The 72,089-nt window shown below is 35.3% G+C and overlaps 2 protein-coding genes across 3 annotated transcripts in view; one reads left to right on the top strand and one right to left on the bottom strand.

Annotated features, from left to right (window-relative positions):
* Window positions 1–320: 320 nt before the first annotated feature.
* LOC145692963 (uncharacterized) lies at window positions 321–25,525 on the bottom strand. Of its 2 annotated transcripts, none has more exons than XM_081768559.1 (3): window positions 19,684–19,816; window positions 10,715–10,923; window positions 321–1,773 (listed from the first exon to the last, which is right to left on the bottom strand). In XM_081768559.1, the coding sequence occupies exons 1-3, from the start codon at window positions 19,809–19,811 to the stop codon at window positions 362–364; spliced, it is 1,749 nt and encodes a 582-aa protein (XP_081624685.1). In that variant the 5' UTR covers window positions 19,812–19,816; the 3' UTR covers window positions 321–361. The 2 variants fall into 2 exon arrangements, with proteins under 2 accessions (XP_081624685.1, XP_081624684.1); XM_081768558.1 differs by lacking the exon at window positions 19,684–19,816 and adding an exon at window positions 24,826–25,525 and having other exon boundaries at window positions 333–1,773.
* A 45,611-nt stretch (window positions 25,526–71,136) lies between these two features.
* LOC145692965 (homeobox protein aristaless-like) overlaps window positions 71,137–72,089 on the top strand; it is a 529,461-nt gene continuing 528,508 nt past the window's right edge. The window contains exon 1 of the mRNA XM_081768560.1: window positions 71,137–71,594. Within this exon, the coding sequence (XP_081624686.1) occupies window positions 71,462–71,594 (133 nt within the window). The 5' untranslated portion in view covers window positions 71,137–71,461. The remainder of the gene's footprint in view (window positions 71,595–72,089) is intronic.

Raw genomic sequence — 72,089 nt, forward strand, 5'->3', positions numbered from 1 at the left:
CGAATATATATTTAGCCAATTGAGAATTCCTTCATGCCCCTACATACGGCTGCAGAAATTGCCTTTAAAAAAGAGGTGGCAATCTTATTGTTATTTTGAACAAAACTGTTTACGGTATTGAAATTTCGTATATGGAAAACTATACTTTATTAGAAATAGGAAGAAACAGAAGCATACTGATCTTTCCATACATATAATTGTGATTACTTAAAGTGACAAAATAGTTTCCTTAACGCATATTTTCGGTACCCATATTTCTTGTATAGTCGTTATATGTTCAATTTTGATTCCTGGTCCTTGCTTTTCGAGCAACGTTTAAGGGCTTTTTCAAAAAAGAAAGAAAATATAATACAAATATATTTTAATTAAGATAATATATTTTTGCTTTGGGTTTAAAAATCATAAAATATGTTATCAGTGAACATACACTTAGTCCAGACGACAAAAATATACCAGAAAAAACCAATTTATAATGCCATATATGTGTAGGAGGAAGTGATGTATAATACCACCATAGAGTTATTGTTGTGTTTTCCAATAAAACAACAAGAAAAAATATAGAGAAGAGCAATCGTGGGCTCCTGTGTCTTATTTTATACTCTATAAAACAGAAAATAAATATAAATGCAACACATATCTGAGATACAAATGTAGAGAAATTTTTCCATCGATTTATAGAAAAAATATAGATCATCTTTAGTAAAGCATGACCTAAAGTAATACCCAGTGCACCGTATGGGAAGAAACTGAAAAATGCACCTAAAGCAAAAACTCGAGATGACAGGAAGAAAAACCACCACATAAAGGCTACGGACTTTCCAAGAGGATTGTCCTCTTCTAATCCTTTTATGAAGTCTCTTTTCCGGGGTAGTTTCAAATAGTACGGTTCAGATGCTCCATCTGTTTTATCCACAGATTCATTTGCTTCGATCTCATGACTGTCCTTTCTTTTCGTTGGGGGTGAAGGAGCTGCATATTCCGGAGGTGCAATAGACTTCACTGAACTGTTTACAGAAACTTTTGACGTGGAATGACTGGATGAGTTAGTGTAAGTCGTCATATTTAAACTCTTCTTCCGTCTCAAAGAGTTCACTTCGTAGTTGTCACTGTACCTTTGTAATGTTTTTCTAATTTTCTCAGACATTGGTGGTCGAGGAGGGGGGACGGAGGTTAAACTTTTAGGTCGAAGAGGAGGTATTTCAGGCAAGGGCGTCACCACGTCCGGTTTTAATATCTCATATTTCTCATTTTCATCTGCATCTTCCTCTAAACTGTCATACGGTTCAGTTTCTTTATTATCATGACTGCTCGAGATTGGATATGATACATTGTATTTGTCTTGAGTTTCTTCTGAGTGGTTGTTGTCTTCTTCAGATTTCGCAGTATCGTTTGCTGGTTCCAGACAGAAAGACACATTGCTGTTTTGTCTATGGGCACTGCGCTCAGGAGAAGATCTTTTAACATCTTTCTCATCATTAGAATTTTGCTTCAAAGTTAAGTTTTCTCTGTTTGTTGTCAAGTTGTCTGAATTCACTTCGACTACTACTTCTTCTTCACCTTTACCACTCTGTTTATTGTCGTGGTTATTAGTTTCGTGCATAGAATTTGGTTTTTCCTGTGAAGACCACATGAATGTATCACGAACGTTATCTGTATCCTCTTTCCAAGGTGGTTTTCTTCCAACCACTTTTTGACTTTCATACCACTGGAAAGATATTGCTGTCAGAGAAATGAAGAGTAAGGATGCTGTAATGCTCGCACTCTGAGTTGAAACTGAAACAAAAAAGAACGAAAGTGGATTAATGTATGTGTTTGTTTGTTTGTTTGTTTGTTTGTTGAACTGTAGAGGAAACTATATGAGACTTGGATCTACAGTAATATTTTTCATTGTACAAGCTTTGCTTTTAGTGTACTTAAATACGATCTAAACTACTCGCTGAGCAAAACAATACGTTTATTGCAAAAATTATTAACGTGTAACAGTTTTAGATGATAGTGTCTGATGAAACCAAGTGAATAGTTGACGAAACTGTTACACGTTAATAATTTTTAAAATAAACGTATTGTTTTGCTCAGCGAATAGTTCAAATCGGATTTAAATGGATTACAATTGGAGGTATAATCTGAACCATCGTAATACGTTCAATACTCTCCAACCGGGAATCGAACCCGAGACCTCGTGCACCAAAAGACTAGGGCGCTAATCATTATATCAGCAGGGATGGCTTAAAAGTTAATATATATAGAAAACATATTCACATATCCATATGTCCAAATGATTTATGTGCGTGTCTTCAATATGTGTGGTCCCGCCGTTTAATTCCCTATGAGGACATAAATACCCGTATAATTCTTTCTCATGAGGACCAAATAACTAAAATTCTATACTTTAGAGGTAACAGCTTACTATTTTACATGTATCATATAGTTATGGGACATTTTAAGAGATGTAAAAGTACATAAATGAGCAAAGTGAGAAAAAAATGATAGATTAATAAAATGTAAGAGAAAAAAATCTTAAATAATACATAATGAAATTACATTTTCAACTTATTTTATGTCAAAAGAAATAGTAAATCAAAATTTCAAAATAAAATCTAGTTTTAAGTCCTACGGTGATGTACCTTAGGCTGAAGAAGATAGATGATCAATGAAGTGAATGATTATGAACGAGGATGTGGGAGGAAACTGGGGAATCTCGAGTAAACCCTCAGACACGATACGATGTTGTCTACCTCAAACTTACTTGGCCTGAGATGAAACCAGAGACGAGTGGTGGACCCACTCGTACCAACGTTATCGACAAAAGACCCGCTTTACCCGATTTTGCTGATTGAGTGTACACTGACTTATTCATTCACTCCATCTCTGGTCCTGATTTTCATACCTACCTTCAATACTGCCTTAATTCAAGCGTATATTCTCAAGTCATTTAGAAGAAGTGGAAGAATTTTTGAAGAAATTAAGAAGATTTTAGTAAATTAATTTCTAAAGATTATCATGAGAGACTTCAACATTAATTGGATAAGGGCCAAACGAAAAATCAACAAGAAATTTTGAGTATGACAAATAAGCCGAACATGGAAATCTTTCGATGGAAGTTGCCGAAATTGAGTACATATCAGTGGCGGCTGGTACTATATGTTGCATGGTTGTGCAACCGGATATTTTTTTAATACTAAAAATATTTTTAAGTGTTAAAGTAGTGTATCAGTAAAAAATAAACCTTTGGTCTTGAACGCAAAACAGTATTGATGCATTTCTGAAAAAAGTCAATTAAAAAACGGAAAGAAAGAGAGAGATTTATCTTCCAGTGGCAGCGAACGTTGCCACTGGAAGCAGTAACATTGAGCATATGGCAGCGAGCTCCTATCTCTTAACATGGGGAAGTGGATTTATTCTTGCAACGCTCCTATCTTCCTGTATTGGACCCTTACGGTTGCATTTTCTTCCGCAACTGGTCAGCTTCTGTAATAGTTACGAATTCCTCCGCTTAGCAGCGCTTTGCTCAATTGATAGGGTGAGCAAGATACAGGCGCGTGGAAGAAAGAAGTTATTCACAAAACATAAGCTCGCAAAGAACAAAGGTAAGTCTAGTGGTAGCAGGGACGGATCCAGGCTGAAAGTTTGGGGGGCGGTCGTTCGAAGTCAATAGATTTTATTTAACATTTATAATACAAAGGTGAAAATCCTTGGGATAAGATTTATTTTTAAAAAAATCCTATTCTGGGGGGGGGGGGCGAGGGTAAATCGAGTCTCCAAGAAGAAAATGTCTTACTACTGGTCTAATTCCTAGCTCTGTGTCTTTCATGCACATGATTCCGTGTTCGATTTCCGGCGGAGAGCATAAATTAATATCAAATCATTCACTTCCAATACTCATCTGTCTTCTTTAGCCTAATTTGCTGGAATGTTAAACTTTTTTTTTTCATTTTCAAAGAAAAACATCTTAGATTTCCTGCTTCTTTACAAACAAAAAATACGTGGTTCCTGAAAATGGACTTTTTGTTCCGTATATTTATACAAAGCAATGCTAACAAAATGCATATTGTCGGAGGAGAGTGGTGTTTCTGGATCCTAAAGAAAATAAAGCGGAAAATATTTGCGGTAGCGATGCTTTCTATTCAGAGAAACTTGGCGAGCAGCATTTCAGATTTCAATAAAGTCATAGAAAAATTTGAAGCCCGAAAGATCGAAGAAAGACCTTCCATTCTAAAATAATGCATAGTTTATATAATTAAATAATTTTGTTTAACTGCGTGCATGCAATTTTCTTTTTTTTTTCTTCTTTTCGGATTAACACCATCATTCATGGCTTACAGCACATACTATATATTCGATTTATCTCGTGTTTAATAACATGAGTGTAGAGGTTTTGTATATAAATAGTGTATAAACGTATTGATAGTGGTTGTTTGAAAAAAAAAGGGAAATAGCTTATATATTAAATTAATATTAGAGAAATAATTTAATCAATAATATACAAATATAACTTAAAAGACTTTCCTCTTCATATTTCCTGAATATTTCTTGGATAAGACTCAAGAATGCTGGGGGAGGGGAAAACTTGTGCGTACCTACATACCTTTGATATTGCAACATTGCAACCGGTGCTTGTACAGGCTACGAGCCGCTACTGGTACATATACGTTATGAAATCATTCTTCAAGAGAAACCATAATGTGAGATCAGAATACCGGCACCCAGTAACCAAACATTGACTTTATCGAGTTAAACAAGAAACGTGATTGAAGTCTGTTGGTATTATACGAATAATTTACACTAAAAGTGAACAGAAAGAGGTATGGTAAATGCCTCTGAAGATCAACTGGAAAAACCAGTTTCAATTGTTACAACCACTGAAAGCTCGTCATAATTACAAATACAATATCAAGTGTAAATAAACTTCTTTCTCCCCCGCCCCACACATCAAACTATTATTATAAATCTTTCGCTGCATTTACCATACATGCATGGAATAATCCTCCACCCAACACATGACAATCATATTTAATACAGCTCTTTAAAGAGTCGGTTGAGCAAGTTCTTCATACTTCAATGTAGGCTCCTGAAATCTGATAACAAAAATGCAATTTTCTTTTTTCTATTTTCTCCTTTCTTCTAATTTGTTTTTATACTCTTTCAATTTTATCTATGTATTATATGCATATTACTGCTAATGTATAAACGTTTGTAGCATGTTGCGTGCGTGTGTGTGTGCTTGTGAGGTAATAGACTACATGTTTTTTTTTTTTTCGCATTATTACTGTAATTTTCTGAGTCCTCAGTAATGTTGCATGTGCAGCTGTAGATATTATTTCAATTATTATTTTTAATATCTGCAACTGCAACTGTAGAATTTATTGTATACTGTCCATTAGCATGGTTAAGTAGGAGGCAAGCAGTGGCGTATTTAGGGGGGCTTCCGGGCTTAAGCCCCCCCCCGAAATCTTACTATAGTAAAGTATATGAAATATCTTGCAGAATTTTCACATTTTCAGGCGAAGCCCCCCTACCGAAAGTTAGCAAAGCCCTCCCCGAAACAAAATCGTAAATACGCCACTGGAGGCAAGGTATAGTTAGTTGTAAAATAGGACAAATAAATAAATAAAAGAAGAAAACTTGTAGTGACAGAAACATGTATATTCTTCACGAGCAGCATAAAGTATTTTTGCGTACTTGAGAAGGACGTGGACAATTCAGAAGCTAGTAAGGCAATCACAAAGAAATTCACGGATGAAGCTGTAACGATGCGAAGTACTACGACTAAAGAAAGAAAAAAAAACAGAGCATTTCAAAAGAAAAATCGTACCGTTTGACTAAGAATAGAAGGGAATTGAAGACGTTCCTATACTTACCAGGCCTAAGAAATGGATAGAACTAAATCATAGCGAAGAAATAAGAGGATAATTCTCTGTAATAGGAACTCACAATAACTTCAATCTTGAACAGATACCGAAAATTGGAAAAAAAGGGGGGGACGGTCTTAAACTTTTATACATAATCAATACGTTTTGATGCAACTTTATTCATCTAACTTCTTATAAGGAAAATGTTATCGATGACATTAGAGATGCATTTATCTTTTATTATTAAATATTAAATAGAAATATAAAGAATAATATAGAAAGATGAATTTTGTTATCAGCTTTTGGCATAGTATTTAGGAAGGTAATTAGTACTTTAAACTGGAAAAATATTCACTCATTTTCAAATTGAAAATATTAAAAAAAAAAAAAAAAAAGTCTTCTAATAGTTGGCAGATTGCATATCAGTGAAAATAACTATGGTATTATAAGAAGAAATCGAAGAAGAGAAGAATATAAGCAACCTATATTTCCTTAAAGAAGAATGATGCAACTCAGGGGAAAAGAACAAAAAGAGACAGAAGACAATTTACATTAGCCTAGTAACATTATGTATATAAACTTTGAAAACATGATAAGATTAAATAGACTGGAACTGGAAAAGACAAAATTATTAATCTTTGCCCTCAGATATAGTTAGAAATCATATAGAATAAGAAAATACTCCCGTAATACAAAAAGTAAATAAAATAGAATTGACATCCTACAACTTACTAACAGATTTCCAACAATTATTAGAACCAGTTAACCAAGTTTACGATATGAGAAGAGTAAAACTATCCCTTGAGTATGTGTGTGAACAAGTTGCAAAAAATCCATAGGCGCGTGGTATTTGACCATAAGGCTGAGTGGCCACACTGTTATGTTCAAGTATGTTATCCTTAAGAACAAAGAGTCTATTTTTTTCCTACAAATAAATGCCGCGAGTTCCATGGCAATTACAGATGAAACAAAATGATCCCCTGAGTAGAAACATATCGGTACATTTAGGATACAGGAGCCGTAATGTAGAACAGGAAAAAGTACTGAATATGTCTGACTTAACTGAAGGAAGTGACCCAATAGTTGCTACAATAATCTTTAATAAGGAAATAAAACATATAAAACTACAATACTTCTCAAATAAACAGACAATAGGGGTGTAAACTAAGACAGAAATTCAAAGATTTATCTTAATAAATAGTTATTTTTCAATACAGTATGGACATACAATCCTGTTTAGAACAGATCAAAAGTATATGTAATTTATATGAAAACAAAAAGAATACAATATGTGCAGACTCGAATACGAACCTGGCATTGTACAACTACAGATAATAAAGCAATAGAGTCTACTAGAAGTTCTTATACAGAAAACCAATCTTATCATAATAAACAAGGCAGGCAACCCACCTACTTTCCGAAATACTCAAGAGAAAGAGAGTAATATCAACGTAATATTATATATATGTATCTTTCTATCTGTCTGTCTGTCTCTCTCTCTCTCTATTTTTTCGAGGCGGAGGTACGGCGTCCCCCCGCGTTCCCCCTAACTTTCACCTCTCTCTCTCTCTCTCTCTCTCTCTCTCTCTCTCTCTCTCTATATATATATATATATATATATATATATATATATATATATATATATATATATATATATATATATATATATATATATATATATATATAATTTTTTTATAGTTTACCAACAAATTTATTACAATTCAAAATTATTCGACATTCAACTAAAATAACAACAGGCATAAATGAAAAATGGAACAATAATTGCTAACAGAATAACAGAAAAATATAATAATTTGAATAAAATTGTAACAATTGCATTAAATACATTCACGAAACACTTAAGAAAAAATAATTAAGTCAACAGGAAATATATTTCGATAGTCGAACCACATATATATTAGAAACAGAAAATAACATCTTAAAACATAACCCTGAGGAAATTAAATGGAAAATCTTCTAGGGAGAATTAGAATAGCCAAACATGGATCCTCCCGGGTTCGATCCCAGCCCCCGCCAAGTGAACTTTGCGATGGACAAACACCGTGTGCGTGGGTTTTCTCGGGGTTCTCCCGTTTCCTCCCACTTTCTTCATTCCACCATTTCATTCATTACTCATCATCACCGTCTCCTTTAGCCTAACCGGCATAACCGTGGGACGTAAAACTCAAAGATTTCATTTCATTTTTTCAAACATGGATCCTATGGAAAATTCAGGCAAAATAAATGAGAATTTCCGAAACAAAACACAAGAAACTATTAGACAAGCTACTCACAAGTAGATAGAAAACATAAGAACTTTAATATAAAATATTGGACTAGAAAACTGAATAAACTAAAGCGAATTTATCGAGCAAAAAGAAAGAGTTACCAACAAATAAGAGATCCACTACTAAACCAATATAGGCTAGAAGTGTAAAGAGAGGCAAATATACTTAAAGAAACAAAAATCACAACCTGGAGAGAATTCGTGGGAGAAAATTTAAAAGTTGATCCGTGGAGTTTACCATATATGTAAATTGGTTAGTCGGAAGATAAGAGGCCCAGCGATATTATCAACAATATAGAGAGATTATAATAACTATACAAAGCACTACGAGAAAACAATAATGAATATGTCAGATGACACTTCAGAAGCAGATTTAAAGAACACAAAAATTTAAAGTTGGGACGGAAAATTTGATTTGCAAATGAGCAAGAAATAATACCGGTTACAAATATAGGATCAGAAAACTACATAAAATAGTTAAAAAAATTAAACGCATCGGATCAGGTGGGATATATACTACGAGAAAATTTAAAACAGGATAAAGATATTTGTACCCCGTACTTAACTAGATTGGTTAATCAATGTCTACAAAAAAAAGGAAGTATCAAAGATTTGGAAGGAAGTAAATCTGTGATTCTTCTTAAATCATAGTATATAAATATATAAGATGCAAAATATTGGTGTCCAATTTGATTACTAAATATTATCGACAAATTTTTCGAAAAAGTAATAGTTATAAGGCTAAATTTGATTAGAGGCAACCTAAACAACTGTAATTTACAGGTTATCTTCAGATGTAAAAGCACAGGGGGTGTGATTTAAAGGCCAGAATAAATTATAAAACAAAAGGAAATGGACAAAAATACCGAACAATAATTTTCGCAGATATAGTTGGAGCTTTCGACAACTTGTGGCTGCCATCAATATTTAAAGCATAAATGATATGGAAATACCAAAATATTTATACAAATTATATTCTTAATAATGATTGTAGAAATGGTATAGTAAACTACGAAAACTCAATCATAGAAATAAGTAAAATAACGAGTAAGGGCTGTTCTCAGAGGTCTGTAAGTGGATCTGTATTGTGGAATATTACAATACAACCTTGTATTTAAATATAAGACAACATGAAAGAAGCAACTAGAGTGGTAGAACGGGATGATGACATCGTGATTAAAATCAGTGGTCACTTTGAGACAAAATCGAAGGGAAAGACAACAGTTATGAAAGAACAGATTTAATGGCGTCGGTTGAAATAAATTATCATTGTTGCCAAATAAAATTAAAATGATGATATTAGATACAAAACTGCATATAAACTCAGTTACAAAGAGTAAGATAATTTAAATATTTATGTGTCTGATTGGACGACAGATAGAATTTTAAAACGGATATAAATAAAGCCAGCGACAAAGCACAAAAAAATATGAACAAAATAATGAAGATCGCGAGTTGAAAGGATTGCCTGCCAGAAAAGCAAATAGAGGATTAAAAAAAAATACTAATATCAACTATAGGATATGGAGCCAGTATCTGGGGTAATAGAATACTGGAAAATGTCAAGCTAAACAAAAAAAAAAAAAAAAAAAATTGACAGAACTTAAAGACAAGTGCTTATAAGAACAATGGGAGCAATGCCATTTAGATTCTTTTTTTTTTTTTTTTTTTTTTGAAAAAGTATATGTGTTTTGGTATAAGCACATATCTGGGTTATCAGAAATTCTCAAAACAAAGACCAGAAGAGGAAGAAAATACAAATAACATTTATAAAAATTTAAAAAATGCTGATTAGAAAAAGGCAACAATAGGCCGAAAAATATATGAAGTTTTTCCAGATATTAGAGAAAGACTGAAAAATGGGAGATCTATATGTTGGTCAATTCGTTAACACATTAACGGATAACGGTGATTATCTATAGCCTATATCCCATACATAAGAACGAATTCTTGAATTCTGTTTTTTTTTTTTTTTTTTTTTTTTTTGCAACAGATATCTAGCGCGATTATCTCGGGCGATTTCGTTAACATACTTAATCTGTTAAAATCTTAACGGGTTACGGTAACTAACGGTGACTATCCATAGCCCTCACATGGAAATATTTCGCGTGATCCTCTCTACTGTCTTCACCCAAGTTTATTATTTTCTGCTTTTTAAAGCTATTCTTGAAGTCAGTTAATATTTTTTTAAACGTTCTTATTGCAGTGTAATTTTCACCGCCTATCAGATATAATAATCTGGTAATGTATGATCATTTAGTAACAGTATCAGGGATAAAAGTGAGGGGAACGACGGGAGACGCCATTCCCTCACTTCCGAAAATATCTATGGCATCCCTCCACTTCCTAAAAAAAAAATACAATGGGTAAAAATAGGCACGGTGGCGGGGTGACATCGTGCGTCCTCCTACCTTATCAAATCCATTTTTCCCCTGGATAGTATCAATTAATGATCATTGGAAAAGTGTGATCAGTGTAATTACTACCATCTAGTATATTTCAAAAATAGAACAAGCTGATCCAGAAGAGAAACTCAAAGCAATGAAACTATAAATACTTTTAATAAAAGTCCTCTTACCTGTTGAAGTTCGAGGAGACTGTTCCGGTTTATATTCATTCATCATGAGGTAGACTTGAAACACCGATTGTGGCGCCAACTGCACAAAAGCTTTTAAGAACAGATAAAATTCAATATAACTTCCGGCATTTGCTTTCTGTAACGCATCTTCTCTCTTGAATCCACTGTTTGTTAATGCATCAATGCTCCAGAACAGCAGCATAGAATACCTATTCAATAAAATAGAATATAGCTTATGTGAATGTATATAAATGCTCTTTGTTTACAACTTTTAAATAAACTCAATCTATAAGCTTAAAAGGTCTTTTCTACTCTACTCTACTCATCAGTTTTGTGCCTAACTCCAAGGGCCATAAATCGGATCAGCAATTTGGGGGGAGGAAGCGACAATTTTTCTCGGGCCAGTTGTTTCATAGCCCAGTTCTGGAAATTATAGAAATTTGGTGGAAAACATTGATGTTGAGGGCAAGGATGTACGCAGGAATTTATTTCGGGAGGGGTCCAAAGCTTTTCGGGGAGGTCCAAATACAATTTCAGGCTAAATTATATTAAAAATTGTAAAATTGCCCCTAAAATTAAACTAAATTTACAAAAAAGTCCGGATTTCGGGGGGGGGGGTCCGGACCCTCAGGACCCACCCCCTGCGTACGTCTCTGGTTGAGGGGGAAGCAAAAATGTTAAATACGGCGCAGGTCCAGCTTAACTTAGTAATATTTATAACTACCAATAAAGTAATTTTGGAAATTGAATCATTTAATTCTTGCTCAATGCTGTTAAGTAAGCCAATAGTCGCTCTCAGTCAGTATCTGCATATAATAAAGAAATTTACATACCGCCAATTATGACATTGTAAACTGCTTACATAACACTTGTACCATATATGTAAAACTTGAGGCTTAAAGGCTCATGATATTTGATTCATAATTAATTCCTTTTGATCAACTCGTATGCACCAGTTTCATCATAAACAGTTTATCGTAACTTTAGAATAAATCTCTTATTTATATGCAAATTCGGTATTTCTGATTCTTCACGCGTAACATCTGTTGGTAATCTGTTGTCTCTTTATTGAGAATGATAAGATAAGGAAAACATTATGTGTTTATCATTCTGTGTCTCTTAAATATTACCAGTTGTAAGAAATATTAAAATATTGGCAGGCAAGTTGTACTCGTTAACAGTTTATCTGAGACAGCATTTGTTAGAACTAATATGCAACATACAGATGAATAAGTCCGTAGCTACAGAAACGAACGATCGCCAATAGATCTCAATTTACAAACCATTTCAATCAGGGTAGATTATGTTTCCTATTCCCTAAAGCCTTCTTTCAATTATTCTCATTGTTACTTGGTATATCCACCCACATGTAACTTTTTCAAGAACTTCCCTGTTAAAATTTTATGATTCCCCGCCCTCCGCAGGGATGCTCATTTTCTCATGATTCATTACGCAAACCCTTAACTTAGTAGTAGTAATATCACTATTAGTACAAAAAATGAAATATCTGGAGACAGGAGCTCTTTATTTTCTTCTGAGGTCCCACACTTCCTATGGGAGGCACTGATCTTGTATCCATATGTAATGGATGGCTCAAAAGTAGGTATACATCTCTGCATCGATCAAGTATAACATTCTAGTTTATGGATTTATTTGCTTCGGCTCTTCCGAGCTTAAAATGTAAGTAAAAGCAGATTAAGAACAAATAATAAAGAAACTTAGTCTACCTGATATAAAATGATAAGAAATGATATAAAATGCAATGAGCTGATCAATATGTTACTGTATACCTACTTTTGGGCCACCCTGTATAAAAGCAGTACCTTAGTCTGTCCGTCACGCTCCTAATAGTTCATAGTCAGACTAATAGTTGTCGCTAGTGTGCAGAGAATTTGCAGGCGGCCAGTGATGACAACCTGTGGGAAAAATCCCATATTGTGGGATTGTTTTGATAGGATAAAGATAATTTTCTTAAAAATTGGCAGGATTTATGAGAATTTTCATATGTCTATTCCATTGACGCCAACAAAATTGTCTATGGACAAATAGACAAATGGGTCTTCAATAAACATGGAAATAGTGCTAATTGTCAAATTTTGTTGATATAAAATGCATATTAATGTAACGTTAATTGTACTTATAATTAAAGGAAAGAAAAGTGTAAGAAAGAACAGAATTAATGGAAGAAGGTAAAACGAGTAACGTCCAAGTGTTCCAAAGCGTTGCATATGAAATGACTGAAGAATGAAGTTTATTTAGGCTTATTAGGTTCAGTGGAAGATTATGGCACAAAAGCGTAATGAAAACATTAAACTCTTAGCAAAATGTACTTATTTTCACCACCATTATCAATTATCTTTTTCAATTAAGGAAAATATGTCTTCATAAACTGTTTGATAAACGTACACAATCGAAATTATTGGATAATTCGTTCATATATTGAAGAAAATTACTGATATACACTGATTTCATTGTTCATGTATTCAAAGTTTTTGAAATGGTATAGTGTGAGAAATTCAAGAGCAAAATATGGGGGCCGCGGTGGTTCAGTGGTAGAGCGTTCACCTCTGGTGTTAGGGGTCTCGGGTTCAAACCCTGCTCCCGCTAAGTGAACTTTGTGGTGGACAAACACCGTGTGCGTGGGTTTTCTCGGGGTTCTCCCGTTTCCTCCCACTTTCTTCATTCCACCATTTCATTCATTACTCATTATCACCGTCTCCTTTAGCCTAACCGGCATAATCGTGGGACGTAAAACTCAAAATTTCATTTCATTTCATTTCATTTCAAGAGCAAAATGTGAATTTCTGCCTCTCAAGATGGGATTTTATTACGTTTCAGGTTGGTATCACTGTAGACTACCCAAAGGCTTTGGGGAACAAATAGTGTATTTGAAGCAGGGACAGACAAAGAGACCAGAAATAATCAACCACCAAGACAAAAACATTAAAATGAAAATAGAAATGGATGAAGAACGAGAGTGTGAAGAAGCTACCGTGTAAACTGAATAACAGGAAATATCGGACTTTTATGAAGAAGACAAAACAAATTACAAAATAATAAGGCAATAGTAGAGAAAATCAGGAACTTACAATAGACTACGGAGGAAAGGAAAAGAAATATAGATAAACGATGAAAAAAAATTGAGGAAAATATGAACAAATGAAATCAGTGAAGGTTTATGTGGCGGTAAGAATTATGTTTAACATATTCAATTAAAAAGTCAACAGGTGGACATTATTGGCGACAAAGATGGGAATACTGGTATTGTGGGGTTAAATTAGACAGTATATATAGAGAGAAAGTTCACGAAGGAAATGATTTACAGATAAAGAATTGATTGATAGTAAAATTAGGCAGACGAGACGATTTAGCTTATCCAATTTTAATGGGGAATTTGAGAAGCATTACAAGGAGAATGGGAAAACAGAAAATTATCTTTCGGGATGTTTTAGATGCAACGTTCTCTAGTTTTACGAAGATAAATACCCCGCAAGCCTATCTAACTATCTTTAAAATAATAACCGTAAAGCAAACTTTTAACAAGTGAAATGCGCATAGTCGTAAGAAAAATGTCCTTTATTTGATCATTTTTTGTGTGTCCAAGACTGATCCTTAATTTCAATTTTACTATTTATAACATTTTTATTATTCACAATTAATTTAGAGATTTATGAATAACTTAGAAATCTGAAGCCTACACTACATAATATTTCACACGGATATATAGCTAGTCATGAGAAATTTGATCCCAATCGGATGAATTCAGTGTATGGAATTTTCTTTTCAAAAATGTCACTCAAAATGTGACCGCCCATAACTTGAAAACGGGAACCCTCCACATAATATAATATTTTACACTCTTTTATAGAAGGTCAAGATCTGATACCATGCCAAGTTTTATCCCTGTCAAATAAATTCTGTTGCACTCGTACGAAATATAGTGTCTAATTTTTCAGGGAAGAATCAAGTTAAGAACAAAAACTTTTTTAGTTTATAATATTCCGCACATGATTCTGTTTACGAACAACCAACACGTGCGTCCTAGTACAAACTATTCACCACTACTAGTCATATAATAACAGGAACGCCAACGCCACTGCTATAATAAGAAAGCTATAAAACCAGGAAGATCACAGCAATTGGTATCAGTCTCTGGCTGGTCAAATCCCCTTCATTAGCTTACAGTGAAGCTCTGGAAAAACTTTAGCTAAAGACTTTTAGCTTGCAGTGGAGCCCTAAGGCCTCGTTTCCTCTCTCTCTTTCTCTTTCTCTGCTTACTGTGGAGTATTGAGAAACTACTTGTCTCAGCAGTACCGGACTGGCCACGTTGGCTACTTGGCGATCGCCAAGGGTCCGAGGGCCCCGCAGGAATTACGAGGCGAAAGACCTATAGACCTTGGTTGAATTTTCGCGATCGTAAATGCTTTCTTGAGTCTTTCTACCAAAAAGTTTCTGGAAGTCTATCCTCATCCTTCCGAAAGAAGTTTTCTCGGGCCCCCCTTGCTCATATCAGTACGGCTCCGTGAGCCAGTAAAACTTAAATGTCCCCTCTAGTCTGTAACGTTAAGTTTATATACTGTATATGGGTGGGCGGCCTTTAAGGACTCGCGCCAAGGGCCCTCAACTTGGGCAGTCCGACACTGTGTCACAGAACCACCCAGCTTGCAATGGAGCTTCGTGGTTACCTTATTCTCTTAGCTTGCAGTGGACCTTCCTGGTTTATCTTATTTGCTTAGCCTGTAGTAGATCTCTGTCGGGTCCTACCCCTCCTCACTTAGCTTGAGTTGTGAGGAATCCTTTCCGAGACCATCAAGTCCTTGGAACTCCTATTATAAATCTAAACACTGAAAAATTTGTATTTATTTTGTATCATACTGTTTAAAACAACATTTTGTAATAAACTTGGTAGTGGGAGAAAACGATTTCCCAAGTATAATTGCTCTACATTATACCTGCATAAGCAGAACTTTGCAATATATAGTATATTACATACTGTAAATGCATTAAAAATTGATGTCGTTTGGGAGTACCATTTAATATTATTCAATTGAGCTATTTTTTCTTATAGATACTTTGATATGATACGGAACCACTTTAAGGAACGAAACTTTAAAAAAAAAAAAAAAAAAAAAAAAAAAAAAACCTCAGAAGTTGAAAAATAAGGAACACAGTAAAATGCCCGTCCTTCGTACAGAAAGAATAGGTTTATATAAAATATTTGAGCAAATTCTTTTCCCTTCGAAAACGTACGGGGCATAAATTTGTACTTAAGTGGAATCGGTAGTGTCACAATTCTTCTCATGGATTGGACATTATTAACAATATCCTACGTTTTATATAATTTTTACGTGTCACCCTCTTGCCAACTCAGCCCGTACCGATGGGGCTGAAATTTGTCTTTAAGCTGGAGTGTTACTAATAATGTAAAAATCTCTAAATACTATGGATTGGACACTAATATCGGTGGGTTTTTATTATTTTTCATGTCAACTATTCACGCCTTCTTCTCTTGGTGAAAATATACTAAAATCTAAGTTAGGTCAGAGTCACGTATGTAACAGAAATTAACAAAATCGATATAGCGATTTAGGAGTCAACCGTCAAACATAGTTTTACGTGTGACAGTTAAAATTCTTCAGACGCTCTCCCACCGGGGATCGAACCGGGACCACGTGCACCTTACACCAAAGATGCTCGTGCTAGCCACTAGACTAGCGGGATTGGCAACCAATAGACCAGCAGAGAGGGCTAGCACTTTGTATTGAAGACAGATAATGGATTTCAGCTTCCCGAAATAGTACAGTCAGCGACAAAAGTTCTTTCTGTTTGATGAAATTAGTTTCGTAAATAACTTCAGGCTGGAAGGATAATTTGAGTACAGTTTTCAGTAATTTAAAAAGAATGTGATTTTCTGTACGTTCCAGCCTTGAAACTCTGTGAAACGGTGTACGTTCCACTGTTATTCCCAAAATAAATATTACCAAGAGGAAAGAACTTTTGTTGCTGTCTGTACAACATTCCGATCTTTTCTTTACAACTGTCTCATACCCTGGATACTGGATATACTGTATTTGTTGCTGTCTGTACAACATATACTGTATATAATTTCCGATCTTTTCTTTACAACTGGATACTAATCATAGATACTAATCATAGCAAAAGTTTTCTCCTGTCAACTTTAAGTAGGTAAAAATTATTTTTAATAAAATCCAATTATCTATATATATAAAAGAGAACGCACAAAATCCTTTGTCCGCTCATCACGCTAATACGGCTGAACCGATTTCTTTCATTTTTGGGGGGTTGTTAGGATTTGGACCCTAGATGGTTTTTATCATATCACTTTAATTTTCAATTACCAGTGTCTTGAGATAATTGACCAATCAGGTGTCAATACGTACAAAAAATCCTTTGTCCGCTCATCACGCTAATACGGCTGAACCGATTTCTTTCATTTTTGGGGGGTTGTTAGGATGTGGACCCTAGATGTTTTTTATCATATCACTTTAATTTTCAATTACCAGTGTCTTGAGATAATTGACCATTCAGGTGTCCATACGTACAAATCCTTTGTTATTAGTTCATCATAGGTATAAAAATAAACGTATTTATATGCAACCCGCATGACCCTGTGACTCGGCGGGTTAACATAACTGACAGGCGCTATAAATCACTTGAAAGCGAAAAAGTAAAAATTATCTAAGTAACAAAGTTTATTGCGTTCCGGGATGACCGCAGCGAAGCGGGGCGGGTTGGGGTGACCGCAGCGAAGCGGGGCGGGTTAACATAAATGACAGGCGATATAATGTTAACATTAGTGCAATCTTCTATGGTTTTTATCATATCACTTGAAAGCGAAAAAGTAAAAATTATCTAAGTAACAAAGTTTATTGCGTTCCGGGGTGACCGCAGCGAAGCGGGGTGAACGCTGCTAGTTTGCAATAATAATAATTCATACTTCCTGAGATCCGAGAATTTTGGGATGGGTCCTAATCCTTCTAGATACGAGCATGTAACTAATCAAACAATACCTTAATTGAGGATATCTACCCGCTGCAGAAATGTGGATGGACTCTTTCTCTGAGGTGAAAAACTTGTATAAAATGAAAATAGGATAATCTACACCCTCCATTCCAAAAGAAACCGAACGTTTTAAAAAAACAAAAAAAGCAATGTACATTTTGGAACAAATCATTTTTATTAATCAATGTATTCCCCTTCTGCATCGATACATATATTTGCACGCTCCAACAAGTTGTCAAACGACTTCTCCATGTCCTTTATTGGAATGGTCTTTAGGACGGCGGTCGTCGCCTTCTCAATGGCATCAATCGATGCGTGCCGCTTTCCTTTCATCGCCAAATGCAGTTTCGGGAACAGATAGAAATCGCACGGAGCGAGATCAGGTGAATAGGGCGGATGATGCAACCGAATAATGTGATTTTTTAGCAAAAATTCAGTTACAAATCGCGAACGATGTGATGGTGCATTATCGTCCAAAAGAGTACAACTGCCGATTTCGCGATATTCGGGCCGAATACGACGAATTCTTGCCAGCAAACGCTTCATGACACCCAAGTAAAACTCTCCAGTGACTGTCTGGCCAGGCTGAACAAATTCTTTGTGGATAATTCCTTTTGAATCGTAAAAACAAATCAACATCACCTTAACTTTTGACTTCACCAAGCGACTTTTTTTTTGGGTGTTCCTTCATCCGGCGCTCTTCATTCAGCACTTTGCCGCTTTGTTTCCGGCTCATATTCAAAACACCACGTCTCGTCACCAGTTACAAATCGATTTCAAGAAGTTTCGATCCTGCCGAGCACTTTTAACGATGTCTTTGCAATGCGCAATTCGATCAACTTTTTGGTCTTCGGTGAGTTTGTGTGGTACAAACCGCGATTTAACCTTCTTAAGGCCCAAAGCTTCGGTCAAAATGCGGTATGCGGTTGTTTGAGGAATGCCTAATTCCATTTCAATAACTTTCACCGACGATTTTGTGTTATGTTTGATGAATTCACGCACTTTTTCGATGTTTTCTTCCGATAATCCGGTTCTGGGACGGCCTGATCTTTCGTCATCATCCAGCGTCTCTCTACCCGATTTGAATCGCCTGAACCACTCGTAAACTTGCGTACGGGATAGACACTCATCACCATATGCATTTTGTAGCATTTGGTGCGTTTCACTAAAAGTTTTACCCAGTTTAACACAAAACTCAATTGCAGCTCGTTGTTTGAAACTCATTTTCCGACCGATGTACACAACACACTGACAGTTGAAACGCAATAACTTTGTTGCCGTGCATCCAAATGTCATGACATTTATACCAGTTGTCAATGAGGGACTACGCCATCTACCGGTAAAATATTACAACAGATGGCACTAGTGGTACTATTTGTTTTCAAAAGTTCGGTTTCTTTTGGAATGGAGGGTGTATATTTAAAAATAGTTATTTTTGATATTGAGGCAATTCAGTCAACACTCCCACGTACACAAATTGAAATATTAAGAATAATAGTAGTCTAACATAATTGTATTAATTGGAATAATAGGACCTATCACATAATCAATCACAGACAAACATTCTTTTACTGTATGGGTTATTTACCGATCTCTGTCCGCCGCCATAACAATAATTATTAGTATAAACACAGTAGGGCAAAGACGGATCTAGGCCGGGTCGGGGAGGGGGCTTAGGACCCTCAGTTTTTTAAATGATAAGTATAATTGAATCTGTTATTTGTATTTTTTGAAACTTTATGGTAAGCGTTATCTTCTATTCTTTATTGGAAAATTTTTGAAACATTAGGTATAGTTTCAGTTAAGTTTTTCAGTTATGCAATGTGTAAAATACTTCAGGCTCACAATGCCAACGTCCAACCTAGCCATAATAATCATCGTGAGAGAGTTAAGTTGGACAACTTCTAAAGGACCCAGAAAAAATTGTAAACTCATGATATACCTACCATAGTCTGAGTCTGACTGCCCCTCCCCCTTCAGTTTCACCCTCGAGATCCTGCAGAAGATGCTGTACATAAAAGCTCAGCGCAGTTGTATGGAGTTCAAGCGTTATAATATGTAGCCTCTTTACCATCGACAAAAACACGCTCTCCAATAGTATACAAAAAAAAAAAAAAAAAAAAAAAAAGCCAAAATTAGTTCAGTAGTTTCGGACATTACCTCGAATAAACATTGTGTGTATTCCATAAAGAGTAAGTAGGTCTAACTTCTAAAACAATACAAATTGTTTTTTTTTTGTTTACTTTTTAAATTTATTTATTCGGAAGGTAAAAATCTAACCAATCAGAGTTTCTGAGCAATGGACAAAGTGAAATTTCTATGACTCCCAATTTAAAATGCAATTAAACTTGTGATATAATGTACGAAAATCATGAGGGTTTGAAAGCAACTGCAAATTCTCGGGAAAATGACTATTGTTCAATTTAAACGAAATATAAATATGCCTTTTCTATGAAAATTTGGCAGAACAAGACTTCAATGTTGTGTTAAAGATACGTAAGATATGATCAAAAATGTGCTACAAAAAGTGCTGGAGGATCATTAGTCATAAAAGGAAAGAATCGATTTGAATGAATGCACTATTTCCGGATGAGAGAAAACGATTTAACTAGGGCTCGATGTCGTCAAAGGTTATTTAGAAGTAATTTAATGAGCACTTATGAGTATAATTTTAAGCGAAATTAAACTATCATTGACAAGTATTTGAAACCAGAAAAATATATCTATATAGCTTTCAAATATTTTCCATAAACTTTATTCTTCCCGTGTGAAGAACGAGCACTCTGCTAATTCTTTTTATAAAAATAAGCAGATTCTTTATTATTATTATTATTATTATTATTATTATTATTATTATTATTATTATTATTATTATTATTATTATTATTATTATTATTATTATTATTATTTTGAAATGACATTTTGAAAATAATTTTCTCTCTTCGGGTTCACCCCCTCCCCACTTATAAAGGAAACACGATATGAATACTATCGAAATATATTCCTGCTTCGTAGTTAATCATGTGTGTGATTAGAAAGTTTCGAAAGAGCAGGTCAAAAGGTAGTGATTTCTATTTTGCTATGAAATTAGATTGTCATAAGTTCCAAAATTCCAAAAGTCATGGTATTTTTATTATTTACATAAAGGACGTACATTAGCTGTTAGCCTTCTTGTCTCGCGAAAGCGAGGTTTCGGATATCAATCAGTAGCCTTTTCGTTAACTTCACTTTAGAACAAATACGCTCCTAAATTTCAAGTTTTTCTTTTAGCAACGTGTCCCTCTTTTCTGTACCTTTTAAACAAAATATTCCTTTTCATGCAACATATGCACTTCTAACAAACAGACATGTTTAATTATGGAAAATTGTATTATTATTATTATTATTATTATTATTATTATTATTATTATTATTATTATTATTATTATTATTTAAAACAATGTAAAATAACAACAAATTTTGAATTAAAAAGGGTAAATATGTACGAAAATGAGTTCTTTTGTTAAGTATAATACTGTTTTTTTTTTTTTTTTTAGTATAAATATAGGATAATTTAATCTAAAATTCCAATGAGATTACAAGTACCTGCAACTTTTTTCAACTTCTCTATGTATTTTGGTTTTGAAACTGAAAGTTGTTAGGTTTCCGGGAGTTCCCGAATTGACATGTTTAACATCCGTAGCCAGTGCTCATATAAAATTTTGCTGTGAATATTTATCGGAAGATCTTGCTATGAACTGTGGAAATATCTCACATAATAGTTTCTAAATTAAATGAACTAATGTCTAAACTTCAGAACTTTTCAGGACCTTAAAGGGAGCATCATATCTTAAGAGTACATCGCTCCTACTTGTGAATAAAGTGTCAGATCAACATCTGCTGTACCTTACGTATATAGGGATAGGAAAGGATGTAATGCAGGTTCGTTTGTTTGTTAATATTTAGTATTCCTTTTTTTTAGCACCGAGGCTATATAAGGCGTGACCTACAGTTTAGGGTGGAGTCCAAAGTATGCACTTAATGTTCTCTCGCCGGGAATCGATCTGGAGCTTGTATACCAAAGGCATACATGCTGTCAACCAGACCAGCAGCAAGACTGAAGCTGATGCGAAGGCAGACTATTAATTGGGTGATGCCGATACAACTTCATGGATTTATCCAATTTCTAACAGTGGGTAGTGTTGTCATTAACGCTCTTCCCTTCAGTGCGAGCGGTCCCTGGTGGGGACACTCGGTCAAAAAGGTTTTAAAGCTTTGTCAGACCAGCCATGAGATTTTCTTAGATTTTCCTCATTTCCACTAGACAAATGCCGGGATGGTACCTAGCATAGTGGTCTTCGCTTCCTTCCTTCCTTCTCCATTCTTTTCTCTCCCAGTTCCAATTCTCAGGATAGTGTGATTGCCGAGAGACGTCATGGCTCATACTTGACGGGGTAACACAACCATAGATGCCGAAAGCGCAGAAATGTAATTCCCAGTCTGTTTTCAACAGTTATAAAAAAAATTAAATCTTTAAGTTTTGCGTTCCATGGTTATGCTGTGTGGGCTAAAGAAGAGGATGATGATGAGAATGAAGGAAGTGATTGAATGAAGAACGTCGGAGGAAATGGAAAAACCAGAGAAAACTCACGCACACGGTGTTTGTCCACCACAAAACTCACTTGGCGCGAGCTGGGATCGAACCAAAGACCCCATGCATCAGAGGTGAATCCTCTACCACTGAGACTCCGCGGCCCTTCAACAGTTATATCACAGATATTACTCATACGTATTTTTAACTTACCCGCTCCGATGTTTAGTCAACGTAATACAACTTCATGTTACGAAACCTACGAGATGTGGCAATTCAGTCTCGAAACTTCAATATAGTGTCTCATGTGTGTTAATTCCGTTGTAATCACTTGACTAATCGACTTTGTATATTTGATAACTAACACCTGCGTAAACTTGAAGATGAAAATGCCATGTGTTGCTTGTTTATTTTGATATCAATGTTATTCTGCATGTAATCTTATGAGTAGAAATGAATCATAGAAAAAAAATAATTGAATTCTTTCAATTTACGTCTCACAATTATACTCCTTTAGCTAAAGGAAAAAGCGTAATTAATGAAAGTAAATGACTATTAAAAAATTGGTGAAATAGGAATGTAGGAGAAAACGACGAAACCCAATGTTCTCCATCTCAAACTTCCATAGCCTGGGATCGAACCATGGATCTCTCGTACCGTAGGTGAGCGCTCGACTACTGAGCCCCCGTCTCTCTTGAGTCATAGAGAGTCAGTGATGATTTCAGGAGTCACCCGCGGGCCTTATCTCTGATTTGCTAAATGTAGATCACCAGCGTTTTCGCAGTACTCTTTTTTCACTCCACCGAGGGCAAATCTGAAATTACCACTCATTCATAATAGTACATTCATTATGAGAGTTTCTGACCAATATAAGTTTCATATATATATATATATATATATATATATATATATATATATATATATATATATATATATATATATATATATATATATATATATATATATATATATATATATATATATATTACTGAATTACAGTGTATTATTCTACTTATTAATATCACTTGGATTCTTGTGATTTCTGGCTGGTGACAGTTATTTTCTAATATGTGTTACAGACAACCTCCACAATTTTATAAAGGAACTCGAGATTATACAAATTACTAATACTTTCTGATCAGTGCTTGATACACTTATTTATTAAAATTAGGTGTTACTGTTTCAACAACTTAACGTCGTCTTCATCAGCCACTCAATTTGATATGCGTCTGATGAAGATAGCGTTAGTGTTGTTGAAACTCCAACACTTTTAGTTTTATAAATAAGTACATATATTAAGCTCTGGTCAGAAAGTGTTAAGTAACATATGAAATAAATTCCAGAATCGTAATGGACAGAGTTAAATTCGAGATTATTAAAAAATGAAAATTAAAAAAATAATAGACCTCTTCCCAAATTTGTAGGGATGGGCACGAGCGAGTTCGAGCGAGTTTTCATTGAAACTCGACTCGACTCTAAACAGACATCTTTGAGCTCGACTCGAGAACTGGGCTCGAAAAATTTCATTCAACTCGACTCGAATTTGATTCGAGTTTCGAGTCGAGTCGAGCCAAAACGAGCCAAATCAAGCCAAATGCTGTGTGTAGTTTAAGTACTTTCTTCAAGTATCCTATATAGACAATATAATTATTATCAATGATACTACTACTACTATAACTTGAAAACAGACTCAGACTCTATTATTATTATTATTATTATTATTATTATTATTATTATTATTATTATTATTATTATTATTATTATTATTATTATTATTAACAACAACAACAACAACACCGTGTATAAACATAAAAGATAGGTGGTTTGTATCTGAATACTTAAAACTGGTTGACTGCTGACCTCGGTAGTCGTGAAGTCTAGGAGGCAAGGACATCGTTCCCGAAATTCTGGATTCACTTTCCGGAGGAGTAAGTATCCGGGCTCGAACCAAAAATCGTTAAAAGTTAGGCGGCGCCGGCCACACATGTTCAAACTGCTTGGTCCGGGTTTAGAGTTCTCAACTGCTCGGAAGTCAAAACCTAAAAGCACCTCAAAACAGTGACTCGGCTCGGAGAAAATTACCTTTGTCTCGACTCGAAACTCGACTCGAATTCGCTTCGAGCTTCGAGTCGAGTCGAGATTTAACTCGACTCGTGCCCATCCCTACAAATTTGAAATGCTACAGGCCCGAAACCAGCCACAGAGGTTTGAGGAGGCCATGAATATGTTAGATGGGGCCAAGTCATTAAAAATTCTCTTACAAATATCTAAATTGTGTTTTTTTGTATTAATTATAGCATTTCGTATTGAGGTCCGGGGGTCCACAAAAAGTTTAGGTGGGCCAGGAACCCCTAGCCCCTCTCTGGTTGCGGGCCTGTAGATGCACGACAAGAGTACGGTACTTAAAATATTACGAATGGTAGCTGCTAATGAAGAGACCCAATTGTATATTTATTTTACAAGTTCACTCTGATAAACTAGATTGTCCTTTTCGTAATATTTCATTTTACGTACGTACCTGTACATTGCCCAAATTGGGTAGGTAAGAAAATGGAAAACGTGAATCAAACTCCAGTAGAATTTAAGACATCCTCCACTTCGTACTTGCCAAAATTTCGGTTTTGTCACAACCCATAACAAAAACACAAGTGACGGTAAATACATGAATCCTAATGTCACTGCACCTGAAAGCACGTTTCCTGCACGAAAGTACTCGAACACCAGAGCAACATCTGTGGCAAGAGAGGTAGCGTACAATGAACAGCTTACAATAACAGGTAACAGGAAATAAAGATAGATCTTTTGCACATCTGACAGTCGATAAGAGAAAACATACGTTGGTTTGGTATCCAATACAGATTGGGTATCATCACAATCATTATTAACAGTATACGTTGTAGTTTTTGCAAGTAACTTAGATGACATTATATAGACTTTTTTTCCACATCACCACAAGAAAAAGTTGTTCACAACGCTTTCACATCAAGTACTACGTCACTTAAATGCTGTTGCGAGAAACTTAAAAAGATTATCAAAGTACAGTGAAAAGTACTTTCCACACACAGACCATTTTCATTTACAATTTTACAGTGTTTCTTTAAAATAATCACTGTCAAATAATTCTTTATCGGATTTCCGGTGCAACGTCTTCGGCAAAGCTTTTAACATGTTAGATAGCTTTTAAAGATGATTCAGTAGCCTTCAACATGTAGCGTTGCTCATGTCCAACAGAAAAAAAATATTGCAGGATTCATTTTTTTTTTTTAACAAAATATATTGTTTATTGTTTCGCACAAGGTTAATGTAACTAAAAATGTTTTAGCGTTGTTTCTCGATATTCCTTTTGATATTATTCTTGAAATCGAATTTTAAGTGTTAACACATTTTTATTGGTCTCTTTCTTAAAAGAATATACTATAGCATTATACATAAAATTATGGTATTAACTGGCAACTCTGAAAAAGCTATCTGTTTCTACACTCTTTTTTTATCTTTGGTTCAGTTTGTGCAATTTTCTGATAAGATAGGTTAGTTAGTGTAAGTGATAAATTCTGACGTTGTTTGAAAGTAAATAGATAAATATAAAGAATTGGCTCTGATAACAAGATAAAGGAAGAAAGAGATTAACTATTAATTAATTGTTAATATTATTCCAATTTAAAGTACAGATAAATAAAATCAATTAGGAAGCGTCTATACAGGTTACTGCCTCCTACTGTAAACAATTAATGCCACAAGTTTTTTTTTTTTTCGTAAGCTTAACTTTCCATGCTTAAGCACCGAGACTAAGGAAAACGTTGATGATAAGATAGATGGTAACAATGAAATTAAATATGTGGTAGAAAATGGGAGAATTCCAAGAAAACACATACACGTTTAGCAATGCGCACGAGTCGAGACATGTCTCGAATCTCGATTTGACTCGAATTCGAGTCGAGACACACTTTGTAGAATGCGAGACGAGTCGAGACAAACGTATTTTTCTACTCGAATGTTTCGAAAATGTTTATATAATTTTTAATATTATTTTAAAGAAAGTATTCACCCAGGAACAGCCTTGAAACCAATTCCAGCATTTATTACTTTAGAAAGGTACGGAACACAAACTTAATAGTTAATCTTTCGAGATCAAGATTTCAGTTTCAGTTCAATTCAGTTAATTAAACAATGTTGTGATATTTGATTGTACTGCAAATATAATAATAATAATAATAATAATAATAATAATAATAATAATAATAATAATAATAATAATAATAATAATAATAATAATAATAATAATAATAATAATAATAATAATTGATTATCTAGTTTGTATAAAACTATTGGGATAAAGTGAACTTCATAAATTCTCTGAATAAGCAATTGACAGTCTATAGTAATTTAGCATATTTATAATTATTGTGTTTTCGTTCCCATGAACGCAACAGGGCTACATAATTTCTGGATTATTCGCTTCCCCGACTATTTTGAGGCTATAATGTGTTGCAGCATATCACAAGTTACGGATGATATATAATGGAACATTTGTTGTACATCACATATTATGATACGAGACTATTTTACATAGTATATTATAATAAATGGACTGCTTGGATGCCAAAAACCAGTACAGATAGACAACGAGAAGACATGAGATAAATTTTCTGATAAAGATAATACTAGAAACCGGAAATGGAATTCTCTTAATGTGTTCATACTTTTAAAAAGAGAATAGCGGTAGTCACTAGGATTTAGGATTTAGATTTCTGGGCTTTCGGCATCTAAGGTCATTTAACCCTTCACGTTTAGATTGATGATGTCCCTCGACGAGCACACAATCCGGGGAAAGGGAAGGAAGAAAGGATGGAGGAAGGAAGAAAGTGGCCTGGGACTTATTAGTTAGGTACCATCCCGGCATTTGCCTAGTGTGAATGAGGAAAATCCAGGAAAACCTCATTCAGGGTGTCTGGCCTGAAAAAGCGTTTTACACTTTTCGACCGAGTGAGCGGTAGTCATGTGACTGTGCTGAAGCCTAAACATTATAATGACTTTTATTAGTGATCGATATCAGAGTTACATGAAAAAATATATGTAGTAGACCTAAACTAGAAAACAGATTAAACACGCATTTATAAGTTAATTATTCGCTTTTATAGGCAATGTAGGCTTCTTTAAGTCATTGGAAAACCGAACAGCGTTAAAACAATATTTGGAACCTGAGGGCCGCGGTGGCTAAGTAGTAGAGCTTTCATCTCTTGTGCCTGGGGTCCTTGGTTCGATCCCAACTCACTCTAAGTTATCTTTGTGGTGGACAAACACCGTGTGCATGGGTTTTCTCGTGGTTCTCCCACTTTCTTCATTCCATCATTTCATTCATTTCTCATCATCACCGTCTTATTTAGCCTAGGCGGCATAACCGTGGGACATAAAGCTTAAAGATTTCATTTTTTCGTTTTTGGAACCATATCACAAGAGTTACCAATATGCTTCTTTAAATACGAATCTTTCTTCTAGGAAGTATTGCGGTAATTTGTAATTTGTTTGAGCAGTTTCAAGAGAGAGAAATTAATTTTTCTCCTGTATAACAGGCCATTTCAAACTTTGAAAGGTATATTAATTTGATGAGATATTACATTGATGATGACAGGACCAAAAAAGTAGAGTCTACCATGAATCAAAAAAAAAAAAAAAAAAAAAGAAAGAAAAGAAAAGAAAAGAAAGAAAGAAAACTGTCAGCACAGAATGTAATAGACAACATGATGTTATAATTTGCGAAGCAAAAGCCCAGTTCATGTTCACTTCATGGCCAGTGATGGAATGGATCACGAACTTTATAACCGATTACTCGGAAGACCTAGAGGCAATCAGACCTATGACCCATCAGATCCGATGACCTGGACAGACCTATGATTCGGAGTGACTAGGTCTGACCCGGACAGATACATGACCTGGAGTGACACGGTCAGATCCGGAGACGAAACGTCGTCATACTTACGGGGAAAAGGAACTCTTTCACTTTTACTTCCCACGGTTATGCCGGTTAGCCGGCTAGGCTAAAGCAAACGATCATGATGAGAAATTAATGAAATAGTGGAATAAAGAAAGTGGGAGGAAACGGGAGAACCCCGATAAAACCCACGCACACGGTGTTTGTTCACCACAAAGTTCACTTGGCTTGAACAGGGATCGAACCATGGATGTTATACACAGGGAGAAAGTTTGTGAGGTTATTAATGCACTTGTAACAAATATGATTCTTCTCTCATTGACTTTTCACTAATTTTGAAGAAATTTGAATTTTCTATCTCGCTTGTTGTTTGCGTCTCTGTGTGTATCAAGCATTTCACTGAAAGATAACTACAAGATTTGAGTACTAATGCATCAAAATCACAGAAAAGATAAGCCCTCTTATGAGGAATTGTCAATGTTTAATCGACCTGTAAAACTTGTCATTCAAAATATAAAAGATACCTTTGAGTCCCAAAATTCTTTTGTTAATTCCAACCTTGAAGTAGTACAATAAATACCGAATACGATTTTTGGTCTTTATAAAAATTATCCTGTATATCCTATCTCTCAAAAATGATAGTCTCCAACAATGAAACTAGCAATAATATGTGAAATCGACATGTACCATGCCCTAGATGTTCCAATCACAAATAGGCGTGCAAAGTTTGGTTAGTTTCTGGTAGGAAGTATGGGAGATAAAATTGTTTATTTAACAATGGTGGCCCTAACGATTGTTTGGTGACCCCAACAATGAAACTAACAGCAATATATGAAGTCGACAGGTACCGTTCCCTAGATACTTCAGTCGTAATCCGATAGGTGTGCCAAGTTTGGTCAGTTTCTAATAGAATGTATAGCAGATAAAGATATTTATTTAACAATGGTAATCTCCAACAAGGAAACTAACAGCGATATGTGAAATCGACATGTACCATAGAATAGATATTTCAATCGTAAATGGGTGTGCCAAGTTTGGTCAGTTTGTGGTAGAAAGTTTGGCAGATAAAGTTGATTGTCTATTTAAAAATGGTGGCATCCAACAACGAAACTAACACCGATATGTAAATAGCGTTTGTCATCAGGACGCAGAGCTTGTAACAGCTGTAACTTGTACGGCTTCATAACCAACCGAGTCTCAAAACACGCCAAATTGTTGTTGTCGGCATTTGTAACTCCCGACTGGCACGACGAGTTAATTTTGAAGGACTATGTTGGAAAGCAGTTTGAATTCGTGCAACATTTTCTTCGGAACACGAGGACGGCCAGGACTCTTTCCTTTACATACACATCCTGTATCTACAAACTGTCGATACCATCGGCGAATGTTCCACCCTTTCGGAGGATCAACCTGGATTTGGTACCTCAACCTGAATCGTCTTTGCACTGTAATCACGGAATTGCACTTCGCAAACTCGAGAACACCAAATGATTTCTGCTGCGGAGTAGCCATTTTAAACATGTGACGGTTACCAAGCAAAACAGAAGACAACTGACATCTAGCGGCTATTAATATAAACTAGACTATGTATTCGTTTCTCCAATAGCCGAGCCGAGGCGCAGCGATCGATAGTTTGGACAAAATAAATCTTCGTAATACGTAATATTCTTTTTGAAAGAGGGTGTATAGAAATGAAATGAAATCTTTGAGTTTTACGTCCCACAATTATGCCGGTTAGGCTAAAGGAGGCGGTGATGATGAGTAATGAATGAAATGGTGGAATGAAGAAAGTGGGAGGAAACGGGAGAACCCCGAGAAAACCCACGCACACGGTGTTTGTCCACCACAAAGTTCACTTGGCGGGGGCTGGGATCGAACCCAAGCCCCAGAGGTGAACGCTCTACCACTCAGTCACCGCGGCCCAAGGGTGTATAGACTAGCTGAACCTGCGCTCTCTACACAGCACGTCATTCACATATGAACATGAATCGCTTTGTTATTTCTCACATCTCTACTTGTCGTTTCACAGACACAAGTGAAAGATGTCTTAATAAAAATCGATTAGAGATACCGGAAAGGGAACATTTTTTCGATTTCTTTCTCAATATCTCGCACCGTTTGCAAGATTTGAGCCTACTTCCGGTTGGAGTTTTTAATTCATGTATGATGAGTGTTTTCTTTCTTCTTGCATGCAGTATGTAATAAGCAAACATATTACACACACAATTAATTATAATGTCAGTGATATATAGTGTTCATTAGGCAAAACACTCCAAACAATAAAGATTTAACTTTAACTGGATAGCCATGAAACAAACGTCTGAGAAATATGCAATCCCCGTATACAATTATGTGGTGTTGAAATGTATAATGCGAAGGATATGATGTTTTTTTTTATTTCAACACTTCAAATGTATCAGTAAAAATGTAATAAAGAAATAATGGCCATGTTTTTTAATAGTCAATTAGAACTGGACTATTTAGGTATAATTTGCAATCGATCAGTAAAATCGTCATCTTTCTAGAGCCTGTAGTTTCCGAGATCTGATTGTCGAAAGGATTGGCCACAAACATATAAACGTCCACAAACATATAGTTAAAAAGAACTCCAAAGATGGCAGTACAATTCATTTGCATTGATTTTGGAGAAGACTTATTAAAATACAAAGGCTTTGAACAATAATTTTAAAAAATAAACTTTATGAAAAAGATCTATTTTCATAATTTTTAAAGTACAGATACTTTAAAATATTTGTCTTTGTTAAACGTGAAATCACAAATAACCGTAAATCAAAGGTTTGAATTCAAAGCTTAGAGGTTGGAGCTCAGGTATTTTTATCTCCCTAAGAGATGGCGTAACCCTCTAACAGGGTTCTAGCAGGAACCTGTCGCACCGTTCGCTAGTCACTTACAAAAAAAAAAAAGCATTTGACTAAGAAGACCTATCATTACATTGCATATTACATAATGAATCACGTACAAATATTGGTTTATTGTATGGTTAATATGCTGATCTCTGCCAGCCGCCTAAACAATTATTATTATTATAAACACAGTAAGATGCTGTATGTAACTCAGTTCAGTAACTCAGTTGTTTGCAGTTCAAGCTTTATACGAGGGTCATTCGGAAAGTAAAGAACGTTTTTGTATAAATACTTTAATAACTGATATACAAAGGCGAAATTTGTGTTACATAATATGTGATACTTAAGTTACTTTTCCACATAGTCGCCGTGTAAATTTAAACACTTGTCATACCGTGGTACAAGTTTTTCTATGCCTTCGGCATACACTTGCCGCCACTGTTGAACCAAGTTCACAACTGACAATTTCGTACAACAAAGTTCTTGACATTTCAGAAAAGAATTCGTGCAGCCCATCAATAGTGAATCGCCTATCCTCTTGAATTTTCCGCTCAATTCTTCCTTTGAGTTCGTCATTCACAACAGAAGGCCGGCCCGAGCGTTCCTCATCGTGCACATTCGTCCGTCCGTCATTAAACATAATGCACCACTTACGAACTGATGCTTCATTCATTACATTTCCATACACCTCAGTGATTTGTCTATAAATTTCTATCGGACGCACTTTTCGTGCATTCAAAAATCTTATCACACTACGAACCTCACACTTGGCGGGATCAGTAATTGTATCGCACATTTTACAGTCGCACAGCGAAGCAATAACGGACCGTAGGGATCGCAGCTGGTGCCAGACTGAGGCTAAAGCATGCCCAGGTTAATAACCCAGCGGCAGCGGGGGTGGGGGAACACGCGCACGCGCTAGCGCAAAACGTTCTTTACTTTCCGAATGACCCTCGTAATATGAAGTCTTTTAGCATCGGGGGAAAAAATATACTATCCAATGGTAAAAGAACAGTCAATATTGGTTAAGTAGTTTCAGACATTATTTCACATAAACGTTGTGTTTATTGCATAAGAGCAAGTAGATTTAACTTCTAAAACAACATGAAAACAAATTAATAAGCTCTTTTCTTTTTTTTATCAACTACTCGAATATCGAATTTTGTTCAGTAATTTGAGGTTCAATAATGATATACATCAATATAGTCGTATATCTTTCGAACGTACTCCAAATCAAATACGCCGATTGGAGAAGAGGCCATTCTGCGAGCCAATCACAAATCACAATTTATTTGCTTTTTCCGGAAAGTAAATATCTAACCAACCAAAGTTTCTGACCAATGGAAAAAGTAAAATCTTATCACTTCCAGTTTAAAATGTAATTAAAATTGCATGATATAAGAAATTATATGCAAAAATCAAGGGAAGTTGAAAGCAACTGCATTGTCGGGAAAATAACTTTACTATTATATTTCCTTAACACCAAAATATCTCTTTCTGCGAAGATTAGGCAGGAGAAGAATTATATTCTGTCTGAAGATAAGATGAAAAATGTACTATAATTTGTTGGAGGGTCATTAGCAAGAATAGGAATGAGCCACACATACATATAATTTTAAAATAGATAAAACATTAAAGTAAAACGTATACCTAATTCTCAAATAATAATAATAATAATAATAATAATAATAATAATAATAATAATAATAATAATAATAATAATAATAATAATAATAATAATAATAATAATAATAATAATTAATAATAATAATAATAGTAATAATAATAATAATAATAATAAACCTGATTTATCGTTGATTGATAAATGATTACACAAGAAATTCTTAATAGACGACTGTTTTTGCTGCAAAGTAGCGTTTTTATCAAAGCGTTACAGGTCGAGTAGATTGTTGAAGATAGTCCCCATTTTATTACAAACTTTTTTCTTGTTTCTTTTGCTTTGAACTAGACCGGATAGTCGAAAGTCAACAGTATTTGTATAAAAAGAATATTACTTGTTAATATTATTTTTGATGATACGTTTAATTTCCAAGAAAATACAAATAGCAAAGAAAATAAATATTTCCGTTACCAAAATTCTTATAGTATAGTTATTTAAATGATATTTTGTTGCTATGGCATTGAGAGATTTCTCGAGTACTGTTTTTTATGGAATTTGAAATTGTCCTGTTTCTCGAAGTCTGTCATATGGTAACCAGGCCGGTAGCCAGCCCAAAAATGTAGAGGGGGGGGCGGCTGAAGTTAGGGGAGACCCAATCCAACCATATTATAGTTCATCACTATATTATAGTTCATTTTCAAGCCTATCGTGAAAATTTTAGGGGGGCAGCAAAAATTTAGGGGGGGGCGTCCATCCCTAGATTCCCCTGGATACGGGCCTGATGGTAACCCTAATTTAGTTTATATTTCATAAAACAATAATTAATTTACAATTCTTGAACATGATATGTCATTTTTCTTTTTTTTTCTTTTTTTTTCTTTTTTTTTTTTTTTTTTAGAAGTCTAGAAGTAAGTCTAAATCTAGAAGTCTTAGAAGTAAGTCCTTTTCAGACAGTTTTCTGGAAATCAACTAAAACGATTTTGTTCGTCAAAGTTAGTAGCTAAACTGCGAAGAAACCCGGGTTCGTTTCCCGGCCAAGGGCGCCGATTTCTCTGTAAATTTTGGGGGCCCAGATGCAGAAGGCTTATATGAGAATTTTAAGAAAAATTATACATTCAAACTATATCAAAGATTGTATATTCATAAATACAATGCGGGGGCCCAAATTAGCTTTCGGGGGGGGCTGGAATCGGCGCCCTTGTTTCCGGCGTGAGGGTTTGTTGGATCCCTACGTCTCATATAACCTCGCTGCTGAAGAGGACGCTAAACTACAACTACATTTTTTGTAGCTAATTAATATATGAAAATTGCCACAAAATAGCTAAATTTATAACACTGCATTCGCTGAATGGCGCTAGGTGAAAGAAATAGTGGTTCCTCTTACAAGAGAAAGAGACAGCTTGCGCCATCCATCGAGTACTTCATAAGTTAAATGAGAGCGACTTAACACTGGTGAGACAACAAAAAAGAGCATTACCAATATTGGTATCATTTTGTGAAAAATCTGGCTGCTTAACACATAGGAACTGAGAATACTTTATATAACAGAGGAATAGTAGCAGGGGGACAAATATACCCCCCAAATGAGGTTCATATTTTAAATGAGGTACCGTCAAATGAGGTTATTTGAGACTTAAGGGCAACTTGAGACAAAATGATACGCTCCTTTTAAAAATATTGAGTTGAGTACATTGTTGTGAGTGCAATCATTTTGTGAACGGCAGTTTACTTCTGGAAGGTACTGAAGAAAACAGCAAGCAATTATTACCCAGTCATTATTTTACAATTAAGACTGATATGGAAATATAAACGAGCTTTTGGGGAATGTATTTTCATTGCCTTTACAACTACCCATTATTTTCGTAAGGGATTTATTGAACTTTCAAAATTTATTGCCTAGAGCCTTTCCCAAAAGACAGCTTGATGGTGGGTAACTTGAGACAAAAGAGGGGTAAAATGAGACACTTGGTAATTTTTAATTGGACATTAAATAACTCATGAGAAGAAAAGCGAAGTAAAACCCCAAATATATATTTATTCTTCGTGTTAATTTAAAACTAACCAGTTGAGAATGCTGTAAGACCATTGCCAGAACGAACCAAAAAAGAATTATTTTTTTATTAACTTCTACATACTTTATACCAATTGTTCTATGTACTTTATTATTACACTTATTAAACAATTCTTGTAATATATCTATCCATTTATAATTTCCTAGAGCAGTGATCCTCAACCTAATTCCTGTCACGACCCCCATTTGATCACATCCTTTTGCCAGCGACCCCTTACAATTTCTGGTTTTTAATCAGCTCGTGTGGGATTTTTAATATACCTATTGCGGAGGTCTGACGATATCCATCTATTTCTATAATAGTAGAATCCATTTCTTGTATATAGTGGATACATTAACTTCCCAAAGAGCGAATGGATTAACCCAAATTTGGCCAGGTCATTCATATTACAAACTGTTCCGATCCGATCCGTCATACTGTTTCAAAATGGAGGCCGTTTGAAAATTTTAAAACTTCGTAACTCCCTTAATTTTGGGTCATATGATAAAAAAAATAAAGTGATTTCTAATTTTGTTTAAAAAAAACTTGAACAGTTGTTTAAAAAGTTATTGTTTTAATTTTCGAGAGGCCTCTACTTTGAGTTACCTCATATCGTTCTGAGTTTGGTACATTGTTGTGTATGTGTTCAGTATGACCAAAAACTGTTAAAAGCAACTTGTTGACATTTAAAATTTAGGAAACAAATAAAACCCCACACCAAAAATATACCTTCATTGTGACCAGCTTGTTGGAAAAAAGACTATTCGCTCACACACATAATATGTGTACAATTCTTCAAAGAACAACAATAAAGTATCTTAAATAAAAGGAATGCCCACAATAATTTGTCCATTGTTGATTTATCAACAAACGCAACACAGCTATTGCGGATTAGTGTTTTCAACTTTAATTGTATTTCAATATGCAGGTTTTGTTGCATTTGTATTTTTCTGATATTTCAATATGCAGTTCTCATTAGTTTCATACCACATCTCTTTCATTTAAATAGATTTTTAAACAACTCTGCATCTGTTGGAAATGTTCTATTTTTGTAGATCTATTTTTGTTCTTAACAGTATGTATAAAAATAAAAATATGCATGCCTATCAGAAGAAAATTCAAAACAATATTTAAAAATATTTTCCTGTATTCGATTCTAATTATATTTATTTCTTTCGCTTATCTTCGCGACCTCCCATGAAAGCCTCTCGCGGCCCCCAGGTTGAGAAATCCTGTCCTAGAGTACTAAATTTTTCCACGTGTTTTGTTTAAAGAGTTCTCTTCAAACGTTCTACGATATGTTGTTTTACGTAGACTCATGCTCAGAATGGAGGACTCAAATTGAAAAATTCGCAAAATATCATCTTTCTAGTACTTACGGTTCCCGAGATTACGGATGCGCACGAGACAAGATTTGTGGCTGTCTCGTCTCGAAAATGTGCTGTAAAAGTGATGTCTCGCCTCGAAAATGTATTTTTTTCTATTGGAAGAGCCGTGTCTCGACTCTAATTTTGTCAGGAAAATCCTGTCTCGACTCGTCTCGGTCGCATCCCTACCCGAGATATGGCTCCTTAAATCTCCCGAAATCCGAAATTTTTTGGCCAATATCTGGGGAATGGTCGCCAGTTGGCCAGAAGCTACCGGTTACTATTTGGTACCAAAATGTTCAAAATCCTCTTAGGTATTGATCAACACCAATATCACCTCTCTATGACTTACGGTTCCCGAGATATGACTCCTTAAATCTCCCGAAATCGGAACCTTTTGGTCAATATCTCGGGAACGGTAAGAGTGAAGCAAAAATTGCCATCACTTCCTTCAGATAGTTTCCCATGCTCTATCGAATGAGGCAGAGATGGAGTGGGTCAAGTGGGTCAAGTTTCCTGAGTGGGTCAGTGGTCGTGGGTCAACAGCATGTGGCCCATTGTGACCCACCACCCACCGTGACCCACTGCAACCCACCACCCACCATGACCCACTGTGACCCACCACTCACCGTGACCCACTGTGACCCACCGCCCACCGTGACCCACTGCGACCCACCGACTCAGTATGATCTACCAACCCTCTCTGCTCATTGCATTGTAGACAGTATCTTCTGAAGACTGCTAATTTGTCTCCGTTTTACTTTCAAGACCTTCATTTCCCTTCCTTTTCCACTTGTTTCTGTCTACTTACCTGAGGTGAGTATATCTAACCAAGTGAAAAAAGAACTTCAGGACTTTTGGATATTGATATTTTAATTGTAATAATAGCAATAGGACTTCTACTACTACTTGGCTTTCGAGATCTGTGAGATTTTAAAGGAGCTAACTACTGGAAAAAATACATTTTTGAATCACTGTAATATATAAATTATTATATAAAAAATTGAATGTAACTATGTGTGCCTGATCATCACGGTCAAATTGCAAAGTCAAATGAAATTACTTTCGGTATATAGTTAGGCCTTAATCCAAATTGGGATGTTATATTGCTTTTATTATAATGCATAATATCCTAAGGAGATAGAGAGGATCCGAATGTTTCTGAAAAACAATGAGTATCTCGCAAACCGTTAAACTTACGGAGCTGAAATTCAGTGTATTAACTCTTTATTGAAAATAAACAGAATGTGTCCTAGCATTTTTTAAATTCTCCTTTATGTGTGTGTGAGGGAGGGGGCACTTTCTATATATGGAAAATTGGTAGTGAGTTGGTTTGTAAAAATGATCGAAAACGATCGATGTTATTTAAGAAAAAAATCAGAAACAAAAATACAATCCTTCGCTTCATATATCCATTGCTTTCTACTATAATAATTGCTGAAGCTTATGTTTATTATATGGAGCGCTTACGGCACAGGGCAATCAACCCAAAAACTTGTGACTAAAATAGGCATAAAATTTGTACTGTAAGCTTAATTACACGGAAATTTGAAGTTTGGATTGTACGCATAATTATATGGAAAATTTTACACTTTTTTTCCCTTTACGTTGGTCTACTTACCTTGATTTGGAACTTTCAAATTTCATTCTTCTTCCACTGAAAAGTATTGATAATTCAACAAGGAAATAATTATACTATGATAATTTAAATTAAATTCATCGTAATTTGGCACATGGCAAACAGCAGTGTGGTAATTGAAGGGAAAGAAGGAGGGAAATTCCCATTCACCTCTGAACACTCCAGGAACCTCGTTCCCTTTCGCTTTCTAGACGGGGGAGGGAACTTGGTAATGGCATCAAACCTTCATATGTAATTGCAAAAATTAAATTTATAAACAAATAAGAAATCATCAGTTTATCAAGCTTTAATTGATAATGTATTCACAAGATTCCCTATCGAAGGCGTGGTAGATGAAGTTTCTGTTCTTATAGTTAGAGGTCTGCGCGGATACAAAATATCGCATCCGCATCCGTACCGCATCCGCAGCATCTCTATCCGCATCCGCACCCGCACCCGCAACATCTCTATCCGCACCCGCATCCGCATATTACGAGGTAGTAAATATATACAACTTACATATTCTATAATACACGTAGTTTTCTGAATCAAACGAAACAAAATATTATATGTTTTCTCGTGATCAAATACCAACTACGATAAATAAAATGCAATATAAACTGTGCACATACAAATTAGAAATTAATGAACGATTTATGTACTTACCCAAGATCTTGAAATGCAGGTATCGGACCAAAATAATGCCACGTAAGTAATATCCCCTAAATCAACTAATTTTAAAGCACGTCACTAAGTTTTTAAAATTCATCATTACTCATAAAAAAAGGGGCATTTGTTCTAAACACAAAGGCGAAATAGAAATAATCGTTATTAAGAAATAAAAATTAATTATTTTTCTATAGGACCGCAAACACATCCACATATCCCGAACTGACACTAGCACCAGTAATTGCACTAAATTTAAAAAGTAAGTGACGAAACTAACAACGCAATACAATGTATGCTTTCACGACCAAGTTCCTTCGTGGCTAAGCGGTTAGCGTACGCGCCTTTGGCGTGGGAGACCCAGGTTCAATTCCCGGCGGGAGCTCATGTGGTTCGGATTCCAATTTAATCAGTAGGTCCACGTCTCATATAGTCTCGCTGTTGAACGGGACGTTTAACTCACAATCAACTCAAGCTTTCACGACCACGCTTTTACTGAAACTAGAGGTGAAAATAACTTCGAATACAAATAGGAAGTCTATGCGTTTAGTTTCGGGAAGAGGCAATAGAGGAAGTTTAGAATGTGCTGCTTTACTTTGTAGCCCCCACTCATTGTTGGACACATTTAGGGTAGGAGAAGCAACGCATTGGTTGTTCTTTCTTTCTTTCTTTACCAGAGGCCCAGAACATACATGCATATACACATACACACAAGAAGAAAGAGGGAGAGAGAAACAATTGATGTTACAAAACTCCAATCCCTCGGAATGTTCATTGAGGTCCGTGGCACCTCTCCGAAGAGAGAAATCTGTGGGGTCGCAAATGTGCATTCAGTATCTGCTGTACTTCAAAGGAAACAGTGAAGATTTTTTTTTTTTTTTTTAGGGAGAGAGAAAGATGAGCGTATGATGTGATTTGTTTACTATTTCGGTGACTTACGCGCTTCTCCAGTTTGTCACAAAAGGCAAAGATAATTCTGCTGACCAGTTTTCAGTTTATGGAAGGGGATGCGATGTTTTAAATTAGGGTTTTGGTTTCTGACCTCTCAGGCTAGAAAAACTTTATTTGAAGACATTTCTTCCTCTTCAAGGCGAATGGTCTGAAAATTTTTAGCTTTATCAGATGGGCTTTGGCGGCAATTATTTTTCTTTTTTACAGCAAATAGCGGTACTTGAGGAGTAGCGATGGGGCCTGTCGTTTCTTTCTGTTTAGGTCAGAGATGTCATTCACGTACAAAACGGCTGCTAAAAATATTGAAAACAGCAATAAAAGGACAACTCTCCCTTGTCACTTTTTGTCCTTTTGCTGTCACTGAGTCACAAGCTTCAAACACAGTTGTATTTTGATTTTAGTATTTTTCAACTGGTTTTAAAACTTTTAATACAAAACGAACGTTTCTAGTGTTCTTTCCACCATTATCAGAAAATTCACAGCATTTTTTTAGGTTGAAAAATGTAGGTAACATTATCCGCAACTTTATCCGCTATCCGCACAGAAAAGAGATACATATCCGCATCCGCGCAGACCTCTACTTATAGTCTTATTATAATAACTTCACAGTGTTTTTGGTATTATATCGGAATGTGAATATGTGTAGAATGAATAAACAGTCTGTTGCTTTAGGATAGAATATTTAATTATGACAAACAGTCTCGAGTATTATACTCGGACATTTAGCAAGTCTCTCAAATCGATTTAATTTAAATGAAAACACAAAAATTTGAAACTATAACTTTGAACATTTGGAATTTAACATTGCGGGTTCTTTCGGATGCAAAGGTTTTTACAATATCCTCAAAAGATAACTTTGAAGCTAACTTATGCTCTATGGATATAATTCTAAGATTGGTGAGTCGTTGTTGTCCTGTTAAGTTGCTGAGGTAATTGCTTTATGATCTTTAGTTTGCTAAAACTCTTTCCTTGCCTTATAGTGAAAATAAATATTTGCTCAGTTTTGCGCCCTTCCAATCCAGCACCCGGAGACAAGCCCCGTTTGCCCCCACTTCCACTCTTTGTTACGTCTCTGAATGATAGCTTTATCTCTTAGTGGAATGTAATACTACCATAACTCTTCACGCGGAGATTTTTTTTTTTTAAGTTTGTAATTGATAGGCTATATTGTATAGGAACTTCAATTACAGCTTCTTTGGCATGCTCTTATCTAGATATTTTAGCCTATTAGTTTGGACAACTTACTTAGATCATCCTCTGTCAGGTTATCTTCTTTGATGAAACAAACAACCGCTTTGTACGTAAGTACGAAATAGCTGTTTCTTTTGATAAGCATTTAAGTATAATTATGGTTAATGTCAGAGATATAGTGATACGGATCACGTTGTTAACCAGGTCTCCCCTTTTTATACACGCTATATACTCAAACTGTCCTCCGAAAGGGAGTCATGAAAACAAAATGAATGCTTTAAATCTCTTGTTATTATGTTGAAAGCTAGTTTTTTCCAAATTATCTACGTTACACTGGTGCTGCTGCTTGTACTGTCGACAAGAATGGAGGGAAAAAGAGCCGCAAGAGGTCTCTAGTGTCTGTGATTAACACTTGACACGGCTGGAGCTACTTCAGGATGAAGCATGCAGTCCTTAAACATGTTATTTACAGGGCAATCATTACACATTAAGTTATTTTGTCGTGATCATCAGTGTCTTGTGACTTAAACAACAAGATGTAAATTGATGTTTCGGTTAGTTATTACGTACTTGGAAAGTGGAAATCACGTCCACCTCTTCGAGAGCTTTACATGTTCATTATAGTGTATACAAATCCCGCCATCTTGCTGGCTGTGGCGGCACTGATGTAACAAAATGCCAAAATCTCTCTCTCCTTTTTGCTTTTTTTTTTTAATCACTCTGCATAGCAAACAAAAACAATCTTTTTTCAAAGCGCAACAGAATGTAACAGAATTCAGATTTCCCCCCCTTATAATATGGATTTTTCGTAATAGTGAAAACTAAATGCAAATTCTACGAGATTTACTCACAATATTCATCTACTTTTAGTGCCAGAAATAGATAGGACAACGAGTTAATGATAGAATAAACTCTAGAAGACAAACAATGCATTATAGGTGCATATGGGTGTACAGTATTTTTATTTGGAAAGGTATCCTACTATCATCATCATCATCATCATCATCATCATCATCATCATCATCATCATAGGTATTCTACCATTATTGGCAACTCACTTGCCGCAGCTAAGAAGCTTTCATACTTCACGTTCTTCTGTTAATCGTTTTCACGTACAATTTTTCTGTTTTCATATCGTCCATTGTAGTCTTCGCCCCCTATCTTTCCTGCCACCATACTCTCTAGCACGTCCCTTATGATATACTTTTCTCTTTCCACTTTATTTTTTGACAAAATCACTCTATTCGGAATTATGTCATTTTGCTTAGTTAATTCTGCACTATAATTAACATCTCGCAAATGGGTAAATTGTTGGTTTGAAGTTTTACATTCCTTTCAGTACCGTAAGTCTACGAAATTAGACTTACAAGTTAATATGGATTCTGACAATATGACCTCTCAGTGGGAACCTAGCCCAGTCTCCTGTGCTAAGTATGTAGACAGGAAAGAGTCCTGCAAAATAAATGGGAAAATCAGAAACAATTATGACAATAATAAGTAAACATAACATCATGTTATACAAATACCCCTTCTCTAGAAACAGTGGCGGATCTAGGCCAGGGCCGGGGGCCTAGGCCCCCCAGTTTTTTCACTGACAAAATAATTTAAGTTAGATCTATTATTTATATATTTTTGAAAGTTTATATATGCCTATCATAGTCTGGGTACTGATTGGCCCCCCAGTTTTTACCTTCTAGATCCGCCACTGCCTAGAAAGTGGAACTCGCACTCGCGATTCTGTTTTGCGTTCACCAGCCTACGTTTGAGACAATCAAAAAAGGGGTTGGATGCAGGTTATGAGAACTGAGGAAATAATGCACCAAGATTTTGCCAATGAAACACAGGAAGATGTACACTGTACAAAACCTTTGATTAGACATAAAGATGCTATTATTTTTGCACAATTCCACTTACTTTTAATGTCGTTCGCGATTCTCCCGACAGCTGAATGCTTTAGCTAAAATTCGAAGCAGTGACGATACCAGCTTTCATTTCTTAGTACGGGGAGGGGGAGCAACCGGAGGGACAAAGACATTTTAGGGAAGATTGCATATTTTTGTATACTGAGAAATTGATCTACACTACAATTCATGTCGGGGAGGGGCAGGCGGAGGACGCCCGCCGCTTGCCTCCTTAACCCCCTCTAGTGTCTCGCGTCGTTACTACCATGGAATTATTGATGACGTAATGGAGCACTTCTCTGAGGGTACTGATCTACAGTACAGAATGAACTGAAGGACAACAGGACTCACTAATAACTCAACATTTACAGGGAGGGAATAAGAGGAATGTTTTTATTCATGGTGCACGTGTTGATGTCTTGTATATGAACTATTTATAGAACTGTAATGGGTTTGAGTATTCTGAATTTCCTAAGCTTCAGAAGTTTATTAAGACGCTTAATCTGTTGTCCATAAAACTTTAACAAATCAAGAGTTGCCGGGTTCACCCTATGTATCATTAACACCTACAGTTTAAGGTGGAATCCGAACCACCGTAATGCATTATGATTTCAAGGCTGTCCCATAGGGAATCGAATTCAAGATCCCGTGTACCAAAGATTCACGCGCCAGGGAGTGGACCAGCGAGGATAGACACTATGTACTCTCTTTGGTAAAGGAGGCCGCTGTGGCTCAGTGATAGAGCGTTCACTTCTGGTGCATGGGGTTCTTGCTACGATCCCAGCTCGCGCCAAGTGAGCTTTGTGGACAAATACTAGTGTTGCCACGAGACGAGACTTTACGCTGTCGGGGAGGGGCAGGTTGTCTCGTCTCGTCTCGTGCAAAGCATGTCTCGTCACGTGTCTCGTCTCGAAAAAATGTGCTCGTCCCGTCTGGTGTCTTGTCTCGAGAGGTTCTGTCCCGTCTCGTCTCGTTTGTCTCGTTTTGTCTCGTCTTGTCTCGTAAAAAATATAGCAGCATACCATGGGAACGAAAGTAAAATGTAGCCGACTGCACCATGCTAATCAAGATACAACTAAATTACAAGTATTACCCAGAACACACAAGACAAGAAATGTCACGGTAGCTACACCGTGAAGCCTTCACCTCTGGTGTATGTGGTAGTCGGTTCGATCTCGGTTAGTGCCATGTGAGCTTTGTGGTGGACAAACGTCGAATGTGTGTGGGGGCCGCGGTAGGTCAGTGGTAGAGCGTTGGGGTCTCGGGTTCGATCCCAGCCCCCGCCAAGTGAACTTTGTGGTGGACAAACACCGTGTGCGTGGGTTTTCTCGGGGTTCTCCCGTTTCCTCCCACTTTCTTCATTCCACCATTTCATTCATTACTCATCATCACCGTCTCCTTTAGCGTAACCGGCATAATCGTGGGACGTAAAACTCAAAGATTTCATTTCATTTTTCGTATGTGTGTGTTTTCTCGAAGTTGTCTTGTATCCTACCACTTTCTTCATTCCACTAATTTTCCCATCAACATTCATTCGGGGTGGGCCAAAGTTGCCTAAAGGTCTTAAAAATAAATTCAAATAAGCTCACGAGACAAGGAAAAATAGTGCTGTTAGTTGTCTGAGGCTTCTCGACCCTGGCTTTTTTTTTTTTTTTTTTTTTACATTCTGAAACATTGCAATTTGTTTCACCAGTTTCAATTCACGAATATACAGTAAATTGCTCATAGGTACGTCCAAGATGAAGACACTAATGTCAAATAATGTTTACTCGACAAGCAAAGTTCGATGTAAAGGTGTCACCATCCCCGACACTATCGTATATTACACTGGTATACAAAATTTTGCTTATTATTACTTGATGAATTTTTATGTATTTTGACCCCCTGAACATGAATCTGGCACTTATTTTTATGTAGTGTCAATATTTTCAATGATATAAGCATGTTTTATTTTTCTCCTATACTGATTTATGCAGAGTAATTTGCGTCCTTTTACTTCGATACTCGCTAGGTGGTATCGAATTTGTTATTAAAGATAATTGTTCGGAGTACGAAACAGAGAATATAGATTCTAAAGATACATAGCAGAATTGTAAATTGATTAAATAGAGTTATTCAAGTGTGAAGCTGATTTTGGAGAAAACAAAATATAAGGAACATCAATGGGACGTGTGTGGGGATTTCAAAATTATTGGTTTTCTTCTTGGGTTGCAAAGTGGTTATACTAAATATTCCTGCTTTCTATGTATGTCCAGCTTATTCCAGGAACACATAATGTGATAAATGAAGCATTAGTGCCCAGGGAGAAGATTCTCATGCCAACATTACATATTAAGCTGGGATTGGCAAAACAATTTGTGAAAGCTCTGGGTCGCAATTCACCTGCCCTACAATGTATCAAACAAATGTTTCCAGCTTTATCAGAGGCAAAAGTTCTGGCTGGCATTTTCACAGGGCCTCAGATTCATGTCATGCTTAATAGTGCTCCACTTAAACAAAAAATGACGGAGTTGGAAAGAAACGCTTGGGGGCCTTTCATAAATTGGTGACGGGATTTCTTGTGCATAACCAAAGTGAAGCGTTTGAACTCCAAGTTAAGACACTCATTGATCAATATCGAGCATTGGGATGTAGAATGTCTTTAAAATTACATATGCTACATTCATACTTGGATTTCTTTAGGGAGAATTAAGGAGATGTTAGCGAAGAGCAGGGGAACGTTTCCATAAGGGCAACCAAGAAAGGTGGGACTGTGCAATGATGGGTGATTATATTTGGGGGTTAGTCCATGACGAAGTAAACGTTTCCCACAAAAGAAAAAGAAACACTAACTTTCACTTTTGACTACGGAATTCCAGTACTTGATGAACACTTTCCTCCAATCTCAAGTACTTTTGTATATATTTTTATAAGAAATGTAATATTCATATATTTTAGTATTTATGTACTGTTATGTAATTTTTGTTACCCAGAAAGTGGATGTCCAAAATGTGTTATGTTTGTAATTCAATGTTCCTATAAGACACAATTGTATAATATATTACTGTTTGAATAAAATCTAATATGCTTATAGCATTACAAATTTTGACATTACGGGAAAGTAACTGTCATACTCGTGTTCAGCGGGTGCAAATCATTAAGAAACCAATTAAAAATCAACAGAAGCACGATTACAATGTTTGTGTTATACTTGTAATTCAATGTTCCTATAAGACACACTTGTATAATATATTACTGTTTGAGTAAAATCTAATATGCTTATAGCATTAGAAATTTTGACATTATGGGAAAGTAACTGTCATACTCGTGTTCAGCGGGTGCAAATCATTAAGAAACCACTGAAAAATCAACAAAGGCACGACTACAATGTTTTAGCTTATGCTAAAATGGACTACTTTCCATTTTAGCATATTTAGATTTGTTGCAATTATTCTTTTATTTTTTTTTTTTTTAAAAAAAGCTCGAAACCAAATAATTTTATTGAGTAATGGAAAGTATTTGATTGAAATATTATATGTTACTGCACAGTAAGCTCTACTTAAAGTGCCATAGTAATGGTAGCTGAAAGACACATCGAACCAAAGAATGCTTGGGGCCAGTCTTCACCTCCATGGAACAAATCTGTTCCCATAACCGCGGGGTGTGTGCCACTATATGGTGGTTGCCCCGTTTGTGTTACAAACTCATGACAGTACACCCAGATTAGCTAGTGGTCTAAAAAAGTAGTTGATTTTTGGGTGGCCATTTTGGATTAAAGTTTCTTATATTGTCGTGATCTATTCGCAATCATACAACGTACATGTTCATACCAAGCCGAGCGGTCTGCGGCGATAGACCATCGGCTTGAAGGCTTTGGGTTGAGTCCCGGAAGGGTCATGTGTATGGATTTTAACAGCATTTGTTTTTTCGTATTGTGTCAGGGGGCGAAATCGTACGGGATAAAAGGATTTCAGTCTGAAAAAATTGGAGAGAATATCCTCTCCAGGATACTTTCATGGGAGTAAGAAATTAGTAAAAATATAGGATATACATTTTATAACAGGTTTAAAATTATGGGTATCCTATTTCTTTTCTGTTGATTATGTTCTTCAATGTTCGAATTTTGATCATTCTCATGATATTTTCTGCTTTCAACAGAGTTCCATGAATATTATACCAAATGTTCTTTACACTCTGTAAGAAACCATTTCTGAAGATAATTTAGGTCCTAATGAATATTATTCACTAGGAAAGGGAAAATATTCCCCTCCTCTCAACATGGAAGCAGAGGGCAATTTCACAGGGGTCAGATCGAACATTTCCGCGTAACAAAACGAAGGTCCCCCTGTAAAACCTCTTCACTTAAAGTGTTATTGTTAGTATCATAAATTTGCTGAAAGTAAACAATTTGAAGGGTTCGTCGATAATATCTTCGCTTTTTTTGTCCTTCGACCGCCTTCCAAACAAAGAGGTGAATTTTACAACATGACTGCTGTATAATAAGCGAGCGATTGGTAAAATGGTAAAAGAGTGTTTTTATGTGATGTGAGTGTGTGTGAGAGAGAGAGAGAGAGAAGACAAAATTTTAGTTGCAAGATACTTCAATTGCCGTTTTCGGTTCATATAGCAAAAAGAATCGTCTCGTGTCTCGTCTCGTTTTCGAGAAGGGACAAGTATTCTGTCTCGTCTCGTGTCTCGTCTAAAGGTTCTGTCTCGTCTCGTGGCAACACTAACAAATACTGTGTGCGTGGGTTTTCTCGAGGTTCTCCCGTTTCCTCCCACTTTCTTCATTCCATCATTTCATTCATTTCTCACTATCACCGTCTCCTTTAGCCTAGCCGGCAATCGTGGGACGTAAAACTAAAAGATTTCATTTTATTTCATTTGCTTGGTAAAGGAAAGATAACTATAGATATTTTGTAAGAATTGTGATGGTAGGTAGAATTGGTCCCTTAAGAGATCGAGGACGCCGGCGGCCTTTCTTTTTTTCTTCAGTTTTGCAGAGACAGTTATACTGTCTCTTCACCGGCAGTAGCTTACCTTATTGATCTTAATGCGAGGTAAGCTCCACGTTCATATTCTCGTATGACATATCACGTCCCTGATCCAGAGTCGTTTTGTTGTGGTTAAAGAGCAGGATGTGGGAATTAACGTTAAGAAACTAGCATAAAACAAAGTTTAAAAAATTTTTCGTTGTTAAAGAAAAAAAGGATGAAGAAGACAGAAAGTTGTTATAATGTAATTGTGTTATTATAAGCAGTTGTGTTCGTGATGTAGCCATCTGTGACTTCAACTAGCGCATAATTAAAAGAAACGATGAAAGGAGCAGCAAGTGACTGAAATTGGACAGGACTAATTTGAGCTTCACCTAAAAGACTTGTAGTACGGGAAACAAAAACTTGTCCATCCAGTGGTCAAACAAGGTATAGCTATTAGTTAAGTTTCGGTTTTAAGGTATATCTGTCCGAAAAAGCACGTTTCCAAGCGGTTTCGACGATGCAACAAGATGCTGCGAGTCTTGAATCACACAGTCTATACGTGCTTTTTCTTTTTTCGAAGAAGAAAAAAGGAAAACTTTTAGTCAATTGCTTGGCTTCTCAAACCGTGGTAAATAGATATACATAATAATGTGTTATCTTGGTTGCCATAATAACATTGCGATACGTCTGTGTAAGGCTAATAGCAGCTATAATTTCCATGGTTTATGAGATCTACTGAAAATGAAAACTTTATATATATATATATAATTTTTGTTTTAAAAAAGTGTTTGTAACGTAACTTGTTTATAACACAAACTTGTAGAATATTGTTTGAGCATCATAACGTTAAACTAATATTGAACTGTTATTTGTTTTGTTTTTTTAAATTTATTATTTCTTTTAAATCAACGTTTTGTGTCATGAATAATAAATTAAATAATTGATCTAGCTTCGTTTATAAAATGTGTCAACACATCTTGACAATATGTTGTAGCAAAATGCAAACTCTTCTACGAGGACTACTTTTTCGTATTATAACATTCTAGCGTCAATTACCTACGTGCTTCGCTGGGTTAAAATAAGGAAAATGGTAATATGTTCCATTAGTAAGTCTTTTTTTATTATACTATTCTGAAGTACTCTCTGATATCGAACATTTTCGATCATTTTTATATATTGATGAGGATTTAGGTTAAAATAAAATTATAATTCTAAAATTATTAAAATTGATTAAAATAAAGACAAGAAGATATTACAGAATTAAAGACAAGAAATTACAAAATTAAAATTAGGTAAAAGAATACATTAATTAGTTATTTCAAGATTGTGATGAGATCGTAATGTTGTCCAAGTCATTGTTTTTGTTTTATGTAAGTTAGTAAACACAGACATGTGGATTTGTAATGTTGTGATGACAAAGGACAACAAACAATCAAATTGCAGTGTAAGAGCTATTGTAAGATTTGTTGTAAGATTTGTTTGTTAACATCAACACAATTTTTGGGATATGACAAAACTGTCAGATTACGGAGATAGACGTCTGGAGATTTTGTCTATTTCATGATCATTGCAGAAATGTGAATTTCGGCAATGGGATGAGCAAACACGTGTAGTGACGTGAATCGAGGTAGCAGTTTAGAAATCAACATTGTCCAAATAAATACTCTACCAAGGATGGAACTGGGATGAGACAGAGGAGAACAGAGCAGTCAGAGAAGAAGCTAGACAGCGAGTAATTTACGACTTATGTTGGACTATTATCAGTTATTAAGTTTTACAATCGTTTAAAGTTCTAACTTCAAGTAGTTTTATCGATACAAGTCTTGGGAGTTTCACTAAGCTGCGCCTTGTTTCAAGAAGACGACCAACATCTTTAATTTAAGAGGTATGTGTTTGCTATCTGATCATCGTTATCAAATAGAGGAAATAATCAGGCTTTGTGAGTTGTGATCTGGTAATGTTTTGCCTATCCCGTACACATCATACAATCACACATCAATGACAATCAATCTAATGAAAATACAGATTTTTAATAATGAAATTTGGCATTGCATTTGTTTTCCTTGAGACAAGTTTACTAAATATTTCCTGGACATTTTAGAGAAGGTTCAGAGGACAATCTCCCTAATTTCAGAGCTACGCTATTGCTATAAAGGCACAAAAGGGGGGTGGACAATATATATATATCCCCCTCTCCCACCCCAAGTTATGGCTGAAATCGGATTTAAAGGGCATCGGAAGTGTCACTGTTCATCTCAGCGACCCCGAAAACTATGGATTCGACATTAGTATCGGTCATTTTCGCTCATTTTTATATATCACCCCCTTCTCCTTTCCTAAGTTGCACCGTCAAAGTGAAGTGATAAAAATCATCCCAGGCTTGAACTTCATCTATGTTGAAAATTTGATCGAGATCGGTCTTGTGGTTCAAAAGTTATTAAGTCACAAAACGTAGTCACTTTCATTTTCAACGAACATAAGTTCGTTACTGAATTCTCGTGTCTCTGTCTGTCCGTCTGTCTGTTATTTGCGATTTTTTCAATGTTGAACCCTGCATTCGATAGAGCAGCGTTTCCCAACCGGTGTGCCGCGGCACACTGGTGCGCCGTGAATGGACCGCTGGTGTGCCGCGAGTAAATCGAAACAAAGTTACTAATTCTATAGCAACCAAATTGCAAGACATAGGGAAAAATGTATATTTTTGTATTTAACATTGCTATGAATTTCTACCATGGAAAAAATTACTGTAATTGTAATATATTATTCTACATCTATTATTGTGCACCAGACAGCATTTCGGGTCGTACACATTTCCACGGTTAGCTGCTATGTTACGCTTCAATTGAGAGTCATAGTAACACCGAGAAATGGAAGCACTTGTACAGTATGCGTCAAGTGAACTTTCGTAGAACACTCATTCGCACTTGAATGACAGAACAACACTTTGTTTAACAGCTGTGTTTTGACTTCGACGCATCGCAAGCTCTGTGATTGTAATAATATGCACCGGTTTTGGTTAAAACAGCGAAGTTAAAAGTACAAGACATTTGTTTGTTCGTTCGTTATTTAGTGACCTTCGTTCTTAGTGAAAGGTTGGATACAGTTTTCAAAAAAGAAAGCGTATTTTTAAAAATCTGAGTCCTATATTTAATTGCAATTGTTTTCTATTTTAAAATCAGAATAAAAATTAGCATAGGGGAAAACCAGTGATCGAGCTTTATCTCTGTGAGAAGATCAGTAATCACAGAAAAGAAATTACCATGGTATTTTATATTTGCAAATAATAATAATAATAATAATAATAATAATAATAATAATAATAATAATAATAATAATAATAATAATAATAATAATAATAATAATATCTCTGAGTGTGCCGCGAAAATTCAAGTTATACCCGTAGTGTGCCGCAACTTGAAAAAGGTTGGGAAACGCTGCGATAGAGCATCTAAATCTATCAGAGAAATTGATTAAATTTTTCGCGTCACTCCTACCGTTCCCGAGATATTGGGCAAAACATGGCCGACTTCCAGAGATTTAAGGAGCCATATCTCGGAAACCGTAAGTCATAGAGAGATCATATTGGTGTTAATCAATATCTAAAAAGATGGTAAATATTTTGGTACCAAATAGTGACCGTGGCCACTGGTTTGGCCAATGGCCAGTTGGCGAGTGGCCACCAATTATTATCAGTAGCAAAATGTTTACCATATTCTTAGGTATTGCTTAACGCCAATATCATCTCTCTATGACTTACCGCTCAAGTGATATTGGCCAAAAGAAATGGCTAATTTCTAGATATTTAAGGAGCCATAACTCGGGAACCATAAATTGTAGAGATATGATATTGATGTTGATCAGCACCTAAGAGGATGGTAAATATTTTGGTACCAAATAGTAGTGGCCACTGATTAACTATTTACTGGCCAACTGGCCAGCCACCTAGATATTGGCCCAAAAAGTTCGAATTTCTAGATATTTAAGCAGCCATATCTCAAGAACTGTAAGTCATAGATAGATGATATTTTGCGAATTTATCCGAGAAAGATAAGAAGGTGCGGATAAAAAGATTAACTTTTACATCTAGGAACAATGACAGTTATCTTTCCGGCTCCATCTGTCCTTTCTTTTTAAGTTCGTTCTGACAATGCCCTTGGAGAATTGTCAACTGGTTATTTATAGATATATAGATAGACAGTTGTTTTTAAAATTCGGGGAGAAAAATTTCTAACGAGATTTTTACTTTAAACTTCTGGCACGATGTTCTATGAATACAAGTAACTCTACAGCTACCATAGACTTAATATACCGATTTATTCTGACTATGTACCTAAAATCAGGGATGGTTTTAGAACGGACTCCTGGGGAGGCGGTGAAAAATTCTGTTTTCAATACCAGTTTTCGCATCACTCGTACTTGTGCCGCTGGGGGTGCGAACTCCTCCTGAATCCGCCAATCCTGAAATTACAGTTTATTTCTTCAACTTTGCAAACAAAACTCATATTAGATCCTAACACAGAACATTTGAAACTCGTAGAAAAGTATTTACTCAACTGAGGATGTGATGTGAGTGTAATTAATATCCGGTTTTAATGATTATCAGTGGCGAATCTTCAGGGAAGTGAATTTAGTAATAATTAAACTTTTATAGTGACTAGCTAAGGGAAGAACACTTACCTAATGTTATATGCAAGAATAAATATATTAGACAAGTGTTCTTCCCCCCAAAAATATAAATACAGTGAAATCTCTCTAAAGCGGACAGCCGTGGGGAATCAAAAATTGTCCGCTATGGAGAGGTGTCCGTCTTAAAGAGGTTTCGATATTTTCTTACGTAAATTAGTAAATAAGGTGATATGTAATTACAAACTATTGAAGGTAATTTATCAAACCGTTCTATGACTGTGGGCATGTCGACATCTGCGGATTCTCCACAAATCCCTTTGAAAGAAATTTTGTGTCTAATCCGAATCTTCTCTAACCACTCGTTCGAGACCTTGAAATCTGAAACATTCGTTTCTGTTGCTACCTCCAAATTCTTAGCTTTTGGCATCGACCCTAACACAGGAATTTTTTTCATTCCGCACTCTATAAAACCATTCACTTGCACACCAACTTTGTTCAAAGCAATGAGACACTATTTTCATTGTCATTTTCACACCACAACTTTATTAACTTGTCTTGGTTTTATATTATCTGAGGTGCTTGTGTTTTACCGATAAAAAAAATTCAGCTATCCTTCGCATACCTCAGTATTCTTCGAAAATTCAATCAATTCGATTTTAACATTAGCGCTTCTCGTGGCATTTCGAAAGCTCACAACAATTTACACCTTATTGCTTATTCGATGCAGAATGACTTAAAAAGATTTCCGTCTACAAATAGAGGCACTAAGACAATATGCGAATACGCGGACAAAAAATACCAAACATGTCTTCTGCTTGATTCCAGCGGAACAGTAGAATGACGTGTCATTCCAAATGGCAGGCAACTGTCAATCACTTTTGATTCTCAGTAGAAGTCAAGCTACTTCCGAGATTTTTCCAGCAGAACTCCAAGTTATGAAATACACTCTTTCAAAATATGATTTTCTCGAAAAGTTATATTATGGTGTTATATTATTTCATAAATAAATATTATTTCATTACGCTACGTGCATAACAATTTACCATACTTAAAAACTTCAGAAATTTTGTCTTCTAGTAGTACCTTCTCTCTTTCGGGATATTTTTGTTTTGTTTTAAAAGTTATCATGATTTCATCAATCTATTATATAAAAGAGAACGCACAAATCCTTTGTTAGCTCATCACGCTAATACGGCTGAACCAATTTCTTTCATTTTTGGGGGGTTATTAGGATTTGGACCCTAGATGGTTTTTATCATATCACTTTAATTTTTAATTACCAGTGTCTTGAGATAATTGACCATTCAAGTGTCCATAACGTACAAATCCTTTGTTAGTTCATCATAGGTATAAAAATAAACGTATTTATATGCAACCCGCATGACCGTGTCACTCGGCGGGTTAACATAAATGACAGGCGCTATAATGTTAACATTTACTGCAATTTGAAAGCGAAAAAGTAAAAATTATCTAAGTAACAAAGTTTATTGCGTTCCGGGGTGACCGCAGCGAAGCGGGTCACTCGGCGGGTTAACATAAATGACAGGCGCTATAATGTTAACATTTACTGCAATTTGAAAGCGAAAAAGTAAAAATTATCTAAGTAACAAAGTTTATTGCGTTCCGGGGTGACCGCAGCGAAGCGGGGTGAACGCTGCTAGTGTTCCATAAATACTTTATTAACAACTTTACAGATGATTTTGCACCCTAGTAGGTGGGAATAATTAATGCCCCATTTTAGAGATGTTAACCCACTTCCACTTCCTCTCATGAAAACTTCGAATAATGATTCACAATTTCTAACCCCAGCACTTAATAGGGATGCTTTCATCTTATATATAAAAGAGAACGCACAAATCCTTTGTTCCCTCATCACGCTAATAGGGCTGAACCAATTTCTTTAATTTTTGGGGGGTTATTAGGATTTGGACCCTAGATGGTTTTTATCATATCACTTTAATTTTTAATTACCAGTGTCTTGAGATAATTGACCATTCAAGTGTCCATAACGTACAAATCCTTTGTTAGTTCATCATAGGTAAAAATAAACGTATTTATATGCAACCCGCATGACCGTGTCACTCGGCGGGTTAACATAAATGACAGGCGATATAATGTTAACATTTACTGCAATCTACTATGGTTTTTATCATATCACTTGAAAGCGAAAAAGTAAAAATTATCTAAGTAACAACGTTTATTGCGTTCCGGGGTGACCGCAGCGAAGCGGGGCGGGTTAACATAAATGACAGGCGATATAATGTTAACATTTACTGCAATCTTCTATGGTTTTTATCATATCACTTGAAAGCGAAAAAGTAAAAATTATCTAAGTAACAAAGTTTATTGCGTTCCGGGGTGACCGCAGCGAAGCGGGGTGAACGCTGCTAGTTTCGAATAAAGTTGCTAATTGAAAGATTATAGTATATGTTCCATAGGTTTTGATCGAATGATTAAGTAAGAAAGTTACTGCAGTGAATATGGGCTTTGTATTATATTTTCCACAATTACAGAGCCATTGAGCAACATGGATTAATTTCCATAACATTTTATAACTTAATGTTTAATAAAATCCCGAATGTGTCATTTGGTGTACATTAAGAAAGTTATTTATTAGTCTACCAGACGACTTATTTATGGCAGTGAAAATTGCTGCATCTTTTAGTAATAATTATAATTATAGCACATGTTGGAAACTTTCGAAAATAATTCAATAAATTACAGTGTAGTCATTCATAAGTTCAGTCTGCAGTTTTTAACTGATTTCTTGCACTTTAGCAATTTGCGAAAAAAAAATTAAATTTGCATCGCAATTAAGGTTCCCAACTTTTGAAAATGGAAATACCGGACACCCTCCTGAAGTACGCATATTCTTAAGATTGTGACATCATTGCTCGTCAAAAATTTGAACAACCTGCAAGTGGTTACTTCTCATAAAATTGATCGATTCGGAGTTCGAATGTAATAACTTTAGTTACTTTTGAAGCATTGATTAAACTTACTTATTCCAGTTTTGGTAGAGTCGACACATGTACTTTTTGTAGTCTACCATCAATAATACATTCTATTTAAAACAGAAAAGCAAATATAATCGGCAATATAATATTCTTGAAAAAACAACTCTTACCAGCTTCGCTAGGGCTGATAATGTATCAATGCCTACATACTTTTACTGGATCTAGATGCATTATTTAATTGGAAGATGTAGCTGAGGATAAAGCAGTTTTAGCTGTGCTCTCTAAAATGTACTTTTACTGACCTTTAGCAGTTTTGATAAGTTCAGTATTTTTTTTTTTCCTCCAACTCTTCAGCAAATTCCTCGCACAACAGGTCGATATCAAAGCGAATTATACGCTCTGCTTTAACCATATGCATCACAAACGATTCCTTTGATCACTCCAAAATAATCTGAAGAGAACAGAGAATAGGACTAATAAGAGAAAATATTACCGGATATTTAACAACCGATTTTAAGGTCATACCGGACACCGGACAGAAAGGTCAAAAACCAAAATACCGGACTGTTGGCAACCCTAAGCACAATTTATATTTTTAAATAGCATTTTAGGCACTAATATTATTTATTTATTTTACTGCTTTACAAGAACATGAAATAATAAAATAAATACTTTTTATATATCACAAACAGATATGAAAAGCAGAAACAATAGAGAAAATGTAATGACAATAATATTTTGACAAATTACTAATCTTTCCATTCTATAGAATGCTTGGGATGGTGGTTGGTTTTGAAAGTGTCCATAGGGACCATTTTATTGAGTACTGAATCCGTAACGTCGTCAAAGAAAGGATAATTTTACATTACGCAGCCCCAAAAGTGAACCTTCATTTTTAAGATAAACACACAATAACTTAATTTTACACAAGTGATGATTTTCTAGATGGTATTGTAGCCAAATCCTGGCCGATTCCAGTTTTTTTTTTTTTTTTTTTAAGTTGTTAGGCAAACATTACTTTTCATTCGCAATTTGAAGAGAAAAACAAGAGAACGTAGCAGATGGATATTTCTGAGGGAATGTCAAGTAAAATAGTCACATTCTGGTAGCTCCTAATGTGACTCAATTTAAACCTCAATTACTCAGCCTCTAATTAAGCTAGGAAGATAACTTTCATATATGTGTATTCCTGAAGGACGACGCTTTCCGCCGATATGTATTTTATGTATGTGGGAGAATGCCACGATGAACGGGGGAGGGTAATTACGTGTTTTTTTGTTTTTGCATCAGGATTTTGGGGATGACATTCCTTCTCCCTTGGGGGTACACTCATGAAATGCATATCGAAAGAAAGCTTCCTCCTTCAGGAACACATTGCTACCAAACTTATCTTCTCAGCTTAATTAGAGGCTGAGTTATTGAGGTTTAAATTCAGTCACATTAACGAGCGACCAGAATGTGACTATTTCAGACCGTCCGTCAGGCGGCTCAATGACTGTAACTCTGAAGGCGATGCATTTCCCGCCATATGGTTATATGAACTTTTTTTGCTTGTCTACCCATAAGGATTCCACCCCTGAAATTTTGACGTACTTTTCTGTTACACCTTATATATATATATATATATATATATATATATATATATATATATATATACACACACACACATATATATATATATATATATATATATATATATATATATATATATATATATATATATATATATATATATATATATATATATATATATAAGGTCCCCTGTTTTTTGCATGTGATCTAATTTCCGAAAAGTAAGCTCGAAAACCACATTAAGGCGCTTTATTTTCATATGCTATAAAATGACAAATGACAAGATCTTTCTCTCTCTCTCTCTGTCGTATTGACCTTCTCCAGTTGTATCCTGTGTTATTGAGAACCTAGAGGTAAACGTTGGATTTTCGTGGGTACTCTGTCACTTAGTAATCATTTTGTATAGGCCTAAAGCTTTGCTAGGATTTTTTTCCGGTTCTTCGTCATTTAACTTTACGATGTTATTCCTTCCTTCGTTATAACTTCATTTGGTATTCCTTTGTTTCATGCTTCTTATGTCAAATTCAACTTTCTCTTACATCACTGGAGTATGTTTGTTTGTTTACTCATTGCTTTCTTTTACTTCCGGTTCATAGCTTGAATGTAATTTGTTTTTTAATACTTAAATCTTCTTCAATATTTCTTCACGGTTTTTACTAGTTATGTCGTCTTCTCTTTTCAGACCTTTGATTTATTTCAGTTCATTGCTTATTCCCTGTTTTGCCTTCTTACGGTCCATATTGTATTAAATTATTTTCCGTACAAGATTGCTGCTAAACTTTTTTATACCTTCTGTAATGTATTTTCATATTGCTTTGCAAAGTTCCACATATTCATTTTAGTATTAATACAACAAAACTGACCAAAGCACCAAACATATATGTCGAGCCCTGAGAGCACAAATGTCCAGTACCGTGCCGTGAGGGGGCGAGCGGGGCGACGGCCCCGGGCGTCGAAGTAAGGTGGACGCAAAATTCGGGAGAGAAAAAAGGAAAGAAGAAAGGAAAAATTAGTTCGAATATGTGTATGGGAGCGCCGTCGTAGACTATACTCTCATCTTGGGCGCCGATTTTCCACGGCACGGCACTGCAAATGTCATATGTCCAATTTTTCTCAAGGTTGACTTTGTCAGCTATTTCGGTAGCTTGATACCTGCTATGTCAAGCGCACAAATATCATATGTCCACTTTAAATAGCTCCTTGGTAATACACAGTGAACAGTTGTCACAAAGCTCAAATTCTACTTTGCTAGGGCACACTTATCACTTCGAAACAGTCTCCTGAAAAATTGTGAAAATTGAACATATGATATTTGTGCTCTCAAGACTCGATATATTAGTGATATTTGTGTAACAGTTCCGGCAATGTAACATCGCCTTCATCAGACAACTTATGAAAGATCAATGCAAGAATAACAACTTAAATATTCACAGAAAATGAAAGAACACTTCCCAGAGCTGATCAAATTTTCAATTCGATTTTTACTTCCATCTGTACAAAACGTATATTTTTAATTAGGGACATACTTTCCCCAATAATTCGCACACATTTTCTGAATTTTGACACCTTCTCAAGTTTACTTTTTTAGTTCTTTCCTTTCTATTTTGTCCAACACTGTGTTCCACAACTCATGAATTGTTCAATTCACCAATACATCCTTCCCATGTTTCTTGATCCATTGATTTTTTTTCCGCTTCCATATCATATTTCTCTTTTTCCGCTCCATCCTTCCATTCTTTCTTAATTTACTTCATGAACTGTTTCTTTAACGTTCTTATATACTGCATTGTTCTCTCTTAATCTGACGTCGTCTTTATGTTGACTTATTCTTTCTTCCAATCTCTTTCCTGATTCTCTTATGTATTTCATATTACAATCTTTACAACTTCTACAAAAAGAAAATTAGATTGAAACCAGTGATGGATTGTAGGAATAATATTTTTTAGCCTATAGAAGAGATAAAGAGGATTGCAGAAAAACTAAGAGGACAAAAAATTAGACGAGTGGAAAACATAGAAGAGGTGAAGAGTATATTAGAGGAAGTAGGTAGCAAATAGAAAAAACAGTTTTGTTCATTGTAGATGTAAAGTCAATGTTCCGTAGTATTAAGAGAGAGTACGTCATGAAGACAATAGAAGAAATGCAAGATAATAGGTACAATATTATTCCTATTATCCTACTACACTACATGAACTTTCTTTGAAATACATACCCGAATGAAATGAAGAAAAATAAATCAAGTTAGAAATATAAGTAGAAGAGGAGAATAGGATAAACTTTATGGATATGACGATAAATTTGGTGGAAATTTTCTGAGAAGGTGGTACAAGAAAGAATGCTCTTCAGTGATATACTGCCATAAGAGGAGTGACGTAGATGTAGAAACCAAGATGAAATTTATAAGGAAATGCAAAAAAGGATAGAAATAATGCGGTGAAAACGTGTCCAATCCAAGTAGATCAATCAGGTCCCGACTGCAGTACTATGTCCTTCTTCTAGTATTTCGTTGCAAGCAGAGTAGTTTCCATTCGTGACTCGAGTTGAGATCATGGACTTTCTGTATTCGTAGTGAAATCGTGAGGACGTGTACCTATGAATCTACTCTCTTATCATATTTGTCAATGAATGAACTTACACGATGACCTGAGAAAGGTAGCTGACTTCAGTACTTGGAAACAATTTCAAAGTCCGAATTACACAGCAGTTTTACAGATAAAAAAAATCCATTAATTAATCACAATTGAATTTTGAAATGTACAAAATTTCCTTTCACTGTTCTTTGAAAGTCATTTGAAGAGTGCACTACGTAATTACCCTCCCCCGTCCATCGTGGCATTCTCCCACATACATAAAATACATATCGGCGGAAAGCGTCGTCCTTCAGGGATACACATATATGAAAGTTATCTTCCTAGCTTAATTAGAGGCTGAGTAATTGAGGTTTAAATTGAGTCACATTAGGAGCTACCAGAATGTGACTATTTTACTTGGCATTCCCTCAGAAATATCCATATGCTACGTTCTCTTGTTTTTCTCTTCAAATTGCGAATGAAAAGTAATGTTTGCCTAACAACTTAAAAAAAAAAAACTAAAAATACAATCACGGACAAAAGTTTAATGAATAATAGCATCCGTGACAATAATAGCTAGTGATGGAAGAAGAAAAGAGGACATGGAAATACTACATCAATTACAAATAGGAAATAGATACAGAATAGAGGATTTGAGGGAAGAGAGAAGAGACAGGAAGTAAGAAAAGACAGAAGAAGAAAGAAAGAAGTAGTGTAGTGATAAGAAGACGTTGCTGAGAAGAGACAGAACATAAAGAAAAGGAAGGAGGAGGATTTTAGACTTAGTAAGAGAGAAAAGAAAGAAGAAAGAGAAAGAAATAAAGGCAGAAGAGGAAGGAGTAGTATATCGAATTAGTTGTAAAGAGTTCGCTTTGGTGCACATGCTTCTTTAGGAATGCTCGCCAAATGAACATCGTGTAATTTGGATTTTTTTAAACAAACAAGATGGTTCCTATATGACTTAATTCTATTCCTAATGTTTATAATGATGTGTTTGAAGTTATTATCTGGCAAATCTGTCGGATTAAGTCAGTTAAATGAAAGAGGGAATTTGTGAATTTGTTGGCATCAAAGATAAGCGGTTATTTATTTTAAATGGAAGACGTGTTATTTAGTGGTTTTAAAAACCTACTGATTTCTGCTAGTTGGAGTTGGAACTACAGGTGTAGTTTAGATTGTCTAAAACAAAATGGTTTCTTTTGTTTAATTGGTGAACAAATTAGATCATAATTTGGTTATTAAAGTATTTAATTATTAACTGCTACTATATTATTCAGGAATTTCGACTAGACTTTATTAGAAACACTCCCTCACGATTGATGCTAAACAGATCTTTTGTCACGAAACTCGATCCATAATAAAGTAATTATCGAAACACGTCACCTGCCTTAGCAATTTTCTTGACTCAAACATTTGGGTTAATTTCATTTTTTTTAAATCGTAAATGTATATTGTTGTTAAATCTACGTATACTTTCTTGGAGCAGTAATTGATTTCTAAACAACTTCCACGTCTCTTTTGCGATGCGAGTTTAACTCAATACTACTTATTCTAGTTTTGGATTTTTTTGTATAAAATAAAAGAAAATTTCTGCCTAAGCATATACTATTTAATAAATAACATCCTTACAGTTCCGGCAAAGTATTTTCTCCTTCATAAGAATATGTCTGAGGCCCTATTTATTAAATAATGTATGTTTTGATCAGGATTTGTCTTTGTCTTTAACTTGTTTGCTTTAGTATTGATGAAAGCGATTGGCATGACATCTTCAATATAATTCTTAAATGTATGATATATATTTGTTTAAACGAAGACAACGTGCTTTTGTAGGTTCTAAGCATGCTACCCCTTAAATGTAGGCAACACAGTTCACTTCACTGTATGGTTGGTTGTCCAATTTCAGTAATTGAACGGTGCAAATGGATCATCTGGTAGAAACAATAGACTGACTGCCTGTTAACCAATCGTCACGAGATCAGGCCCTGGTCGGATGATTTAAAAGTCGGTTAAAGTGAAAATCACCATTTCATGGCGAATGAATTATATAACCTCTCTATCATTGCTTAAAAAAAAAAAAAAAAAAAAACTTACAATTTAACTTATCTACCAAAATCAGAAGTTTCAAACAGAAGCTGGTTCAGTGACACTCAGTTGAACGGAATACTGTATAACACTGTGTTTCGAATTAAAAAATACTAGACTATTACATAAATCACACACTTATTAACGGTCTGTGTGTATTGGTTTAAAAAAAACAAAAGAAAACTACATTAAGACTACAATACTGAATGAAATACGATACTGTATTTATAAACACATTTGAGTTTATTGTATGGTATAGTGTAGCGAAACACTGAACGCAGCTGATAACGAAAGTGACTTATTTCTTCAAGGATTGGTGGTTAAGCCCATGGAAGGTTAATACCCAATATTAATTTTCATGTTTTTGTATTTTCTACTATTCATTCTATTGATTGCTAATAAAATGACGTTTCGCTCAGATGTTGCGGTTTAGTCATAGTTGAAGGTTCAGATTATATATTTATTTTCAAATGGACGAACCTTAGTTATTTATTCCTATTTAAAGGCTGAGCTATGTTATGTATATAAGAGCTCGAGTGCAGGGTCAGTTTTCCTCTTGCGTGAATAATCACAAGTTCATGCTCGTCGGTAGAGCTTTTCTATTCCAAGTGGGCCCTGAGAAAAAAATGTAAAACATACTTCGGCCCCCTTCCCACCATCCTCCTACGGAGAAAACTTTTCCTTTTCTTTGGGAAGGGAACACTGTCCACATCCAACTACTGAAGGATCTCGGCCAAAGCTACTTTTCTCTCCTGTTTCGAAAGAGGTACGGGAAAACAGACATCGACAGCAGCGTTAGCAGAGGCGCACTTGAAGGAAGAGGCTCTAGTGAGGTGAGCTGTGTTGGCTTACAAGGTTTGAGTTGAGATGAGTTGATTTTGAGTTTAACATCGTTGTAAGCAGCAAGGCTATGTGAGACGGGACCTACTTTTTAACGTGGAATCCGAACCATATGAGCCCGGGTTTCCCACGTCAAAGGCACGGACGCTAACCACTTAGTCATGAAGACTTATTTCTACAAGGTTTGAAACAGTGAGAAACTATTATATTATTAGCATGAGTATACTAACTGATGTCCTGTGTTGCAGTAGATGTCCAGAAAGTAGCGGATAACGAAAACATGGAAAGAATTCTGCGTCATGTAAAGTCGACCAAACCAAACAAACACAATTAAAAGGTACAAAGTATATATCAACCACAGTGGGGAAGAAAATTGAGGCAAAGAATCCATTATTTTCATGTAGGCATGGGCGCCCACAGAAATATTTTTAGAGGGTCAAAAGTTTGTGTCATGTTGCGCAACACTCTTTTTCTTTTTATTATTTGAATTTTTGTAGTTTGCTTGTCATTTCAGTTGGGTTAGGCTTATATTTATTTTGTGGATACTATCTTCTACGGATCCAATTATCCAGCTAGCAACTATTAGCATAATGGGAACCGCAGTGGTTGAGTGACTGAGCACTCATCTCTGGTGCGTGGGATCCCTGGATCGATTCCAGTTTTGTGCTGGGAAAACACCGTGGGTGTGTTTTCTTTGGATTCTCCCGTATTCTTCCACTTTCTTCATTTCACCATTTCGTTCATTATCAAATGAACATTGTCTTCCTTAGCCTTTCGGAGCATAAGCGAGAGACGTTAAACTGAAAAAAAAAAAACTCAATTTGTTGAAACTTAGGTAGTGCTGTCCACAAGACGAGACTAGACTGAAGTTCCGTGTTGAGATACGAGTCGGGCAAGAGCTCTTTCGATAGAAATGGGTATACTTCTCAAGACGAAACTATACTTTCAGGACATCTTTTCGAGACGAGAGAGCCCCAAATGTTGTCTCTCGTGGACGACACTAGTTTTAAGTAATATGTGAACCACTCGGGTCACCACGATGGTAATCGCCACTTCCGGCTAAATTGAGTTATTAGATGGGATGGGTTGGGATCGGGCCACTGATCAATGTGTAGGCAGTTTAATTTCGGGAATGTACCTGCAGATGGCAAAAGCAGCTTGTTTTGTATGTGTCATTGCATTGAATTGCATAGGAATGTTGATATGTTCAACTTCCATATGTATTATTATTATTATTATTATTATTATTATTATTATTATTATTATTATTATTATTATTATTATTATTATTATTGAAACTTAGTTTCCAAATTATTACACGGAGCTTTCAAAAGAGGAAACAAGAAGAGAAAACCTTACAACAGCGGCAGGCCGGTAGCACTGTAAAGTCTAAGCTCACTTGCTGAAGATTGACTTACCAAGGTAGCAACAAGTGCCGAGATGGACCTATATATATACGTATATTTATGTATACATATAAATGTGAGCAGCAGCAGTAACAGTAGACCAGGGAGTGGCAGCAGCTGAAACAATGATAATAAACGGTAGCGTTCATACAATTAACAATATATTAAAGTACTGGGATTGTTAACTATTTTTTTTTTTTTTACTTTGCACATGTTTAGGTAGTAACATATGGCCTATACATAGGCTACATAGTACTCAAATTGGCCATAGGGCCTCTATGATTTAAAATGTTGCGCTTTTCTTTTTTATGAAATAAATATATGATTCGCTTTTCATTATAGAAAGAGTTACAGTGCATTGTGACGGAAAAAGAAACACTGGTACATTCCTCTCCCCTTCCCGAAACAACTATTGGAAAGATGGCAAAAAGCATAAAGCAACTGACATTTTGCTTTGTAAATGTGGCAACTCTATAGGGGTCTATAAAAGGTTATAGAAAGGAACAATTAAATTCCAAAACAACTAACCAAAAATCTATAGGTCCTCGGAATTTAACGAAGTAATTCAAGTATAGAATTTGTTTTCTCATTTAAAAAATATAAAGAGGCAGACAAAGATGGCCATTTGTATGGATGTATTATACTACACTACCACCATTGTATTCATTGAACTTTTATGCCAAATTCTTATGATAAATGGTCGCTGTGCCTTAGATTTTTCTATCATTAAGGAAAAGAACTCTCAATTTCTCTTTGAGACTTTCCGTGAAATCAGTACAATTTTGGTGGTTTCTCTTTCTGTGAATAAACATTTTTTTTTAAAGAAATTACAAAGCAAAGTAACTGGGATATACAGGGATATCGAAAGCTTTAAAAGTTTTTTTTGGGGGGGAAAAGGTAACTTTTCTGATCACAGTTAAAAGTACTTTAGAGTAGTGGTACTGAAACTTTTCGAGTCTAGCGCCCCCTTGGATGAATACGATTGTCCTGCGCGCCCCTTTTCATCTTAACCCAATCTATCTATGAACAATGCTGGATATAAGGCATGAACGAAAAGTCTAAGGACCAGAAAATGGCTTCGATTCTTAAAATCAACTTGAAGAATTTACATTATTGTTAGTTAAAAAAAAAAGTAAATTTTTGATAATTTGTAACATGCATAAACTGGTTTTCGAATAATAAGAAAAAGTGTAACAGACCATGAAATCTTAAACGCCCCTGAATAGTTTATTGCCCCACAATAGCCTCTTTTTGTTCCAGTGCATATTTCGGAAATGAAAATGCCCTCGTTGAGAACCACTGCTCTAAAGAATCAGAGTTTTTCTTTCTGGATGGCTACGTAATTCTAATAATGTACGGACATCTACATTAAAGCAATCAAATTATTTAAGATAAAATAAATTTTTGTCGAATGAAGAATTGGAACATCCTTTATGCGCACGTTAATAATTGCATATATATATATATATACAGGATGGGGCAAATAAAAGTGGCCCGGAGAGATCCAGAGCACAAAGAAACGCAGCAAGGGAAAGGAAATAGTTCGCAAACCTGCTTGTAGCAGATGTTGAAAATGACCATCATTCATCTCTTGAATGAGCACATGAATGAAAATAACTTCAATTCCAGATGTTCGGAGAGATTTGGGAATGTTTTTTGCCTTGTTCAAAACAGATCCTGTCTGATGCCATTTTCTGCCTAATCGTTGCATTACACTCTTTGCTGGCACTTTGATATCGTGAAACAACTGACCACGCTCTTTCCAAGAATTTATTTTCACGTAAGTTTCCACAATGAATACCGTCTGCTGCACTGAGGAGTGTGAGTACCATCTTCACCTATACACTGCTCAACTCACACTCATACAACCCGTACTAAAATCTGAACCGGTGGTGTGAGTATACGCGCTGTGCTTGCCAGGTAGTGTGGTTCCATGCATACATTCACTTCCAATCGTATCCACTTGTCGGGGCCACTTTTATTTGCACCACCCTATATATATATATATATATATATATATATATATATATATATATATATATATATATATATATATATATATATATATATATATATATATATATATATATATATATATATATATCAGGGTTCATATGTATAAAACAAATGTTTAAAACACCTTTAAAATGAGGGCTGTTGTTTTATTCAGTTTGTTTTAAACGTGTTTTTTTCGAGGGTGGTTGAACGTGTTTAAAATAATTAAAATGTCAAATTGTAGAAGCTAAGTTAATTTTCTAACAAACTCAACCCATCCTCCGAAGGATTTTTGTATGGAGTAAATTACAAGCAGAGTTATATTATTATTATAATAGCATTTACTGAACGAAATTCTGCACAAAAATGTGCGTACAACTAAACCAACAGAAATTCAAGTGAAGTATTTGAACATTTCTTAAATTCCAAGAATATCGAAGGTTAAACACACTATACGCTATTCTAAATTCCAAATTCACAAATTCAAAACTTGAGTATTTTTCCGTCACTATCATTTCCATAATAATGAACAGTTCTCATATTATAAGCTGTAAGGAGTACTTTGACAAATACAATATAACTCAAAAAAAGAGCAATGACTACCCTACAAGGATCAAATGACACATTTTAACTAAACAGTTTTCAAGATTCATCTCTTTTTGCAACATGGGTAACTAACAATGATTAGTGTCTACGGGTTGAAAACAAAATTAACCTCACACAGAACCACAGACGCGTTAGTTGACACAAAAAAAAAAAAAATGCATAACTTTTGTGATTTCAGCAAAACGGTTAGCTGCATAATTTTTAAGCATGCAACTAAATGCATAATGGAAATTGTGTTAATTGATGAACTTGTGTGCATAAAATTCATTATGCAGGTAAACGTTTTCTGAAATCACAAATTGTTATGCATTTTTTGTCTCATACTGAAGCATATGCATGCATTAATTGAAACAGTGGTTTGTATCGCTGATTGCATATTCTTTAATATATACAGGATTTCCAAGGGTGTAGAAACGATTAAATAAATTTAGAACACTAATAATAATTTGTAATCGAGGCTTTTTGGTATGATGTAGGACAGAATGCAAATATTCCATATTACATGAGAGCCTTTACGAATATTTTGGAAGTTGTCATACTGGATTTGAGTTAATTCAGTGAAATGTGGACTTCGATACGCTACTATTTTTTAAATAAAGTGTGATTTTTTAAGACATCAATAAGATTGTTTTCTATATTCTTTGTTAACGAAATTTTGAGCACATAGGTCTAGAACATATACAAAAATTTGTCAATGTAAATTCATGATCATAATTTCGTTCAGGATGCAAACAAGCAGACAGAAAATCACACCCTATTTCAAAAATAGTATCGGATCGTAAAGTTCCCATTTCACTGAATTAATTAAAATCCAGTATGATACCTTCCAAAATGATCGCAGAGGCTCTCATGTAAAGTGGAATATTTTCACTCTGTCATGCATCTTACCAATAAACTTCTATTTCATAGTTTTGGTAGTGTTCTAAATTTATTCCATCGTTTACACACCCTTGACAACTCTGTATATAAGATGTGCGGATATGCAATATACAATTTAGGCCACTCAATTTATGACACCCATCTAAACTACGTCCCAACAATTATGAGAAAATAGCTACAAACATAAGGCCTTCAAATAGTATATCTTAAAAATAAAAAAGAAAAAAAAAAGAAAAAAAGAAAAAAAGAAAAAGAACTCAACTTATTATACTTAGCTTTTTGTTTTACAGGTTGCTTTACAAGAGCAGTTCTGCCATTTTCACTAAAGCTAAAACCCCAAATTATCTTTGGTAAAGTAAAAGAGCTTGGGTCAATATTAGAAAAATCTTACCGATAGCAAATCTAGCGATGGGAAAGAGAAAAATTATACAGAGTGGAAAAAAAGGAAGCTACCAACTCAGATTTTATTTTGTATTGTAAATCAAACCTTGTATGTCTATGTTCTCTGAATCTTTCTATCGCTTTTTATATGAATGTATTTTAGTATACTAATTTATGCCCACTTGGCCATTTCCCGTTTTGCCTTATGCCCTCAAAACATTTTGACATACAACCGATAAGGATGTTATCTTAAGGCGGAACGGGAATTCCCGTTTGGCCTTTTTCATGTTTTACCTTATAACTTACAAGGGAATTTTCATTCTGTTTCTGTAACAAAGAGGGATTTATCTTATTCTCAACTGCAACATCTCTTTTATTCCAGACAAATTAAACTCAAATATCTTACAAGAACATAAATTTTATTATCACACCCGAAATAGCATATCAAGTTTCTATAGGGATATAATATGAAACAGCATCAATATATGGAATTACATTAATTTCACTGTTCTTAAGTCTATCTTTTAGGCGGTGAATCCTGTCGTCAAACCGTCTCTACTTTAGCTTTCTAAGTGTTCCCTAATAACCCACTTGAAGAATACTCGCAGTCTTTCATTTTCACGTTGCTTGTTTTTCATTAATTCAATGAAAGAATATATGTCTAAGTGATCCCTTGATGCCTTTTTTGTAATTTGGCGTGCCACTCTCCCGCATTGTTAGTCGTTCGTTCTTGATCGTTTTCAAAGTGATTCCACAAGTCATTGCAAATAGGTAAAAATACATCATTAGCACATTAAAAATTCAAAGGATTGCAGGAGAATCTACGTTGGAAAGTCGATAGCAAAATTTTGGGTGAAACTAATTTATTTATTTATTTATTTATTTATTTATTTATTTATTTATTGTAAATCAAACGAATGTATTCTTTTGATAATTTACAGATCAGTGAATGCAGAATCTTCAATACATGTACGTCACAAGAAAATCTATATTACACTTTACATGAGGTGTTAATGGAAAAAAATGCTTTACTGTAGAGTGTTCGGAATAGCTTAATTAATGACTTAATAATTTTTTTAAAAAATTGCACTAAACTTCAGGTATCTAAATATGAAAGAAAACATACTTACAGAGAAAATAACGTGTCACCATCATCCAGCCAAGTGTCTACAAAATAATCATGGAACTCCTCCTTATACAGAACGCCAGGCGCATCTTCTTCCAAACGTACAAACACTACATCTAAATGGGAAGTTGGTACCAGAGATAGTGCTGCTGCATGTCGAATCCATCTTTTCACTTTAGTGTTCTCTTTGTACAATTGAGAAAGTCCTAACTGCTGAACCTTCCTCCATACAGACTTGAGAGAAATGGAAGGAACGTCCTCTGATTTTAACCAGGAAATATTTTATTTACATCATTGATTGCTACTTTCTCAAGATCATTAGAAACTTCTTTCAATTTGAAACGCAGTCCAAATTTCTCAGCTTCTTCCCTGATGACCTCCAGTAATTTTACATATGTGTCTTGCTTTTTACTGGGAAATATGCAGAAGAGGAGAACAAATACCTGGCCGAAATCTCATAATCAAATTGAATTCATTGGGAGAACATAACATTAGTGGAAAATCCTGTTAACCTCTGAAAAGTTAACCTAATAGTGTTGCCAGAAATTACATTTGAAATTTCCTTTTCTTATTATACGCCGTGTTCCATCGGTACCATTCCCATTTCCCTATCATGTCCCTGGGACGGAAAGTTGGAGGGAAAATAAGGCTTTTGGTGAAAAATCCCTTTTTTCTATTTTGGGACTTCTTTAAGACCCTGTGTTAACACACAGATCTCAAAATCAACTGAAAAATACTAAGTGGTGTACGAAACGTGTGTACAAAGGTTCTCTCGTTATATTCGTAAGACTTAGAAGAAAAATAAACAAAAAATCATAAAAAATATTTAAAAAATGACTTTGCGGGGCCTTGGCAACCCTTGCAGTAACCCTACGCCAAATACTTGTGACACTAATATAAAAAAATGGTAGTCATTGATGCATTACAAAGAGTAATGAAATCATTTTATATAAGAAATATTCTCAAAAAGATGTTACGCGCAGAAAAAAAATCATTGAATGTGACATTATCTCCCGTCCCTCCCGTAGTACCACGTTCATATGCAAATCATTTTTGTTTCACGCATCATGTATAGGAGCAATAATTCTGATTCTAGACCAATTTAGTGAAAGATATCTTGTTTTATAATTATGGCACTACTGTCCTGAAAATAAATGTCAATTAGCCAAATTTATCCCCCCCCCTCTCTTCTATAAGCAACAAGTGCACATACAGGTTATTATCATGTAGGAGACTACTTCATTATTTCACATACCAATTTTTATGGGTGTACCACAGAGGGGGGGAGGAGGGTCCCCAAGACCTGATGAAAACATTTTATGAAAAAATAAAATAAATGAACTTTACCCTTCCCCTTGGCCGTGGTAACGCCCCTCAAATACATAAAATGCATACTACGGAAAGCTTCATCCATCAGGAATATATTAGTACCAAAACAACTTTCTAGCTTAATTAGGTTGGGCTATTGATGTTTGTTGTAAAAATAAATGTAATTTAAGTATAAAAAAACCTCCAAAAATTGGCCAAATTTGCCCCCTCGATACTCCCCCACATAAGCAAGAAGTATAAATACAGGATAATATCATTTAGTGGCCTACTTCATTGTTTCACATACCAATTTTTATGACTGTAGACCCTACTCCTAAGGGGGGGAATGGCCCCCCAAAAAACCTGTTGAAAAGAATAACAGACTTTTCCTTCTTCCCACCCCCCGCCGTGTTACTCCTACATACATAAAATGCACACCGGCGGCCTAGCGGTTAGATGGCAAACAATCTGGTAAAAATCTAATATAGTCTATATGTCTATTTAGGTTATTGTTTTAAACAAAATAAACATTTTAAACGTGTTTTGTTATTTGTTTCTTATTTGTTTTTTTTAAACGTGTTTTTTCAGGACAATCTCATTCATTCAAGGGGTGCTAGGTTCGAAAAGGTTGAGAAACACTGGTTTAGGCTAGAATATTTAAATAATGAAATAAAAATTCCAGACATATATTGCACATGGATCAGTCAGCGCAAGTTACATGTTAATCTTCCAGCTTCTTTAAAGCAATTATTTTGATAGTTGTTTTAATTATTTTTATTGAATTTTCTCTATTATTTATATATTCACAATGTTGCACTGATGTTTGCTATTAGTAATTAAGCACTGAAACTTTGCGGTGTTATTGAGTAGGTAATAAAGTCGTAACACATGAATAATGTAACATGCTCGGAAACAGTAACTTTTTTTTCTGTACTCTTCTTTCTTGGCTTTTATCCAGTCTTCTTCCTCATCTTCTAAGAAAAACGAAAAGGAGCTGATAAATAACGTGAAATTGATTTAATTACTAGCGCCATTTTACCCATTCCCTATCTCCTGCGCAAGGGGGCGTTGTTAAACACATACATAATAGGGAGGAGTTTATACGCATATTCCGACAGCTACGACTCCTGATTGGCTCGCGACGTTCGGCTACTGCTTCTTTCCCAATGCACATATGAAAACGGAAATCTGGTTGTCTGCTTGATTTTTCTCTGTATCTTTTTCCTCCGTTTCGTTATGGATATAGCTGACATTCTGGCGAACACGAGCCACACAGCAAGGCTTAAAGCTTTGTCTCCAATAAGGTTTATATTATGACGTTATTATACAAGAACTTCGTCCTTATGGTACCAGGGCGATAAGAATGATCAAGTTTCTGACAACCTCTGAAACATACGAGACAAAGCATATCCAGCCATCTAGCGGAGGAAAAAGGAAATTGTTAGTTGTGTTGGGTGTGCATGAGGTGTGTTTGTTGATACAATGTGACTGAAGTGTGAACAATGATTTAAACGTGTTTTAATTTTTTTCGCGTGCATGTGAGTAAGTGTGCTCGTGTCGGAATAAGACAATAACGTGTGTGACACTTTGTTCGTTTGTTTGTGTTGTTTGTTCTTTATTTTTTAAAAAGCAACTCTTCTTCTGTATACAAATATATAAAAGTGTACATGAGACGCAGTAAATGCAAGAATGGACCTTACTATAAAATCCCGTGAAGGTGTCACAACTTCGCCACCATCGAGGGATAAAATGCAGCGAGCTGCAAAATCTATTTTCTCAATCCGTAGCATTGTTGGAGGTTGTGATTCGGCAGCCGATATTGGTAAGTGACGAGTTGTTTGTTTCCTTTTTCTTTCCTTTCATTTGCGCGGCAGCGTGTGTCATACTTACGCGCTGCTACCAAACATTGCGTGTTTATTAGATAGACAACCTGTGTGACTGACCCGCCTACCGGTTGACAAACCAACAAGTAAACACTACCAACAACCTGTTCCTTACTTTTACTTTTTCTTCCTAAGAGCTGAAAACATTTAATTCTCATTGTCACGTGAATAATTAAAAAGAAATAAAATAATAAAAAAAAGAAACAATATGATACGAATGCGAATATAAGGTTTGTTTACACTTCCAACAATAATATGCAATTAAGTAGAGGTTCCCAAGCTTCGCGTCGCGATGTCATCGCTTATTCCGTTATGTCACGTTTTATGTATGAATCTGAATAACTTTTACATGTTAATGGAAATCTGTAGTATGTCATTTAAAAAAAAAATACAGAACGAGTTTCAGCGTTATAGAGAAAATGTACAGATTAGAG

The sequence above is a fragment of the Thermobia domestica genome, chromosome 8 (assembly GCF_964235325.1).
Source record: "Thermobia domestica chromosome 8, izTheDome1.hap1.1, whole genome shotgun sequence".
Lineage (NCBI taxonomy): Eukaryota > Metazoa > Arthropoda > Insecta > Zygentoma > Lepismatidae > Thermobia > Thermobia domestica.

What these genes read in the sequence shown, in the direction of transcription:
- LOC145692963 (XM_081768558.1), bottom strand. Translation starts at nt 25,232, where the DNA reads ATGTCATCTAAGTTACTTGCAAAAACTACAACGTATACTGTTAATAAT. An exon ending in CCAATTTGGGCAATGTACAG is followed by an intron (nt 10,924 to 24,825) that starts GTACGTACGTAA and finishes TTTATTGAATAG; the next exon opens with GTATTCTATGCTGCTGTTCT. An exon ending in GTCTCCTCGAACTTCAACAG is followed by an intron (nt 1,774 to 10,714) that starts GTAAGAGGACTT and finishes TTTTTGTTTCAG; the next exon opens with TTTCAACTCAGAGTGCGAGC.